This window comes from Henckelia pumila, unplaced genomic scaffold (assembly GCF_033568475.1).
Source record: "Henckelia pumila isolate YLH828 unplaced genomic scaffold, ASM3356847v2 CTG_429, whole genome shotgun sequence".
Classification (NCBI taxonomy): Eukaryota; Viridiplantae; Streptophyta; class Magnoliopsida; order Lamiales; family Gesneriaceae; genus Henckelia; species Henckelia pumila.
In genome coordinates, this window is record NW_027331826.1 from 2,345,405 (window position 1) to 2,417,493 (window position 72,089).

At 36.5% G+C, this 72,089-nt stretch overlaps 1 protein-coding gene and 2 pseudogenes across 1 annotated transcript; 2 read left to right on the forward strand and 1 right to left on the reverse strand.

The window, feature by feature from the left end:
- Positions 1-17,455: 17,455 nt before the first annotated feature.
- On the reverse strand, positions 17,456-34,770 carry LOC140871179 (uncharacterized; annotated as a pseudogene).
- Positions 34,771-35,072: 302 nt separating this feature from the next.
- Positions 35,073-49,527, forward strand: LOC140871181 (uncharacterized; annotated as a pseudogene).
- A 4,867-nt stretch (positions 49,528-54,394) lies between these two features.
- Positions 54,395-55,541, forward strand: LOC140871192 (uncharacterized). Its single transcript, XM_073273619.1, has one exon. The coding sequence runs from the start codon at positions 54,419-54,421 to the stop codon at positions 55,298-55,300; it is 882 nt and encodes a 293-aa protein (XP_073129720.1). The 5' UTR covers positions 54,395-54,418; the 3' UTR covers positions 55,301-55,541.
- The last annotated feature ends 16,548 nt before the right edge of the window (positions 55,542-72,089 follow it).

A 72,089-nucleotide genomic window follows, 5' to 3' on the forward strand; every position in this document is an offset into this window, starting at 1 on the left:
ATCATCTTAACCTCAATTCAAGGCAAGTTTTTAAAGCTTTTGAAACCACCATTCAAGGTATAATTATGTTAATATGAAATTATGTATGTTGAGGTATATATGCATGATTTTTTTTAGAATTTCAAGAGCATGAAATTATGATATTATGAAATCGTGAAACGTAAACCGTTCTTGACGAGTTCTTGAAGTATGGGTTGAGAAATTCTTGATAAATTCTTGATAAATAATGTGTTGATGGATTATTAGGGATTAGAATTGAAAAAGGAATGATTTTGAAATTATGTGTTGAATTTGAAGTTTTGAGTTAGTTTGAGTTAAAGTTTTGAATTATTACATGTGTTGGGTTGTTACGGATTAGCGACGCTCATCACAATTTTGAGGATCAAGACTAGTGTACTAATCCAAATGAGATGAGGCTTACTTTATTTGAAAGCTAGTTTAAATGTATATATCTTTCATGTTTTGAGTTTTGGTCAAAATCATTTCATATTTAAAAGTTTCTATGCAAAAATTTTTAAGTTTTAAGTCAAGAACGAAAAGAACGACTTACGTGGATCGATTACATTATGTGATGCATGTACATGTCTAAGCTTCATTCATGAAACCTATGTTCAATATGAAAGTATGATTTTTATCATCTATAACATGCATGAAGTAATTGAGTAAAGTTTTATGTTCATGAAATGAAAGTTATGACGGAAGTTACGATGAAACAATGATGCTTCATAATGAATGAAATGATATGATGAATGATGTTAAGATGAAGCATGATATGATATGTTGATGCATGAAAAGATTTTGATGTCTTATGTGGCTTTGTGGTGGCAAACACAGGATTGGTGATCCGGTTTGGGCTCCGGAGAGGGTCTTTCCAAACATGGCTCATGAGACAGATAAGTACACGGGACTGGTGCTCCGGGATGAGCTCCGGAGAGGGCCTTTCCAAAGAATGAATGTTATGAGGCTTAGTGCCATATGCTTGTTGATCAACAAGAAAAGATGAATGTGCCCATTATGACGGTTGCCACAACTTCGCATAATTTGTCACCAAATAATGAGTTTATGTTATGTTATGTTACGTTTAAATGATATTTGAAATCTCAAGATTTTTACAGCATATACTTGCTGAGTCTTTAGACTCACTATACTTGAATGGTGCAGGTAATGAAGATGACATTTATGCATATGTCGACGAGTTCAATGTCGGGCATGAAGAAGAGCAAGGAGTCGGACCGGCGGGCGATGCATGAGTGTGTTATGTGATGAGTGTGCTATATATTGAGTCATTTGAAACTTTATGAGGTATTTTAAATGTTGAAAACAAGTTTTATTGGTTTGAATAATGTTGTAATATTGAGTAAACAAGTTTAAAGTTTAAGATGTTAAGTTGGTTTGTAAAATATTTGAAATGTTTTAAGCGAGAATTGATGTATGCATACATTTATTGAAGTTTTTTTTTTTTTTTTTGTGATTCCTCTCTTCTTTTAAGTCATGTTAGTCGAGTAACGTTTTCATAGTTTGAGGATGTTACACTCACAATGAGATCCTCAAGTCCCATATCCTTTCTCTTGTGCTTTAGATAATTTTTGAAATATTTCCACGAAGGTGGAAGTTTCTCAATTATCGAAGCCACTTGGAAAGCCTTATTTATTTGCGTACCCTCAGCGTGCAAATTGTGCAGCAAAAGTTGCAATTCTTGGACTTGGCTCAACAAAGATTTAAAATCAATCATTTTAAAATCTAAAAACTTATCAACAATGAATTTCTTCATTCCGGAAACTTCAGTTCGATACTTCTTTTCTAGAGACTTCCACATGTCCTTTGACGTCTTGGCTTGACTATACACGTTGTATAGCATGTTTTCCAAACAATTCAAAATTTAGTTGCGACAAAGGTAGTCTCCATTCTTCAAAGAATCATAAGTAGCCCGCTTATCTTTGTCCGTCTCTTTTTCAAATATAGCAGGAGCATTCTCTTGCAGAAACTTCACGAGATTCAGTGTAGTGAAGTAAAACAACATTTTTGGTGTCACCTTTTGAAGTCAACACCGGAAAACTTCTCCGGTTTCTCAAAATTTGATGCTGGAACAGTAGGTTGAACAGGGGTAGTAGATGCGGATGCCATCTCAGAATACACAAAAAAATTCATCTTAAGATTGTTGGGTTCGGAGTGCTGTGCAAAATGAGACTGTTCAGTTTGTGTTCTTGGTGATGTTGCAACACTACTTGAGACAAGACAAGAACAGAAAACTATAAGTCGAGGCTAGAGACAAACTCTATGTCCTTAAGACGAATTGCCCCACACACGGTACTAATGGAATAAGACAATCGTCTCCCAAAATACAACGACTTCATTTTGTAATAGGAGCACTCCAAATTACAAAACCCGGTGAACTTTGAAGATGTTTTTTGAACTTTCTGGAAATGAAGAACAAACTATTGAATGCAGCAATATGAACAATACAAAATTACTGTATATTCAAATTTCAGAATATCTAACTCTTTTCCATATAACATATGGGTTCTATTAATAAAGATTGAAAGCCTTGAAAGAAAAGGTATATCAGTTCAAATTGGACCCTTCATCAAAAGATGTCAAGTATAACTGAATCTTACAAACAACCATTCGGCTGCATGTTAACTTCCACTTTGAATTGGAATTACCAAACACACATTTGAATTGTTGAATTCAAATTCAAATTTTAATTGGCAATCTCAATTGGCCAATTGCCACAAAGAGATATACGTGACAAACAACAAGAGATGCCACATATTTTCCTTTTTTTTTTTCTTTCAATAATATATATTATATAATATATAATATATTATATTTTTCCATTCAATCTTATCACTCGAAAAAATTCGAACAATTATTTGTGAACACTTTATTAATTTCTCATTCACCCTAATCGGTAATCGAAAAATAATTTTATCACAAATATTTTATCGATTCTAAATGGGTACACAACCCAAATTTCCAACACTTACCACTTAGACCTTGATCCGATCCTTGTTTCTTGGCTATAGAATCCAATTGGGCCTAAACATATGACCGGCCCATTCATGGAGTATCATATACAATTTACAATATCTATATCTATATATCTATATAAAAGCAAAAAAGTCTGCTAAAAATAGAAAGAATATCATTTTTCCGCCGAAAAGTCTTTTCTGAAAATAGTAAAGACATTATCATTAAATTTAAAATACATATAAGATATGATTGAATTTCAAAATATAGATAACGATAATATTGAATATTCAAAATATAATACCATTTGATCTAAAATTTTAAAATATAAATAAAAATAAGATTTATTTTTTTACAAAAATTAAAGTACTTTTTCTCGTGATAATAAAAAATTAATTTTACTTTTTAATAGGAGAGTTGTTTTGCATTTATATATTTATATATAAAAATGAAAATATGCTAAAAATATAAACTAACATTTTTCCACTCAAAATTCGTTTCTAAAGATAATAGAGAAATAATATTAAATTTAAAAATATAAACAAAAATATGATTGAATTTAAAATTCTATATAAATCTAATATTGAAGATTCAAAAAAATATGATATTATGAGTGATAGACTATTTAATCAAAAAATTTAAAATACAGATAAAAATATGATTAAATTTAAACAAAATTTCATATTATTTTTTTCGTGATCAAAAAAATTTAATTATTATTTTAATAAGATTATTGTTTTCCCTATAATGTTTTTAATAATTTGATTGTTTTGCCTATATGTATATATATATATAGATATACACAACATATATTTAAAAAAATGATATTATAAGTGATATACTATTTAATTTAAAAATTTTAAAATATCGATAAATATACAATTGAAGTTAAAAAATTATAAATATCATTTTTCGTAATCAAACACAGTTTAATTTTTATTTTTAATAGAATGATTGCTTTGCTTATACGCATATATAAATATACACAGCATAGATTCAAAAAAATAATAATATTATAACTGATATAATATTTAATCTAATTTAAAATTTTAAAAATATAGATAAAAATATTATTGTATTTAAAAAATTTAAAATATTCTTTTTCATTATCAAACAAAATTTTTTTCTTTTAATATGATGGTTATTTTGAAATAATTTCATTGTTATGAGTAATTATAAATTTGATAAAATAATATTTTATAATATTTTTCATAATTTTCAAATTACAATTAAATTTAGAGAGCCGAACCTATGAAGGGTTTCGTATTACATGCATAGACAATAGATATATTAAAATTGTTTTTCATTATCATAGAATTTTGTTTTGTTTCTTTATTTTATAAACTTTTTATATTAATTTTTAGTATATTTAATATAAAGAGCATGATATACTAATTGCATGGAGTTTAGTGTAACTCATCTTATCAAACTGTTACCTGATTTATATTTTAATAGAATTTTTATATTTTCTTTCCCTATCTTGCTATTTCAATTTTAAAAATTGTCAAAATTTTATTTTAACATATAAAAATTTATCTTTATATTATTTTATAGAATAAAATTATTTTATGTGTCAAATTTATAATTATTGGATAAATAAATCCCTTATAAAAATAAAAAATTAAATTTATAATAATTGAAAAAATATTTAGATAATTTTTCGCAACAAATTAAACAAGACAAAATATCTTCAAATTGTTTTGAGATTTAAGAACTTAATATGCAGAAAAAAAATATTTTAGAAGAAAAATAATCATCGAAAGATGATTATTTTTATCTTAAATATGTTTACAAATTCAAAATAAATAAATATTTAAAATCTGTATGAAAACTCTTTATAAAAAAAAACAACACACTCATTATTTTATACCATTTCATAAATAAAAAGTTAAAAGGAATTTGAATAAAAACAAAAAACAAAATTTCTCAATTTTTTTATTCAGCATATCATAGTGCTTTTTTGGTATATTGAATGTTGTTAATGTTGCTATCATCATCATCATCATATATTTTTTTAATCGAATATTTATTCGAACGAAGAAATTAATCTTTGATGACAGAGCCACTTATTATCACATGTAGGATTTATTTTGAAGAGTCTATATTTTGTCATGGTCAGGGATGGACCAATGTTTGGGCAAAAGTCGGCTCTTGCCCAACAGATTTTTGCCCAATTCTTCTAGTATACGTAGCTCATATACATAGTTATGACCCATAAATTTAATTTTTGTCAAAATACCCAACAAGACCAAGTTGTAAGTATTCATGAATCATAATATACTTAGTCCATATAGAGAATCATGACCCATAAATATTAAATTTTGTTCATTTTTTTCCAAAATACCTAACAAGCCTAAGCTGCATTTATTCATGAATCATACCTAACTCATATAATTTTTTTTATTCAAATACATAAAACATTTAAATTTTGTGTTATTCAATTCATCAATTGTAGCCATATGAGTGCTTCGCCCTACCAACTAGTGTGAATTTTCAAATATTTGCGTAAATTTTTTAGTGGATTGTAATTTTTTTATAGTAAAAAATTAAAAGAGATATATAACAATATCATTGGGACATAAACTTAAGATAGAATTCCAAAAAAGATGAAGAGGAAGCTGAAAGAGTGGATGCCCTGCTAGCCAACTTGTGGCTGAGGGCCTTTATGACTCTATTTGTAAACAATCTATGTTTAATATAATTTACACTCTTTATTGGCATTTACTTTATCTTTTGTCATATTGTTATGATTATGACGTACTATATGAGGTTTAGATAAAGACCTTGAATATACTAGAGTGCATGTAAGATGTGATAGTCAATATGGATGACTATCATGAAACACATCTTATAATCACTGTATATTCTAAACATGTTCCTAGTCAATTGAGCCGTCTGTAATGAGGATAAGTATCGCTCGATATTGAGACTAGCATTTGCGATGCCGAGTACCACGTTTCATTGGTATGGAACATGGAGATGTTCAAAGCATGCAAATGGATATTCATAGGATGAATGATCGAACTACCCTATTCGGACTTTCCAAGTAGTTCTCACTTATTGAGTGGATAAGTCCGTGGTTTTGGTTGTACACCATTAGTCCTTACTACTTGAAACATCATGGAGACTCTATATGCTAGTACTGTACTTTGACTCGTTTACCGACTCCATGAGGGGTCATCAGGTGTTGAGATTGGGTACAGTTACGACACATAGAGTAGTCAATGCTTTGTTGTCAAGGATTCACCACACGCTTACGAGTGTGCATATCCTATGCGATCTGAGGAGATATTAGTGTGACAAATCTCTGGCCAGAGTACATGATGTGCTTTAGGTTACTTGGTTTCGTAATTGCACATGCGATGTCACTATTTGATCTTCAAGATGTATTGCATAGTCATCGAATCTCGAACGACTCTTGATATACCAATGGTTGTTGATTCGATCGGGATATATGGATGAAGGGACCGTACTGTATGCTAACCGAAACCCACTGGTTCTTGTAGGCACTATCAGTGATACCTAGGGAATCATGGGGCGATGTTTCTAGGCGCTCTTACCATGATTCGATGGGAAAGTCGAAAATTATTGTTTCGAGTCACAAGGAGTTGTGAGTCCACGGCTAGCTGTATCCCTGAATCATTGAGGGTCACACAAGTAATGGATTTCTAATCCCCGTTGAGAGAGTTAAATTTAATGAGTTAAATTTAGTAAATGAGAAGTATGACTTCTTATTGATGAATAGATAGAGTGAGATTTCCTAAAATGACATGGTGATGCCATTTTTGGAAATCACTGAATTCGGATTCAGAACATTTATCTTAACTTTAAAATATGCAGAAAAGGTTTTTGGAGACATTGGTAAAATTGGTATATCAATTAGAGTCATGATGAATTTTATATTAATTTCTGAATATACGGGCTTTACTTGTCAGGCTTAAACTTATGACTAACGGGCCCTAAGCTGTTAGCAGCCCATGTTATAAATAAGTTATTTCAGTGCAAAAATTAGATGCAACAGCTCACAATTTTCGAAACCCTAGAGAACACTCTCCCTAGGGTGGCCGAACACACACCCCCCCCCCCCCCTTCCATGTTCGAAAATCCAGTCTGCAATTTTCGAAAATTGCAGTCTGGTTTGACAGATCAGATTTGTTAATCTCTCTTCGTAGAAACATCTGATAGACTTTCTAGTACAGTCTGTCAGAAGGTTTTAGATTTCTGTTAGTGGACCTGATTCAGGAGTTGATCGAGACATCGGTTCCTGGGATATACAAGAAGAGCAAATTTATCTGTTGGAGTCCATAACCACAGGTTCAGACTTGAGAGGTAAAATTGAATTCTGTTTTATTTTACATAATTTTTTTAATCGTAAGGATCTGGCACCCTATGATCTGGAATCTTTCCAGATCTAAAAATTAAAATTTTAAACTTCCGCTGTCATGGGTATCAGATCTGACAGATCTGAGAATGTGATCTAAACAGTGGCGTCAGAGCCATGTTGTTCTCCGGTCTTACTATTAAAATTATATTGATTGTACTAAGCCTCGGTTTTCAGAAAACAAAACAAAAAAAAATTAAAAAAAATTCTGGACTTTTCTGGCAGCGGGCAGTCGCTGCCGGCTGGGCTAGCCCATCACACAACTGGGCCGCGCAATGCAGCCCAGCAGCCCGGCAGCTGGGCTGGGGCAAATGTTGCCCTAGCCCAGCACGTAGCTGGGCCGCACGCGGCGGCCCAGCAACTCTGCGGCTGGGCCGGGCGCGGCGGCCAAGCAGTTGGGCTGGGCAGCGTGGGGGCTGCCCGGTATCGTCCCGGGCGGCCCCAGAAATAAATTTATTTAAACTATTATATAATTTTTAAAATTATGAATTTTGGCCCGTTAATAGTTATTGGGCACAGTTTTTGGCCCGATCAAAAATTGTTTCGATAGACCCACGAGGAAATGGGTCAAAATTTTTTGAACCCAAAATTTTAAGAAAATTAATTTTTGGATAAATTTGAATTTTTGGAAATTTGTAAATTTAATCCAATAAATTAAATTTCATGAAAATTAATTATTTTAGTACAATTGATAATAAAATATGATTTTATATATATAATTAGATTATATGTATAAAATATGATTTTATTGATAAATTAGATAATATATGATTTTATATATAAAATGAGATTTTATGTATAAAATATGATTTTATCTGTTTAAATATATTTCTATTTGGAATTGCATGTTATCCAATCATTTAATTGAATTAAATAATTGGATAAAAGGATGATCGATTGCCATGACCAATTTTTTTTAGGTGTATGCTAGGTTGTTTACATTTGGTTCTTATTATTGTTGTTGGGTTTTATTCTTAATAGGCTTGTATTACATCCAAATTTGATTTGTCATTTATAATGAAAGTGGGTCTGGTTTATGGTCCGTTTTCACCCTTAAAATATGTATCCCTTACTTGTCATCGAAATTTATTAGACTTAGTGGGAGATAAATATTTGAAGATGATGGTGGGCCCAGCGGACGATGATAAAGACCGAAGAAATGTAAATTGGAAGCTCAATGTAATAGGATTGCATTGCATACTTGCATATCACCTAGGATTGGACTTAGACTCGTGATTGGCAGCCACGGGTCGACTAGATCTAGACATCGATCATCATTTATTTAATATTTGATATTATTGTTGCATGCATGTTTAGACTAAATTGCATGAATCCTGCAAGCATACAAACTAGTTAAATGATGAGACAATTTTTCAAAAATTAAAATCCCTCATTTTAAATATGATTTAAAATTAATATCAAGTTTAACAAAAGGGAAATTAAATATAGTTTAAATTTTCCTACCTTCCATCAACTATCAATGCATGGTGGATGCTACCCGCGGCCGTGGTCCGTCTCATATTATTGGGGGGCCCGTTCGCCGGAAAGCTGTGCATTGAGTAGACAATTGTTGTAAGTTGGGTGAAACTCCCATGGGATCGACTCATATTATTGGGGGTCCACATGGCGACCATTCGTCACAACTTAATATTGATGGGTCAACTTGACATATCACTATAAACGGCGTCATCTTATTGAGCCCTTTATTGAATATGAGGTAAAAACATGGAGGTTGCTCTAGCAGCAATTGGACTCTACCTTTTTAAAATTATAATTGGCTGATTTTATTCGGAACTATAATTTGTAAAATGGGCTCCATGATCCTACTAAAGAAAATGGTTTTCTCATTTTCACTAGAGGGTGGTGAAATCCTTAAAATAGTGGGAGAGTAATTCATAAAATTAAACTCGCCTTATTTTATTTCTTAGTAAATTAATTAAACAATCACTGATTATTGTTTATTATTTTTTCAGTATATCATTATGATGAATTCGTGTAATCCAATGTTTTTTATTCTCGAACAAAACAAACTGACTGGCGCAAACTATATGGAATGGTTCCGTAAATTAAAGATTGTCCTATGCTCGGAGAAGATTTTTTACGTGCTAGAAAAATCTCCTCCGAAGGAAGCATCGGCTGATGTTAGTCTGAAAGAGTTGGCCAAACTTGATAAATGGTGGGAACATAATATCAAGGCCAAATGCTACATGCAAGCTTCGATGTCTAATGAACTCCAGAGGCAATTTGAGGATGCCGTGAATGCTGCTGACATACACATGCACCTCAAGGATCTTTTTGGGGCTCAATCGAGAGCTGAGAGGTACTCCACTGTCAAAGAGCTGATGATGTGCCACATGCGAGAAGGGGCTTCTGTCCGTGAACATGGGGTACGCATGATTTGGCTCATTGAAAAATTGGTGACCCTCGAGTTGAAGTTGGAGCACGAACTGTGTGTGGACTAATTGCTTCTTTCTCTTCCTTCATCGTTTGACGGTTTTGTGGTGAACTTCAATATGAACAAGCTAGAGGCCACCCTTGAATAGATGGTCAATATGCTTGTCACTTATGAGGCAACATTCAAGAAGGATAAACCGGTTCTCTTGGTGGGCTCCTCTTCTTCTGCTAAGAAGGGGCCAAATGCAAAGGGTAAGAAACGTTCTGCCCCACCCAATAAAACTGGGCCTAAGAAGAAGCACAAGACCAAAGCTTCTAACATGGACAAGTCTGAAGATGTTTGTCATCACTGCAAGAAACCCGATCACTGGAAACGTAACTGCAAGGAATATCTCGAGTAGTTACGAACTGCGAAGGGTATGTTTTAGATTGACATAAATGTTTCACTTAATACTACTTCTTGGGTATTAGATACAGGATGTGGATCTCACATTTGCAATGATTTGCAGGTGATGTCAAGAAGTTGTAGGCTGAGGATGGGTGAGACCCAGTTGAGGCTCGGGAATGGTTCCAGAGTTGAGGCAAAAGCTATGGGAGATGTTTGTTTAATTTTGTAGAACAATTTTAAGTTATTTCTGAGAGATGTTTTATTTGTGTCAGATTTGGTTAAAAACATTATTTCTGTTTCTATGCTTGATATAGATGGTTTTTCTTGCAATTTTGTGAATGAGATTTGCAATATTTACAAGAATAAATGTTTGATTGGATGTGGACAACTTGAAAATGATCTATATAACTTAAAATTAAAAGACGTACCAGTTAATTATGTTGATAAACCGGCAACAACAATGAAAAGAAAAAAAGATAGTCAAAACCCAGCAAACCTTTGGCATGCTAGGCTAGGTCATATTTCCTCACGAAGAATGAACAATCTAGTGAGAGAGGGAATGTTTGATATGTCAGGTATAAACTCTCTACCTACTTGTGAGTCTTGCCTGAAAGGAAAAATGACTAAAACACCTTTTAAGGGAAAGCCCATGCGTAGTCAAAATCTATTGGATCTGATTCATACAGATGTTTGTGGCCCATTTAGTATTGATACAAATTTGGCCACACCTACTTTATTACCTTCACGGATGATTATTCTAGGTATGGGTATTTATATTTAATGAAATATAAGTCTGAATCATTTGAAAAGTTCAAAGAATTCAAGACTGAATTAGAAAATCAGCTAGGTAAAAGTATTAAAGCACTTCGATCTGATCGAGGCGATGAATACTTGAGTACCGAGTTTTAGACTATCTGAAAGAAAATGGAATTCTTTCTCAGTTGACTCCTCCTGCCACACCTCAGCTTAATGGTGTATCAGTGCATCGTAATAGAACTCTGTTGGACATGGTTTGATCTATGATGAGCTTCACTGAGCTCCCACATTCGTTTTGTGGCTATGCACTTGAAACAACGGTGTTGTTGTTAAACAATGTCCACACTAAAGCAGTGAATAAAACTCCATACGAATTATGGACTGGCAAAACTCCTAAGTATTCGTACTTGAGGATTTGGGGATGTCCTGCTTACGTGAAGCAGACAGTAGGAGATAAGTTGGACAGTCGATCCACCTTATGTTATTTATTAGGGTATCCGAAGAATTTGATCGGATATTACTTCTATCATCCTACTGAAACAAAAATTTTTGTTTCTAGGAATGCCACCTTCCTTGAGAAGGAATCTTACTTGATAGAAAAGGCAAAATGATGGAACTCAAAGAAGTTCGATAAGAACCCGAGATACAAAATAACATCCCCACACCTCAGGAACCAATAAATGACACGCCACTTCTTAGAAAATCCGAAAGGGATTCTAGACCTCCTGTTCAACTTAATCTCCTACCTGAAGGGGATCAAAGTGAACCTGACATTGGATGTGATCCAAGAAACTTCAAGGAGGCAATTTCTGATGCCGATTTGAATTTTTGGCTTGAAGCCATGCAGTCTAAAATAGACTCCATGCATGCAAACCAAGTTTGGTCTTTAGTAGATCCTCCCGATGGAATTGTTCCTATAGGGTGTAAATGGATCTACAAGAGAAAACTTGGGCCTGATGGTAAGGTGCTGACCTACAAGGCACGATTGGTCGCAAAAGGTTATACACAAAGACAAGGTGATGACTATGATGAATTTTTTTCACCAGTCGCAATGTTCAAGTCCATAAGAATCCTAATTGCCATAGCAGCATGGTTTGACTTTGAGATATGACAAATGGATGTGAAGACTGCATTCCTTAATGGAAACATTAAGGAAGAGATCTATATGATGCATTCCAAGGGATTCACATCCATGGGAAGTGAGCATAAGGTATGCAAGCTTCAGAGATCAATCTATGGTCTCAAACATGCGTCAAGAAGTTGGAACCAGAAATGTGATGAAACAATAAAAGACTTTGGTTTCATCAATAACCCGAAGGAACCGTGCGTGTACAAGAAAGTAGTTAAGGATGCTGTGACATTCTTAGTGCTTTATGTTGACGACATCCTACTTATTTGGAATGATGTAGGGATGCTACAGTCCACAAAGATATGGTTATCAGGTAAATTTTCGATGAAGGACTTGGGTGAGGCATCCTATATTCTTGGAATACATATCTATAGAGATAGGTCTAAAAGAATGATAGGACTCATTCAAGCGACCTACATCGACACCATATTGAAGAGGTTCTCTATGGATGAGTCCAAGAGAGGACATCTACCTATGTGTCATGAAGTTTCTCTATCCAAGTCTATGCCTCACAAGACTGACAAAGAGATAGAGAAAATGACACACGTACCATATGCATCAGCTATAGGTATTATCATGTATGGGATGATATCTACCAGACCTAATGTAGCCTTTGCTCTGAGTGTCACAAGCAGATATCAGGCCAACCCCGGTCAAATGCATTGGAAAGCTGTGAAGGATATTCTTAAGTACTTTAAAAGGACTAAAAATATATTCATGGTTTATGGGGGAGGAGAATTGAAATTGGAATGCTATACCGACTCTAGCTTCCAAAGCGACGTGGATGACTCGAAATCAACCTCTGGATTTGTATTCATGCTCAATGGAGGTGCTGTCTCTTGGAAGAGATCCAAGAAGGACACCACAGCGGATTCCACCACTGAGGCAGAGTACATTGCAGCATCAGCTACTGCTAAAGAGGCCGTTTGGATGAGGAATTTCGTCCAAGAATTGGGGTCATTCCCGAAGCTGTTGGTCCAGTCCCAGTGTACTATGACAACACTGGTGCCATTGCTAAGGCAAATGAACCAAGGTCTCATCAAAGATCCAAACACATACTGAGGAAATACCACATCATCTGGGAGATCGTGGAAAGAGAAGACATCACTGTCGAGAGAGTGGCCACTGCAGACAATATCGCTGATCCACTTACTAAGCCCTTGCCAGGACCCTTGTTTGACAAACATCACGAAGCAATGGGACTACGTAGTATGACTAGTTGGCTTTAGGGCAAGGGGGAGATTGAAAGAGTGGGTGCCTTGCTAGCCAACTTGTGGCTGAGGGCCTTTATGACTCTATTTGTAAACAATCTTTGTTTAATATAATTTACACTCTTTATTGGCATTTACTTTATCTTTTGTCATATTGTTATGATTGTGACGTACTATATGATGTTTAGATAAAGACCTTGAATATATTAGAGTGCATGTAAGATGTGATAGTGAATATGGATGACTATCATGAAACACATCTTATAATCACTGTATATTCTAAACATGTTCCTAGTCAATTGAGCCATCTGTAATGAGGATAAGGATCGCTCGATATTGAGACTAGCATTTGCGATGCCAAGTACTACGTTTCATTGGTATGGAACATGAAGATGTTCAAAGCATGCAAATGGATATTCATTGGATGAATGATCGAACTACCCTATTCGGACTTTCCAAGTGGTTCTCACTTATTGAGTGGATAAGTCCGTGGTTTTGGTTGTACACCATTAGTCCTTACTACTTGAAACATCATGGAAACTCTATATGCTAGTACTGTACTTTGAATCGTTTACTGACTCCATGAGGGTCATCAGGTGTCGAGATTGGGTACAGTTACGACACATATAGGAGTCAATGCTTTGTTATCAAGGATTCACCACACGCTTACGAGTTTGGATATCCTATGCGATCTGAGGAGATATTAGTGTGAAAAATCTTTGGCCAGAGTACGTGATGTGCTTTAGGTTACTTGGTTTCCTAGTTGCACATGCGATGTCACTATTTGATCTTCAAAATGTATTGCATAGTTATCGAATCTCGAACGACTCTCGATATACCAATGGTTGTTGATTCGATCGGGATATATGGATGAAGGGACGTACTGTACCCTAACCGAAACCCACTGGTTCTTGCAGGCACTATCAGTGATACCTAGGGAATCATGGGGTGATGTTGCTAGGCGCTCTTACTATGATTCGATGGCAAGTCAGAAATTGTTGTTCCGAGTCACAAGGAGTTATGAGTCCACGGCTAGCTGTATACCTGAACCATTGAGGGTCACACAAGTAATGGATTTCTTATCCCCATTGAAAGAGTTAAATTTAATGAGTTAAATTTAGCAAACGAGAAGTAGGACTTCTTATTGATAAATAGAGGGAGTGAGATTTTCTAAAATGACATGAGGATGCCATTTTTGGAAAACACTGAATTCGGATTCAGAAAATTTATCTTGACTTAAAAATATGCATAAAAGGTTTCTGGAGACATTGGTAAAATTGGTTTATCAATTAGAGTCACGATGAATTTTATATTAATTTCTGAAGATACGGGCTTTGCTTGTCAGACTTGAACTTATGACTAACGGGCCCTAAGCTGTTAACAGCCCATGTTATAAATAAGTTATTCCAGTGCAGGAATTAGATACAACATCTCACAATTTTCAAAACCCTAGAGAACACTCTCCCTAGGGTGGCCGAACACCTCTCCCTTCCCTGTTCGAAAATTCAGTCTGCAATTTTCGAAAATTGCAGTCTGATTTGACAGATCAGATCTGTTAATCTCTTTATGTAGAAACTTCTGATAGACTTTCTAGTGAAGTCTGTTAGAGGGTTTTAGATTTCTTTTTGTGGACCTGATTCAGGAGTTGATCGAGGCATCGGTTCCTGGGATATACAAGAATAGCAGATTTATCTGTTGGAGTCCATAACCTCAAGTTGAGACTTGAGAGGTAAAATTTAATTTTGTTTTATTTTACATAATTGTTTTAAGCGTAAGGATCTGGCACCCTATGATCTGGAATCATTCCAGATATAAAAATTAAAATTTTAAACTTCCGCTGCCATGGGTATCAGATCTGACAGATCTGAGAACGTGATCTAACAGAAGCCACCAAAATGAAATGGGTAATTTTATTTTACTAAATTAGTTAGTTTTTTTGAATAAATTTATCTAGGAGAGCTGCATGATGCCACATAATTAGAATTTATTTACGCTTTTATATTATATATTTCATAATTGTAGTTTTCATCCTTAGAGTTAGTATGATATACTATTTTTTTTAATCGTTATATATATATATGTCGAAAGAAATTTTGCCCACCAGAGAAAAGATGACTGGCTATGCCCCTGGTCATGGTCAGCTATATCTAGAGTTACAAAACACAATGGTCTGAAAATTTTGAGTCCTATGAATCTTAAAATTTCGATATGTGGTATTGTAGATGATAGGATCGAATGATGGTGTGTGGAGCGGGTTAATACATACTTTAAAAATATTTTGAGCTACAATAACTCGGTTCTTGAAATATTGAGCACCGATGAATTAAATCGAGTTTGGTTTTCAAACCAAGCGGAAGACACTCGAAATAATCCTTTGTAGAAACCGATTAAACATTTTGTAAGGCATTTTGAAACAATGCAAGTTCAAATAATGAAAACGATTTGGTTGAAGCATTTTATCAAACACTGTGTATTATGAAGAAAATATAAAATGCTTCAACAAAGTATCTTAAAAATCAGTAGCATAAGTGAAATAAATGCGATAAATAGACTCGGATTTGTTTATGGATGTTCAAAGCAGTGTTCTAAAAGGCGACGCCTAGCGCTAGGCGGTTGCCCACCGCCTCGCTTTCTTGCTAGGCTATACCTCTAGGCGTTTTCCGCCTAATCTTCTGCCCAGGCTGCAGAAATCCTCCTAGGCGGTTACTATTTTTTATAAAAAAATTAAAAATAAAAAAACTAAAAGAGAGAGATGCAACGCGAGAAACAAATACAGAAAGAAAGAAGAAGTGCAAAAAATAAAGTCAAACAAAAAATTAAATCTCATATTACATACGAAGACTTGATATCTATTAATATCTATGTTGTTGTTGTTGTTGTTATTATTATTATTATTAAAATATTATAAGATTTTGGTAAAAAAAAACTAAAAAACATAAGATATAAAAATTATATTTTATAGTAAAACTCATGAATATTCCAAGTTATTTATTATTTAGGTTTTAGAAAACAAAACAAAAGGCCTAGGCCTTGCCTAGGCGGCTAGGCGCTAGGTGGTAGGTCACCGCCTGCCTACCGCCTAACGCTTTTTAGAACATTGGTTCGGAGATTTCAACAACTCCTACGTCACCCCTTCTTTCTCCTCGAAAGGATATCACTAGAATATTTTGATTTATACAATCCATTTGTACAAACTCAATCCAGTTTAAGACTTACCCACTGCCTAACTCCTAGCCACTCAAATGATTGTAGGCCGCAACCTCACAATCCACATAATATTTAACGTCTTTATGCCAAGACTACAAACACAATATTTAACGTCTTTGTGTTAAGACTCTCACTCAACTAATCTATGAATTTACATCTCTCGTATGTGTGTGAGTGAGATCTCTTCAACTGATATAGAATGATTTCAAACAAGGAAGAGTGTTCTATAAACTTGGTTTGGAGTGAAGAACTTAGCGCTCATCTTTCTTCTTGTTCTTCACACCTTGGGCTTTGCTCTCAATCTAGCTGATGAATCTGATTTCGATGCCCTCTGCCTTGAATCTATCTTCCAAGATGATATGAATCATGATGTGTAAAATTAGCAAATACGATTACAAATCTAAATCGCACCCTCTAATCAATAAACAAAAGATCCAAAGTTTTTTCCAATAATTGAAACAAGTAAAATTGATAGGATTTTGGATTTTTACCTTTAATAGACGGTACGATTAACAACATAAATCACGACAAATTAAAACCAAAGAAAACCTTCAGATAACTTGTATCTGACAATCTTCAGTGAGAAACAATCGACAAACGCTTCCAAGTAATTAAACTGGAAAAAGTTTGATTTGAAAAGCCAAAGCAATGCTTTGAATAAAATTCTAGAGAGAATTTCAATAATTTGTGTATAAACTGAATCTGAATTCTTATTAATGAAATAAACAAAAGTATTTATAGTTTACAATCAAAAATAAAATATATTGCAAAATATAGCCTAAACATATCCAAGATATCATCTAAAAAGTTTTCTAGTATAATTAAAACTCTCAAAAATAGGAAAATAACATCAAAAATATAAAAATTCCGCACACACACACAACACGCCAAATTGTTTGTAAATTTTCGGAAATATCACGCTCGCTCGAGCGAGAAGCTCTCGGGTCTCAAAATTTCCCAAGCTCGCTCGAGCGGGCACGAAGTGCGCTCGAGCGAGAAGTCCTCTGCCCCAAAAATGTTTATGCAGCTTGCTCGAGCGGAACTGGGATGCGCTCGAGCGAGACCTCTTCTGCCTCACTTTGATTTTCTTCATTCCTTTTGACTCCCAACACTTCAAGGGCGCATGTGCAACTCCCAAATTGACCGTCAAGTGCTCCAACTCCATCTTGGTAATTTAGCATCAGCTTTTGAAGCGCCTTCTTGAATTTGTTAGCTCGGCTCCTCGTTATTGGCCCTCGTGGAAACTTTAAAGGATCTCGAACTCCACTTGCCACTCGATCCACATGCGAGCTATCCATGATCGCATCATCCTCCCCTTCTTGAAAGTGATTTGTCCTCAAATCTCGTTCATCTCCTACATCAAACAAAGATAAGTCAGAAACTTTAAATGTAGTACTCACATTATACTCACCTGAAAAATCTAGTTTGTAGGCATTGTCGTTGATTCTCTCCACGACTTGAAAAGGACCATCCCCTCAAGGTATCAACTTTGAACGCCTCTTCTCCGGGAAACGCTCTTTTCTCAAATGCAACCAAACCCAATCACTGGGTTCAAATACAACCTTTTTCCTTCCCTTGTACGCTTGCTTGGTATACTGCAAATTCTTTTTCTCGATATTCTCACATACTTTTTCATGCAAGCTCCACACAAATTCAGCTTTCTTCTTGCCATCCATATTAACCATTTCACTCATAGGTAACGACATCAAATCCAACGGAGTCAATGGGTTAAAAACATAAACAACTTTAAAAGGTGAATAATTCGTAGTAGAATGCACACTACGATTATAAGAAAATTTTATAAATGGCAAACAATCTTCCCAATTTTTGAAGTTCTTTTTAATGATAGCGCGCAACAATGTCCCTAAAGTTCGATTAACTACCGCAGTTTTTCCATCAGTTTGTGGATGACAACTAGTAGAAAACAACAACTTAGTTCCAATTTTACACCACAATGTTTTCCAAAAATAACTCAAAAACCGACTATCCTTATCAGAAACAATATTTCTAGGCATGCCATGCAGTCACACAATCTCATTAAAGAAAAAATTTGCAACATGCGAAGCATCATCTGATTTATGACAAGCAATAAAATGTGCCATTTTTTAAAACCTATCAACCACAACATAAATAGAGTCCCTCCCCTTCTTAGACATAGGTAATCCAAGAAAAAAATTCATGGAAATATCTACCCATGGTTCATTAGGTACTGGAAGTGGGGTATATAGTCCATGTGGTTGTGATCTAGACTTTGCTTTCTTACAAGTCACACACCGCTCACACATTCTCTCAACATCATGCTTCATATGCCGCAAATAAAAATGTTCATGCAAAATTTGATATGTCTTAGCCACATCAAAATGCCCCATTAAACCATCACTATGAGATTCCCTAACAAGTAATTCCCTGATTGAAGACTTAAGAATGCACAATTTATCTCTTTAAACAAATAGCCATCATGCAAGTAAAATGTTTCCTTTTGACCACGCATACATGACGCATAAATCTCACCAAAATCAACATCATTACATACAACGCTTTCACATGCTCAAAACCCAAAAATTTAGAATCTAAAGTAGTTAAGAGCACGTACCTTCTTGACAATGCATCCGCCACTACATTCTCCTTACCTTGCTTGTACTTGATTACATAAGGAAAAGTTTCTACGAACGCTACCCATTTGGCATGTCTTTTATTCAACTTTTGTTGCCCCTTGATATGCTTCAAGGACTCATGATCCGTATGAATCACGAACTCTTTTGGCCTCAAGTAATGCAGCCATGTCTCGAGTACCCTCACCAACGCATAGAACTCCTTGTCGTAGGTAGGATAATTCAAAGACGCTCCACTCAACTTATCGCTGAAGTACGCCACTGGCTTTCCCCCTTGCATCAAAACGCCTCCAATCCCTACACTTGATGCATCACATTCAATTTCAAACATATTAGTAAAATCAGGTAAAACAAGTAAAGGAGCTTTAATCAACTTTTGCTTAATGATATTAAAAAACTTCTCTTGCTCCTTGCCCCAATGGAATGGAACGTTTTTTTTTATGACCGCAATCATAGGCGCCGCCAAAGTGCTAAAATCCTTCACGAACCTCCTGTAAAAACTCGCAAGTCCATGAAAATTCTGAACTTGACCAATCGATGTAGGTGTCGGCCAATCTCGAATGGAACTTACCTTCTCTTCATCAACCCTCACACCTTGTGCACTCACAACAAAACCAAGAAACACGAGTTTGTTTCTACAAAACACACATTTCTTCAGGTTAGCATATAAATGTTCAGCACACAATGTGATTAAAACAACTCTCAAGTGTTCGACATGATCATCTAAGTTTTTGCTATATACCAATATATCATCAAAATAGACAACCACAAACTTCTCAATATATGCACGCAAAACATGATTCATTAAACGCATGAAAGTACTAGGTGCATTAGTCAAACCAAAAGGCATAACCATCCATTCGTACAACTCATACTTTGTTTTAAATGCAGTTTTCCACTCATCTCCCTCTATCATCCTAATTTGATGATAAACACTTTTAAGATCAATTTTTCTAAACACACAAGAACCATGAAATTCATCTAACATATCATCTAGTCTAGGAATAGGATGCCTATAATTGATGGTAATGTTATTTATAGCTCGACAATCAACACAAATACGCCAAGATCCATCCTTTTTAGGTACTAACAACACAGGTATAGAACATGGTGACATCGACTCACGCACAAAACCTTTATCTAAAATCTCACTTACCTGTCGTTGCAACTCCTTAGTTTCCTCCGGATTTCTCCTATAAGCTGGACGATTCGGCAATGCACTCTCGGGTACCAAGTCGATTTGGTGTTCAATTCCCCTAAAATGTGGTAATCCTTGAGGTAGCTCCTCCGGGAATAAATCATCGAATTCCTGCAATAGAGAAACAACAACGCTCGGAAGATCTCCGGCTATATCACTTGTGTTAAGGAATACCTCCTTGTAAATCATCAAAACAAGTGGAATTTGAAAATTTATAACATCTCTCAACTCACTCTTTTGGGCTATATATATATTTTTTTCAACATTTTTCCGCTCAATTTTTGTTTTCATCTTTTTTTGTATCATTATTTTTTTTCCTAAGGCCATATCACTTTTTTTATCACTCTTTTTTTTGGCCTCATCTCTCTTTTTTCTTTTTCACTTGATCCCCCAACACTTGCTTTGGAGTCATAGGCAACAATACAATATATTCTTTGTTCATTACAAATGAATATCTATTTTTAAAACCATCATGGACCACTCTTCTATCAAACTGCCATGATCTACCCAATAAAATATGACATGCTTGCATAGGGACTACGTCACACAACACCTCATCAACATATTTGCCAATAGAAAATGGCACCACTACTCGCCTATTAACTCTCACCTCCGCACAGTCGTTGAACCATTGCAACCTATATGGTTGAGGATGCTTCAAGAGAGGCAACCCCAATTTTTCCACAAGTTCTCAACTCGCTACATTGGTGCAACTACCCCCATCAATAATAATACTGCATACCTTCCCATTCACAAAACAACGAGTATGAAAAATATTTTCCCTCTGACTCTCCTCTTCCCCTCTAGGTTGTGCATGTAACACTCTCCTACTCACCAATAACTCACCAACAACAACCCCAAACCCATCCTCATCATCAGGATCTACCAACGCAGGAATACCATCACAATTTTCCTTATCACTCTCTGGCTCCACATCACCACAAGCATTAATAATCATCAATTTCTTATTTGGGCATTGACTATAAATATAGCTAATACCTTGACACATAAAACATTTAATATCTCTAGATCGAGTATTAGAAGTTTTAGATGTACCTTTAACCACTTGCTTTGGTGCCTCTGATTTGGTGTCATACTTTGGTTTGGACACCGGCTTGTTGTCCTCCCGTTTTGCAATGTTCGGACGCCAATAAGTCGACGATCCTCCACCTAAAGGAGATCGTCCAGCTCCTCTTCTCTTGAGCTGTTGTTCTACCTTCATGGCCATCTGCACCATTTCATCCAAATCTAAACAGTGATGAAGTTCCACTTGGTCTTGGATTTCTCTATTCAAACCGAACAAAAATCGAACCATTGTGGCTTCATTATCCTCCTCGATGTTGGTTTGGATCATCGTGGTCTCCAACTCCTTGTAGTAATCCTCCACGCTCCTTGGACCCTGCCTCAAAGTCTGTAGACGCCTGTACATTTCAAGATAATATTGGTTAGGAACAAAACTGTGAGGACCCGGATTCGACTCATTCAAACATAAATAAATCATGTAATCAAAAGAAAAGGAAATAATCAATAAAAAATTTGGCGACGCACACTTTACATTCGGCGACGCAAAATCACGTCGCGATAAGAAGAATTTTTTTTTTACAGGGAGTGATGCACGGGCGCGCATAGCGCCCTGTTCGGGCATCCGGGAGAGTGCAGAACGCGCGGGCGAGCCTTCTGGGCTGCGCGGATGCACATGGTTTGCTGCTTCTGCTAAAAAATGACTCCAAAAGTGTAATCTAAAACCCGGAAAGACCCGACATGATCCAACTAACATTTTTCCAACAACGAGGTATTCAAATACATAAAAAGTGTAGAACATGCATCAATTCTAAGTTCCACAATTCAAAATGCAATACAACGGAGTTCGAATACAAAGTTCGACTTCTAAAACCAACTCCTCACTCTATCGTTCCCCAACTCGATATAGTCATGCTTCCTTCAACTCGATCATATCCCTCATGTTGCCAAGAACACATACAAAGACAAGACAACAGCCGGATAACTCCGGTGAGAATAATATTCCCAGTAAAAGCAACAAAACACGCAATGTGTCCATTAATATATCAAACATGATATATTGACAACAAAACAAGTAATTTCACGTAGTAAATCAAATACATGAAATAGCATAGACAACTCAATTCGAATGCAATGAAATGCAATGCATGTCATTGGGGTTTAAGATTATCTAAATCGATTACCCAAGGAATTTCTTTTTCGAATCGTCGGTTGGGATCCCGATGCCAAGATATCACCACAAATCACCGACTCTCCCGATCGAGGTGAAAGCGGTATATCTCACTCCTCTAGACTTTGGAGCAACTATAAGGAGTATGTAGAACTTGGGAGATGTCAACAACCCAAGTACTAGCTTAAAGTCCACAAATCGTCTAAATCAAAAAATACGGAGCATTCAAGCTCTTGGAAAATCTCGAAATCCAAGGCCACTACAATATAGATACAAATAACTCGGATCAATATGGATGCATATGAAAACATGATAATCTCAAATAAGTCAACTCGATGCAATTAATCAATCGAATAAAAATCATGCAAGTATGTGATTTAGGGACTCAATAATCAATCAACTCGAGTATTCGTCCCTTTTTAATTCGATGTCGTCATTTACCTTTTCTTCGATTCGATTGGTGCTCCAAATCTGGAAATCAACACCAAATAATTTTTCAATCATTATTCATTCAACTTGTCATGACAATAAATCTTCGAAATTAAATTCGATACAAACCGTTCTTTGATTTCCAATGAATCGACTTTCAATTCTTGTTCAAGCCTGACTAACTCCAACCAAATCTGAAATGAAGATTAATATAGGCCCAATATCAACTTCTCTATTCAAACAAATCCCAAATCGATCAATTCAAACGAAACGATATTTAAAACTCGAACCGGTGGCATAATGGATATAAATTCGATAATCCGAAAACTACAAACATCAATATATCAATCCCAACAACCCATAACAACAATAATTCATCCATTCAACTCAATCCCAACAAATCTCAAAACTCCTATTTTCGAATTATCCTTAAAAAATTCATAATATATCCAAACTTCGTTCTTTTTCCATTCCGTCTTCAAAACAACGATATGTGATAGGAGTCGTTTTATGTGTTTTTATTGCTTGTTTTGTGTTTGTTTTGCTTTCGTTTCGTTTACATTTTGTACGTTCTTTTCCATTCTTGTTCTTTATATTGTTTTATTATGTTCGTATTCACTCCTCTGGTTTATCTATTTTTATGGCAGGAAATCACCAAGAAATGCCGATACTTGGTGGGAAGGTGATGCACAGTAGAGGCCATGCAGATAGAACAAGAAGAAATGAAAAATTCTGGAAACGAAGAAGGACGCGCGGGCGGCCACTATCTACCGCGCGGGCGCATACACGGTTGAGAAAAACAGTAGCGCAAGGAATTTCGAGGCGCCCGAGCGGCCATATTCTACCGCTCGGGCGCGGTCACGTATTTTTGAGACAGTAGCGCAAGGAATTTCGAGGCGCCCGAGCGGCCAATTTCTACCGCTCGGGCGCGTCGCGCAGTTTTTATTTTTTTTATTATTTCGAGAGTTTATTTCGGAGAGGATTCTGGGGAACTATAAATACAATTATTTCTTTAGTTTTTGAGGGTTAGACGGGACGCATATCAGAAGATTACCGGCGGCTGAACGTTGGAGATTTCTCATCTCCGTTGGGAGTTTTTCCTTTTCTTCTTCTTCTGAATTTTTATGTTGAACATCTTGGAGCTTGAATTTTTGTAATGAATTCTAGTAGCTAAAATATTATTTTGTTGGAATCGAGGGGATCCTAATCCCGAAACACTGTAGTGTGATTGAATCACCAGACGTATTGGGAATTGATTTATGTTTATAATTGATTTTATCATGTTTTTCTTTCTATGTTAATGATTAGCTACCTTTAACATAGATTCGTAAATTATGAATTGCTGTCGAGAGATAGGTTTATAATTAGGACGAATGATATAATCCATGGACTTAAAATATGCATAGAGATATGGTATTTAGTACATGTTGATAGCCATAGACCACCAGGTTGAAAGTTGTAGAATTCATAGAACGCAAAGCAATCAGTCGTGATAAATAATTAGAGAGATTTAATTATTTCACTGATTTGATTAGTTTGGCATCACCTCGAGAGAGAGTGTCAATGTTATAGGAACTTCTGTTAAATTTATAAGAATAAATTAAGTTGCAATCGTCCAGTTCAATTAGGGAAAAGGTGAACCGAAATTCCAACAAAATCATTTTGAATTGTTATTCTTCACTCTGAGATTTGTTGGCTTGGTTGTGAAGTTTAAGTTTATTTATATTGAGTTTTAATTTTAGATGTTAGATAATTCACAAATCATTTTTTTGATACTTTGTGTAGTTAAAAATTGAAAAGACAAATTATTTTCGTTAGTCCCTGAGGACGATACTCGTACTCAGTACATTCTATTATAACTTGAATCGTGCACTTGCGATTTATTCGAGCTTAATTTATAGATATATTTACGTTGATTTTTCGTGGTAGTATTTGCTCGATCAATATGCACTAGCTCAAGAACAACATATCCAAAAATCATTTGATTCCAACAACACCCAAAAATGAAGTATGTCCGATCGAAGAAATACTTACGTTAAAATGAAGCTCTTGTTGCCGGGATTGCGAAACTACCTTCGAAAAAAAAATCCACGGGTCGGATCGTGCGTAAATCCGAAAATAAGGAGCTTGAAGAAGTTGGCTATGGAGGATTTGGGGTCTCGGTTCATTTGGGGAGAGGAGAGAGGGATGAGTGGAATGGGAGAGAAAATTACTCCCACTAGTATAATATATCCAAAACCCACTAACTCCATTTTGCCTTCTATTCCCTCAATTTCCCAAAGCTTTTCAATTTAAACCTTGTCAATTATTAATTCAACCCTCAATTTCTACTTTACAAAATTTCAATTTATAAAATCAATAATATTATTTCGGGGCGTTATAATTCTCCCCCTATAAGAATTGATTTCTTCCTCGAAATCGCATACAATCTGAGCACATCAGATAAAAGATCTGAAAGAATATGTACTCAGTCTAATTGCCATACAGAGATTCGGTGTAGTAACCCGTATCCAGAATTTGCGATTAATGAGTATATTAATCGTGTAACCATGTTTAGATTAAGTAAAACATTATTAAGGAAATTCCAAAAGGGTTAACGGAGTCCAGAAATGGATTCAGGACACTCAAAATAGCCGGGAAGGTCCCGAAGGTCCGGAGGGTTCGGAAGCTCCGAACCAAGTCAGGAGGCTCCGAATTGGATTGGAGGATCCGAACTCAGGATCGGAGGCTCCAAAGTGGATCGGAAGCTCCGTCGGTAAGATCGGACGCTCCGATCGGGACCAGGGCACGTGTCATCGTTAACGTCAGCAAGGTGACGTCATGGCTGACGTAATATTGAGCGATCGGACGCTCCGAAGATAGGATCGGAGGATCCTATCGTGTTCGGACGTTCCGAACCGGGTTTGTAGGCTCCGAACTTCGTCTATAAATAGGGGGCCGAGATTTCATTTTCAAGTGCACCTTTCCCTCTCTTCTCTCTGATTCCTAAGCCTTCTAACTCAGATCTAGGGAGTTCTAGGCATCCTATTGGGAATCCGGAAGTGGCATAGCGATCCAGGCGTCGAGGCGGAGCTGTGGCCTAGTTTTGAGGCAATTGTCATCAGCGGGCTGTCGACGGACGCAGGTATAGCTATGGTCTCCTTAAATTATTTAGGAGTATGCAATAGCTTAATTAAGGCTTTTAGAGCTTAATTATTAATGCATGGTTATTTGCATTGTAGAGCTGATATAGGCTTGAAACCTAGAGTGGGACTGCTAGGAACTGCCTGTAGTAAGGTATGCAAGTACAGACTGCGATAGCCAGTGGGTTTTGCATGCTTATATGTTGCATTTGTGTATCATATTATTATGCAGCATGTGCATATCATATTGTGTCTGTCCATCTTGTGAGATGAGCCATGTAGGGCCGCTCAGCCCTGTCTGGATGGTTGATGTCTAGGGCCCATTGACTGACCGGTCATGGGTGGCTAACATCGGGGGACACGGTCCACATCCTGTAGGAATGAGCAGTGTACGCAGGGTTTGCTCCCCGGGTTGTACCACTCATATCCTAGGCGCCATTACTGAGCAGTTATATAGAGTTGTCCCAGATATGATACCCTATCATTTGCATGCATCATATTTGTATGTTTTACCCAGTGCTTTCGTATTGAGCTTAGAGCTCACGTCCAGTCTTTTCTGTGTACCTAGAAACCCCATTCGATGGGGCAGGTATAGGTACAGGATTGAGCACCCGGAGCTTGGAGTAGCCAGTGACCAGTGAAGACAGCAGGATTAGCTGTAGGTTTTGCCTTTAGGCTATTTATTCGATTTGGTTGTATAAATCGAATTTATTTAACCGGTTGTATTCTGCCGGTCTGTTTTTACTTAAGTATTCCGCAGCAATTTATTTAATGCATGTTTAATTATGCTCTTAACTCTGATTAGGTAGCGGATCCGGGTAGGGTCGCTACATTCGGATATCTCAAACTCATGTTATGTTTTATCCTTCAAGTGACCTTTTTGATTCTTATCTAAGTCACCCTACTGAAACAACTAGAATCGACTTATTCTAGAACTACTTCTCTTTTCGGTACGTAACATTTATCTGTCATCGGTTATCGATTAATCAAGTAGTTCAAAGTCTCATTCAATTCGATCTCATCTCGCCAAAGTACAAAGGAACGAATCTTGTTCTAATATTAAAGTCTGAATCAAGACTTACAACTCTAACACATCTGTCTCACACTGTTCTGATTCTATTCGGATCCATAATCACTTTCTCTGACATCTATGACCATATCAGGTCAAATCACACTCTTTAACTGATGTATTTCAGAAACATCTTCCTCGAACCGAGACAAATTCACATTTCTCATCGAAAATCGCTTCCAAAGAGAGTCTTCTCTAAACTTTTCTAATAGTTGTTTAGATCAGAACATTCAACAAAAGATCATGAATCTTTTCAACTAGTTCCAAACTCTAGCACTACGACACGTATCATACCCTCTAAAAATATGAGTAATCTGCTCGGATTGTCTGTCGGTCTGCAAATGATATCTTTTACTCTGATGAGACGAGTAACACAAACTTCTTGAATATTCAACTTCGACCTAAATTCAGTCATCAGATCATATCTGCCTGTCAGCTGAAAAGGAACAAACAAGAATACATCGAAATCCTTTAACGAGTCAACAATTCAATCTTCAATCGATCAATCTTAATCTAAACCAAATACACAGCTTAGAATTCAGAGGAAACTTATGTCAGTTAGACAGTTCCTAACATCTCAAACTCCTCTACTGAGTCAATCTCAACCAAATCGACATTCCTCCACTGAGTTTAAGCCAAATTCGATCAATAAAACATTTTTCACAATCTCAAAATTCAATATCAAAAAGTTCTTTCTTCGCTATCATTCCATAAGATCACATAATCATCTGTGAATCACAATCTGTTCTCGGAATCAAGGGACAACCCCAATTCAAAATTTCTCATCGTAGTCTTTCAATATCAATCAAATAATTAATCAAACAGACAAAAACTCAAAATCCAAAATCTCTCATTCGATCCTAAATTGAAAATAACATCGGATCAATCTCATCAATTGGAAGAACAATATTCAGGTAGTCAACTGTTTGCACTGGAAATTATTCAGTACCAGTTCCACTCATTCACTTATCTTCTCATTATTCATTCTTTCTGTCCTCAAGTGTTAGCAATTCACGAAATCAAATTTGAATTTTAATAACGAGATTCAAAAATATCCACTAACACTAAAAATTCAATCTTATTCCTGAATTCAAAAATTCTGCTCTTAACCCATCATCAAAATTCTATCACAAATCCCATAAATTTTCGAAACAATCATCACAAAATCCAAAGGTCAAAAGATAAATCCATTATCACTGTTTCATCGAGTGAATCCTATCAATTACTTTTAAAACATTTGAAATGTTCTTAAAAGCACAAATTCAAATCCAAAGGGTTCGCTAAAATAATACAATATCATCACAAATCATCCATTCGATTCCACTACAATTCTGATCCAACATCTCACCCAAAATACCAAAAATTTGTACTATCATCAAACTAAAACTTTATCTGTTTCAGTCGAACAATAAATTCTAATAGTTCCATTTATCGCTATCAGTTACGAGCCTATCAATCACATATATCAAAGATATACATCAATAATCGATGAATTTCAGAGTCAGAATCAAATTAGTATCAAAGAAAATCTCTCATGTCATGATTATCAAATTGCATAAATTCTAGACAAAAATTCTGCTAAGTGAAAACAACTCACTTGCATTTCAAAATCGAGGGTGAATACATGAAATCAGGCTCTAAGAATAAGGGGAAAGAGCCAATCCATCAATATCAAATCAAGGGATCACTCATCAACATGTACGACATAATGCCCATCATCAAGGCAAAACAAAATCATGGTTGCCAACGTAGCCTCAATCACGAGGAATCCGCATGTACTCAGCGATTAGGACTCAGTCCTAAGGCATATTCGAATGTCGCAACAAATAAATCTAGATCATCAAGAATTCATCAAAATTCACCCGAATTAATATCAATGTCCAAAATTAGAATTCAAATGTTAAGAAATATTAATTTCCGAATTCATACTTCGAAGAACAATCGATGCTAAAAGGTAATATTCATCGAATTCAATGTTATGCGAATCAAAGATGCATAACTACAATAAGATTCAAGTATTTTCAGACTAATCGTAGGAATTGCTCAACTGTAACTGAATTCGGTATTATCCCAAAAGCACTAATTCAACCTCTTATTCCAAAGTAAAAGAGTTTCTCCTCAACAAACTCATGAATTCCTAAATTTCCCACAATTTCATTACAATATCTCTTCAAATCAATTCAATACAAAAAAAAATTCGTACAAGTTCTCTTAAGACCCAATAAAAGTATCATTCTCGAAAGAACAATATTAGATACATCAATAAAATCTTGATATCCTCGATTGAGGTCTAATCGAATTCTCAAATATTCAATTAATCCTTATCATCCCAAAAGTATGGCATAAGAGTGTTGCTATTCTTACATCCACAAACAACTTTCAAATATATCTCATACTTAGATCAATTCTCAAAATTCAATCTATTACCAAAATCTAATCATCTTAGATCCAAGTAATCAAATACAATCTATTCATTCATTATCAACCTCATAATGCAACACTCTTAAACATCAACTCAGAAGACACAATTAAAAATGTCCTTACTGAGTAAATCTAAATCTTAATTCACTTCTACCCAATCTCGTGATATCAAACAAAATTCAAGCTTATCATCTCTGATAAGTCGAATAATCTATTCATAATGGGTGTTTTCAAAACATCTAGTTTTGATCTCAGAGTATTGTACAATACGCTCTCAAAGCTTACACCACATTCTTCCCGTCAATAAGTCAAGATTAATAAAATTCTTATCTCGAGAATTCTTACCAATTCATTACAAATGTTGATTAAATCGGATCTTATTCTGAAGTTTACGAATTTCTTAATATCAAAGTCCTATCCCTGTTTTGTCTTGAGGTTCATCTGACTCAAATCGATTCAATCACTGCTAAGAAATAAATATCAATTCTTACCTCGATCAATCTCGGCCACAAAAGCTTTAAGGGGGTTAATTTTGATTCGGCTTTCCCTAATTCGTCTCAAAAAAACCTCCATTAAATCTCATGCAGACATTCAAAATATCTTTCTAATTCATAAAGAAACCCAAATAGATATCATCTGATCATATTCTAGATCATTTCATCATTCCTCAATTCTGATTCTCAATTTCTTAAACCACAAATCTTGTTCAACAAGGAGATATAACCGAAGACCGACAATGATAAACAATTTAGAATATCATATTCAAATCTCATCTGCAATCAAACTCTAGTCAAAACTTCTATGAACATTACTCCCTCTCTTTTCATAAATTCAATTCTCTGGAGCGAGCAATTTTCCCTCATAATTCAAATCTGATTTGCTTTCTTCCTCAATCAAATCGGCTTAACAAGTATTATCTCAGTTAATCGCCAAAGCACATATCTCGAATATCCAAAATTTTCAACTCAGTTTCGATCATCCTTTAATCAACATACTCATGTAATCGCATGAGTGTTCAAATTCTCATCTCGAATTCAGTTCTGATACTCTTCTCAAATAATGCATGCTTTAAAAAAATCAATTCACATAGTCATGTAATATATAATTCGAAATCAGTAAAGCATGCCCGCATGTAATTCATGTAATCAAACAATAAAATCAATCACATGCGTAGGAAATAAATTCAAGCGGACTCGATCTACCCCGCTCACTCACTTCTATTTCTTGCCAAGAATCTTATCTCTCTGATACCACTTATTGTGAGGACCCGGATTCGACTCATTCAAACATAAATAAATCATGTAATCAAAAGAAAAGGAAATAATCAATAAAACATTTGGCGACGCACACTTTACATTCGGAGACGCAAAATCACGTCGTGAAAAGAAGAAATTTTTTTTTTTACAGGGAGAGACGCGCGGGCATGCCCCAAATAGGCGCGGGCGCGCATAGCGCCCTGTCCGGGCATCCGGGAGAGTGCAGAACGCGCGGGCACGCCTTCCGTGCTGCGCGGGCACGCCTTCCGTGCTGCGCGGGCGCGCATTTCATGTTGTTTCTGCTAAAAAATGACTCCAAAAGTTTAATCTAACACCCGGAAAGGCCCGACATGATCCAACTAACATTTTTCCAACAACGAGGTATTCAAATACATAAAAAGTGTAGAACATGCATCAATTCTAAGTTCCACAATTCAAAATGCAATACAACGGAGTTCGAATACAAAGTTCGACTTATAAAACCAACTCCTCACTCTATCGTTCCCCAACTCGATCTAGTCATGCTTCCTTCAACTCGATCATATCCCTCCTGTTGCCAATAACACATACAAAGACAAGACAACAGCTGGATAACTCCGGTGAGAATAATATTCCCAGTAAAAGCAACAAAACACGCAATGTGTCCTTTAATATATCAAACTTGATATATTGACAACAAAACAAGTAATTTCACGTAGTAAATCAAATACATGAAATAGCATAGACAACTCAATTCGAATGAAATGAAATGCAATGCATGTCATTGGGGTTTAAGATTATCTAAATCGATTACCCAAGGAATTTCTTTTTCGAATCGTCGGTTGGGATCTCGAGGCCAAGATATCGCCGCAAATCACCGACTCTCCCGATCGAGATGAAAGCGCTATATCTCACTCCTCTAGACTTTGGAGCAACTATAAGGAGTATGTAGAACTTGGGAGATGTCAACAACCCAAATACTCGCTTAAAGTCCCCAAATCGTCTAAATCAAAAAATACGGAGCATTCAAGCTCTTTGAAAATCTCGAAATCCAAGGCCACTACAATATAGATACAAATAACTCGGCTCAATATGGATGCATATGAAAACATGATAATCTCAAGTAAGTCAACTCGATGCAATTAATCAATAGAATAAAAATCATGCAAGTATGTGATTTAGGGACTCAATAATCAATCAACTCGAGTATTCATCCCTTTTTAATTCGATGTCGTCATTTACCTTTTCTTCGATTCGATTGGTGCTCCAAATCTGGAAATCAACACCAAATAATTTCTCAATAATTATTCATTCAACTAGTCATGACAATAAATCTTTGAAATAAAATTCGATACAAACCGTTCTTCGATTTCCAACTAATCGACTTTCAATTCTTGTTCAAGCCCAACTAACTCCAACCAAATCTGAAATGAAGATTAATATAGGCCCAATATCAACTTCTATATTCAAACAAAACCCAAATCGATCAATTCAAACAAAACGATATTCAAAACTCGAACCGGCGGCATAACAGATATAGATTCGATAATCCGGAAACTACAAACATCAATATATCAATCCCAACAACCCATAACAACAATAATTCATCCAATTCAACTCAATCCCAACAAATCTCAAAACTCCTATTTTCTAATTATCCTTCAAAAATTCATAATAAATTCAAACTTCGTTCTTTTTCCATTTCGTCTTCAAAACAACGATATGCACTAGCTCAAGAACAAAATATCCAAAAATCATTCGATTCCAACAACACCCAAAAATAAAGTATGTCCGATCGAAGAAATACTTACGTTAAAATGAAGCTCTTTTTGTCGGGATTGCGAAACTACCTTCGAAATAAAAATCCACCGGTCGGATTGTGCAAAAATCCGGAAAGAAGGAGCTTGAAGAAGTTGGCTATGGAGGATTTGGGGTCTCGATTCTTTTGGGGAGAGGAGAGAGGGATGAGTGGAATGGGAGAGAAAAGTACTCCCACTAGTATAATATATCAAAAACCCACTAACTCCATTTTGCCTTCTATTCCCTCAATTTCCAAAACCTTTTCAATTTAAACCTTGTCAATTATTAATTCAACCCTCAATTTCTAATTTACAAAATTTCAATTTATAAAATCAATAATATAATTTCGGGGCATTATAAAAATGCTTCTTCATGACATGCTTCATCTCTTCCCACGTCTCGATAGGCGGCTCTCTACATCTCCTTCTAGTGGTCACTAATTGATCCCACCAGATTAATGCATAATCTACAAACTCAACCACTGCCAAACTCACTTTCTTAAGGTCAGAATATTGATGGCAATCGAATAAAAACTCCACATGCTTCTCCCATTCCAGATACGCTTCCGGATCAAATTTCCCATGAAACGCTGAAATTTTCATCTTAATGCTACTAATATTTCTATCCTCCTTACTGTCCTCCGTAAATTTTCCACGTACCGCTTCTCGCCTATGTCTACCCCCATGTATTCTTCTCTCCCCATCCCAATTCTCATTAAAACTTTCCTCATCCTCTTCAAAATCATTCCCCTTCCTATTTTTATTTTTTTTCCACTACCACTACTCTCCTCCAATTTACTCATCCTCTCATGAAGTGGTTCTAACTCCGATCTCATCACCATAGTCAACTTCCCCATCAACGCCTCCATCTGAACCTTGGAAATTCCTTGGTTCACACTTTCACTAACATCTTTATTAGGATTCATGGTACCTGCAAATAAATCTTTAATAATAAATTTCCTCACACAAGTTCTCACAGTTCACTCCAAACGAATCACTCAATCACTCATTTTTTCACTCAAATTTATGGAGAGGCTTTGCTTTGTAGACTAAAATTCAAACCTTCAAGTTTAAAACTTTTAGACGCTTGAAAATTGATCCACAAAGATTACGAAAACAAGCAAAAAATTTTATGGACAAATTGACTTTGACTCGCGCCCAATAATGAACAAAGACAAAGGAATTGGCCACAAGCTACTCTCTTCACTTTATATTTTTTCTCAGATTTTCGGTACCACTATTTTTTTTTTGATCGATTTTTTTTTGAATTTATAACTTGTAGAACAAGACACAAGGCTTGGATAACAAGTTTGAAAGAAACTACATAGAAGTTTGATATGAGATAGACGAAGAACGAAGAACACGAAGAACAAGAAGAACACGAAGAACAGATCTAGATGTAGATAGGATACTTACTTGATTCAAAACCTTGGCTTTGATACTAAATGATATGAATCTTGATGTGTAAGATTAGAAAACATGATTACAAATCTGAATCGCACCCTCTAATCAATAAACAAAAGATCCAAAGTTTTGCCCAATCTTTGAAACAAGTAAAATTGATAGGATTTTGGATTTCCATCTTTAATCGACGGTACGATTAACAACAGAAATCACGACAAATTGAAACCAAAGAAAACCTTCAGATAACTTGTATCTGACAGTCTTCAGTGAGAAACAATCGACAAACGCTTCCAAGTAATTAAACCGAAAAAATTTTGATTTGAAAAGCCAAAGCAAAGCTTTTTTGAATAAAATTCTAGAGATAATTTCAATAATTTGTGTATAAACTGAATCTGAATTCTTATTAATGAAATAACAAAAGTATTTATAGTTTACAATAAAAAATAAAAGATAATGCAAAATATAGCCTAAAGATATAAAATATATCATCTAAAAAGTTTCCTAGTATAATTAAAACTGTCAAAAATAGGAAAATAACATTAAAAATATCAAAATTCCGCACACACACACAACATGCCGAAGTGTGTGTAAATTTTCGAAAAAATCACGCTCGCTCGAGCGAGAAGCTCTCGGGTCTCGAAATTTCCCAAGCTCGCTCGAGCGGCCACGAAGTGCGCTTGAGCGAGAAGTCCTCTACCCGAAAAATTTTTATGCAGCTCACTCGAGCGGAACTGGGATGCGCTCGAGCGAGACCTCTTCTGCCTCACTTTGATTTTCTTCACTCCTTTTGACTCCCAACACTTAAAGGACGCATATGCAACTCCAAAATTGATCCTCAAGTGCTCCAACTCCATCTTGGTAATTTAGCATCATCTTTTGAAGTGCCTTCTTGAATTTGTTAGCTCGGCTCCTCGTTATTGGCCCTCGTGGCAACTCCGAAGGATCTCGAACTCCACTTGCCACTCGATCCACATGCGAGCTATCCATGATCGCATCACAAGACTTGTGTTTGAACTCCAAGATGTTGTATTTATAGGTTCCAAGAGAGATATAGCCGTTAGACACAAAAATAAAGCTGTTAGAATACTTTTGTACTGTTTCTGTACTTTTTCTAGAGCTAAACTGATTTCCACTAAACTGATCTTGTGATGCAATCATGGATGGCTCGCGTATTGATCATGTTGCTGAGGAAGCTAAGGACCCGTTCAAAATGCCACGTGGAACAATTACGAGAGAACGTGGCAAGAAATTTAAGGAATCCCTTCAATCATTGATGTTGAATTACCAAGAGGGCGTTGGAATACTTGATACACAGTTTGGAGGAATCTATAATCTTATTGAGGTCAAATGAGGCCAAGAAAGTGAAGAAAATGAAGAAGTATTTTGAAGCAACAGTGCACGCGCTTCTCCAGAAGCGCGCCCGCGCTGGCGAGTGGAATTTTGATGGAGGATATGTGTAATGGACTTGCCCGCACCCTCTGCTCTAGCCCATCTAGCCTCTTCTCTGGGCCGGCCCAGCCATATTCTACTCATGGGCCTTCTCCCCACCTAGAAAGGGGAGTTTCATGCCCTCCCCAGGGTTTGAACTTGCACCACCAAGCATATATGCAAATTCAACTCAACCCTGGTACCACCTGAGCTACTAGCTCAAGTGGTACCAGGGATCAGAAGACTTTGTACTTAAGCCTGGAGGTACAAGGTTCGATCCCTGGGGAGGGCAAAAACTCCCCTAGCGAGGTGGGGAGAAGGCCATGAGTTAGAATATGGCTGGGCCGGCCTAGAGCAGAGGCCAAAAAGGCTAGAGCAGAGGGTGCAGTCCCATTTCATTACAGCTCAAGAGAGTGAAAGAAATAGAAGGGGAGCGGTGAGAGGAAGATACGTTGATGGGGGTCGAGAGGATGGAAATATTAGCGGGATTAAGATGAAGATTCCTTCATTCAATGGGAAATCTGATCTGGAGGCTTATTTGGAGTGGGAGATGAGAATAGAGTCCGTGTTTGATTGCCACAACTACAGTGATTCCAAAAAAATAAAATTGGCGGTTTTTGAGTTTGTGGATTTTGATTTTATTTGGTAGGATCAATTTGTTATTTCTAGGAGGAGGAATCGAGAGAGGCCTATTGAGACATGGGATGAGATGAAGCAAATTGTGCGGAAGAAATTTGTGTCAAATTAATACTATCGTGACATGTTTAGGCGGCTACAAAATTTGAAGCAAGGTTCGAAGACTGTCGAGGACTACTTCAAGGAGTTGGAGGTCACCATGATTCGAGCTAACGTTGAGGAGGATCGTGAAGCAACTATGGCTCGTTTCTTATGTGGCTTGAATAGGGAGATTCAAGACCAAGTGGAGCATATAAATTGCATGGATCTTGAGGAGATGGTGCAAATTGCCATGAAAGTGGAGCAACAACTCAAGAGAAAAGGCAAGGGTCAAAATCCTACGGCTAGAGGTTCTTCAAATTCTTGGCGTCCTAACGTTGTAAAACGAGAGGATTTCAAGCCACTGTCCAAACCAAAAATTTACACCAAGAAAGAGACACCAAAACAAGGAGTGCAAGGTAAATCTGAAACTCCTAATAATCATTCCAGAGATATCAAATGCTTTAGATGTCAAGGTGTTGGTCATATTGCTAGTCATTGTCCTAATAAGAGAGTGAGGAGGAGAAGTATGATGATATGCCTTCATTGGAGGATCCCGATGCTGAGGGGTATGATGTGATTGTTCGAGAGTTGTTGGTGACTAGGAAAATTTTGAATGTGCAACAAAAGGAGGAGGAAGAAAATCAGAGAGAAAATTTATTTCATACTAGATGCTTTGTGAAAAATAAAGTGTGTAGTGTTATTATTGATGGTGGTAGTTGCACTAATGTAGAGAGTTATGAGCTTGTGGAGAAGTTGAGGTAATACCATAAAGCATCCTTAACCTTATAAATTGCAGTGGTTCAAAGATAGTTCTGAGGTAAGGGTAGCCAAGAAAGTTGTGGTACCATTTTCTATTGGGAAGTATGTGGATGAAGTGTTGTGTGATGTGGTGCCTATGCAAGCTTGTCATATCTTGTTGGGTAGGCCATGATAATTTGATAGGAGGGTGGTACATGATGGGTTTAAAAATTGTTACTCCTTTACTTTGAAAAACGAGCCTATTGTATTGTTGCCTATAAATCCAAAGCAAGTGTTGGAGGATCATTTGAAAAAGAAAAAGAGGGAAGAGGCCGAAAAAAACAGTGAACAAAAAAGTGAGATGACCTTAGAAAAAAAGAATGAAAGAAAAAAAGATGAAAAAAAATTGAGAGGAAAGAGGCGGATAAAAAAATATGTATGGCCCAAAAGAGTGAGTTGTGAGAGATTTTACATGTGCATACTCCACTTGTGTTGATTTTCTATAAGGATATTCTTCTTAACACAAGTGATATAGCCGAAAATCTTCCGAGCAATGTTATCTCTCTCTTGCAGGAATTTGAGGACTTATTTTTGGAGAACTTACCTCAAGGATTACCACCTTTGAGGAGAATTGAACATCAAATTGATTTTGTACCCGGAAGTGCGTTGCCAAATTGACCGGCTTATAGGAGCAACCCATAGGAAACAAAATCGCTTCAAAGGCAGGTAAGTGAACTTTTAGATAAAAGGTTTGTACGTGAGTCTATGTCTCCTTGTGCTGTGCCTGTTTTGTTAGTTCCTAAGAAAGACGGTTCATGGAGAATGTGTGTGGATTTTAGAGCCAATAATAACATTACCATCAAGTATAGACATCCTATACCTAGGCTAGATGATATATTAGATGAATTGCATGGTTCTAGCATCTTTAGTAAAATTGATCTTAAAAGTGGTTATCATCAAATTAGGATGAGAGAGGGTGATGAGTGGAAGACTGCGTTTAAAACTAAGTATGGTTTGTATGAGTGGTTGGTTATGCCTTTTGGATTATTAACTAATGCACCTAGTACTTTTATGAGATTGATGAATCATTTTTTGCGTGCATACATTGGAAAATTTGTTATTGTGTATTTTGATGATATTTTGGTGTATAGAAAAAATTTGGATGATCATGTTGAACACTTGAGAATTGGGCTAATCACACTAAAAGCTGAACACTTGTATGCTAACTTGAAAAAGTGTGTGTTTTGTACAAAAGAGCTTGTGTTTCTTGGTTTTGTTGTGAGTGCTCAAGGTGCTAAAGTTGATGAGGACAAGGTGAGTGCAATTTGAGATTGGCCAACGCCTACTTCTATCGGTCAAGTTCGAAGTTTTCATGGTCTTGCAAGTTTTTATAGGAGATTTGTAAAAACTTTTAGCACTTTGGTGGCTCCTATGACTGCGGTGATCAAGAAGAACGTTCCATTCCATTGGGACGAGGAGTAAGAGAAGTTTTTTAATATTATCAAGCAAAAATTAATTAATGTTCCTTTACTTGTTTTACCAGATTTTACTAATACTTTTGAAATTGAATGTGTTGCATCAGGTGTAGGCATTGGAGGTGTCTTGATGTAAGGAGGACGACCAATTGCATATTTCAATGATAAATTGAGTGGAGCAGCGTTGAACTATCCTACCTACGAAAAGGAATTCTATGTCTTGGTTCGTGTGATTGAGACGTGGCAACACTACTTGAGACCAAATGAGTTTGTGATTCATACTGATCATGAATCCTTGAAGCATCTCAAAGGACAACAAAAGTTGAACAAGAGATATGCTAAGTGGGTAGCGTTCGTGAAAACTTTTCCCTACATTATCAAATACAATCAAAGGAAGGAGAACGTGGTATTAGATGCTCTATCACGAAGGTACGTGCTCTTATCTACTTTAGATTCTAAATTTTTGGGATTTGAGTATGTGAAAGAGTTGTATGATAATGATCTTGATTTTGGTGAGATGTATGTGTCATGTTTGCATGGTCCAACTGATAAGTTTTTCATGCATGATGGTTACTTGTTTAAGGAATATAAGTTATGTGTTCCTAAGTCGTCAATTCGTGAATTACTTATTAGGAAATCACATGGTGGTGGTTTGATGGGACATTTTGGTGTGACTAAAACTTATGAGGCTTTTCATAAACATTTTTATTGGCCACATATGAAGCATGATGTTGAAAATATTTGTGAAAGTTGTGTGACTTGTAAAAAGGCTAAGTCTAAGACACAACAACATGGATTGTATACTCCACTTCCCGTTCCTAGCGAACCATGGGTAGACATTTCTATGGATTTTGTTTTAGGACTACCAAGGTCTAAGAAGGGGAGGGATTCTGTTTTTGTTGTGGTTGATAGATTTTCTAAGATGACTCATTTTATTGCGTGTCATGAAAGAGTGGGTGCCAGGTTAGCCAACTTGTGGCTAAAGGGCTTTTATGACTCTATGTATAAACAATCTTTGTTTAATATAATTTATATTCATTAATGGCATTTTATTTATCTTTCTTCATATTGTTATATTGTGATATACTATTGCTATTTTGATAAAGACCTTGAATATACTATAGTGTAAGTAAGATGAGATAGTGAATAAAGAGAGATCACTATTATGAAACACATCTTATAGTCACTGTATATTCTAAACAGTTCCTATTAATTGAGCCGTCCGCAAATAAGGATAAGTATCGCTCGAGATTGAGACTAGCATTTGTGATGCCAAGTACCACGTTTCATTGGTAATGAATATGGAGATGCTCAAAGCATGCAAATGGATATTCATATGATGACTGATCGAACTACTCTATTCGGACTTTCCAAGTAGTTATCACTTATCGAGTGGATAAAGTCCGCGGTTTTGGTTGTACACCATTAGTCCTTATTACTTGAAACATCATTGAGACTTTATATGCTAGTACTGTACTTTGACTCGTTTACCGACTCTATTTGGGTCATCAGGTGTCGGGATTGGGTACAATTACGACACATATAGGAGTCGATGCTTTGTTGTCAAGGATTCACCACATACTTGCGAGTGTGGATATCCTATGCGATCTGAGGAGATATTAGTGTGACAAATCTCTGGCCAGAGTACTCGATGTGATTTAGGTTACTTGGTTTCCTAGTAGCACATGCGATGTCACTATTTGATCTTCAAGATGCATTGCATTGTTATCGAATCTCGAACAACTCTCGATGTACCAATGGTTGTTGATTCGATCGGGATATTTGGATGAAGGGACTGTACTGTACGCTAACCAAAATCTACTGGTTCTTGCAGACACTATCAGTGATACCTAGGAAATCATGGGGCGATGTTGCTAGACGCTCTTACCATGATTCGATGGGTAAGTCGAAAATTGTTGTTCCGAGTCACAAGGAGTTGTGAGCCCACGGCTAGCTGTATCCCTAAACCATTGAGGGTTACACAAGTAATGGATTACTAAAACCCCATAGAGATAGTTAAATTTAAAGAGTTAAATTTAATGAAAGAGAAGTTGGACTTCTTAACTAAAGGGAGTGAGATTTCCTAAAATGACATAGGGATGGGCATTTTTGGAAATCACTGAATTCGGATTCAGAAAAATTATCTTGACTCTAAAAGATGCAAAAATGGTTTCTGTGCACATTGGTGAAATCATTTTATCAATCGGATTCACGATAAATTTTATATTAATTTCTAGAACAACGGGCTTGCCTTGTTGGGCTTAAGTTATGGATTGTGAGCTTTAAGGAGTTAGAGTCCTAGTACAATTATAACTTAATCTAGTCTAGAAATTATCTATAAATAGGCAGCAGTGTTCGAAAATTCCATACAGTTCATTCTTGAATTTTCGAAAATACTGCATCTAATTATTCAAGAGGATTTTCGAAAATTCCTCTGTCCCTTTTGAGAAAATTCGGACTGTGATTTTTGTGAAAAATTGCAATCCGAATTAACAGATCAAATCTTTTTATTCTTTACGTAAAACTTCTGATTTATTTCTAGTGCAGTCAATCAGAGGGTTTTTGTTTTTCGTTCGTAGACCTAATTCCGGTGATTGATCGTGATGCCATCGGTTCCTGGGATTTACAAGAAGAGCAGATTAAGTTCTGTTTGTGTCCATAATCTCGCTTCGAGATTTTAAGGTAAAATATTTAATTGTGATTATTTGTTTTACTTACACATATTTAATCGTAAAATTTTTGATACCCTTGATATGGAATCGTTCCATATAATAAAATAAAATTTTTAAACTTCCGCTGCACCGGGTATCAATTCTTGATTGATATGAACACGTTTTCCAACAGTGGTATCAGAGCCAGGTTGCTCAGATCAAATGATTAAATTGATCGATTGTACAAAATTTTTTAAGCCTCGGTTTTTGAAACAAAACGAATTTTTAAAATTAAAATTTAATTGGCAAATCGGGCAGCGAGAGTCGCTGCCCAGGGCAGCGCTGGGCGCTGCCCAAGGGGCATCGATGGGCTGCCCTGCCCGGGCCCCCTTTTGGGGCGCGGGCTGCCCGGGATTGTCCTGGGCAGCCCGGAAAAATTAATTTTTAATTTTTTTAATTAAAATTTTAATATTTTGAAATTCTAGTTTTTGATCCGATCAAAAATTGTTTTTGATTGGTTCACGAGGCATCGGATCGAATTGTTCGAGTCCGAAAATTTTTAAATTGATTTTTGGATAAATTTAAATTTTTGGAAAATTTATAAATTTTATCCGTTAAATTAAATTTTATAAAATTAATTATTTTGGTACAATTGATGATAAGATATGATCTTATGGATGGATAAGATAAAATATGATTTTATCTTTTAAATTATTATGCCTTTGCATGTTTATCCAACTATTTTATAATTGAATTAATTATTGGATAAAGGATGATCGATTGTCATGACCAATGTTTTAGGTGTATGTTAGGTAATTTACATTTGTCATTGTTGTTGGATTTTATTAATGGGCTTGGTTTATAACCCAATATGATTGTCATTTGTAATAAAAAGTGGGCCTGGTTTATGGCCCGTTCCCACCCCTAAAAATGTATCACATTTTTGTCATCGAAATTTATTGTAAATTTATGAGACTTAGTGGGAGACAAAGATTTGAAGATAAGGTGGGCCCAGCAGACAATGAAGACCGAAAAAATGTAAATTGGAAGCTCAATGTAATAGGATTGCATTGCATACTTGCATATCACCTAGGATTGGACTTAGACTCGTGATTGGCAACCACGGGTCGATTAGTTAATGGGATCGATCATCCTTAAATAATATATGATATTATTGATGTATGCATGTTTAGACTAAATTGTATGAATCCCGCAAGCATACATAAATTGCATGATGAGACAAATTTTCACAATTAAAATCCCTCATTTTAAATATGATTAATTGATATCAAGATTAATAAAAAGAGAATTTAAATATTGTTTAAATATTTCTACCTTCCATCAACGATCAATGTATGAGATACTACCTGCGGATACGGTCCGGCTCATATTATTAGGGGGGCCCGTTCGTCGGAAAGTTGTACATTGGATCGACACATGTTGTAAGTTGGGTGGAACTCCCATGATATTGGCTCATATTATTGGGGATCCACATGGCTACCGTCCATCACAACTTAATATTGATGGGTCATCTTGACATGTCACAATAAACGGCGTCATATTATTGGGCCCTTATTGGACATGAGGTAAAAACATGGGGATTGCTTTGGAAGCAATTGGGCTCTACCTTTTGAAAATTATGGTTGGCTGATATTATTCAGGACTATAATTTGTCAATTGGACTCCATGTTCCCACTAAAGAAATCGGCTTCTCGTTTTCACTAGAGGGTAGTGAAATCGTTAAAATAGTGGGAGTGTAATTCATAAAATAAATCTCGCCATATTTTATGTCTTAGTAAATTAATTAAGAAATCACTGATTATTGTCTGTTTCTTTTCAGTATTTCATTACAATGAATTCGCGCAATCCACTATACTCAATTCTCGAACAAAAAAAATTGACTGGCGCAAACTATACGGAATGGTTCCGTAAATTAAAGATTGTTCTAAACTCAAAGAAAATTTTCTACGTGTTAGAAAAGAATCCTCCAAAGGAAGCACCGGCTAACATAAGTCCGGAAGAATTAGCAAAACTTGATCAATAGTGGGACCATGATATCAAGGCTAAATGCTATATGCAAGCTACAATGTCTGATCCAAAGGCGATTTGAGGATGCAGTGAATGCTGCTGACATACACTTGCACCTCAAGGAACTTTTTGGAGCTCAGTCAAGATCGGAGAGGTATGCCACCGTCAAAGAGCTCATGACATGCCGCATGCAAGATGGGACTTCTGTCCGTGAGCATGGAGTACACATGATTGGGCTAATTGAGAAGTTGGTATCACTCGATTTGACATTGGAGCATGAATTGAATTCAGACTTGTTGCTTCTTTCACTTCCTTCGTCGTTTGATGGATTTGTGGTGAACTTCAATATGAACAAGATAGAGGCCACTCTAGAAGAGATGGTCAATATGCTTGTGTCTTATGAAGCCACATTAAAGAAGGAAAAACCGGTACTCTTGGTTGGCTCCTCGTCTTACTCCAAGAAAGGGCCAAGTGGAAAGGGTAAGAAACGTTCTGCCCCACCCAAGAAAATAGTACCAAAGAAGAAGAGAAAGACAAAAGCTTCAAACGTGAACATATCTGGAGATGTTTGCCATTACTGCAAGAAACCCGGTCATTGGAAACGTAACTGCAAGAAATACCTCGAACAGTTGCGAACTGCAAAGGGTATGTTTTATATTGAAATAAATGTTTCACTTAATACTACTTCTTGGGTATTGGATACCGGATGTGGATCTCACATTTGCAATGATTTGCAGGTGATGACAAGAAGTCGTAAGCTTAGGATGGGTGAGACCCAGCTGAGGCTCGGAAATGGTTCCAGAGTTGAAGCCAAAGCAGTGGGAGACGTTTATTTAGTTTTGCAGAACGATTTTAAGTTACTTTTGAGAGATGTTTTATTTGTGCCAGATTTGATTAAAAACATTATTTCTGTTTCCATGCTTGATAGAGATGGTTTTTCTTGCAATTTTGTGAATGAGATTTGCAATATTTACAAGAATGAATGTTTAATTGGAAATGGACAACTTGAAAACGATCTATATAAATTAAAATTAAAAGATGTTCCAATTAATTATGTTGATAAACCGGTAACAACAAATAAAAGGAAAAACGATAGTCAAAACCCTGCAAACCTTTGGCATGCTAGGCTAGGTCATATTTCCTCAAGGAGGATGGACAAGCTAGTGGGAGATGGCATGTTTGATATGTCTGATATTAACTCTCTAACTACTTGTGAGTCCTGCCTAAAAGGAAAAATGACTAAATCTCCTTTTAAAGGAAAACCTGAGCGAAGTCAAAATCTGTTGTATTTGATCCATACAGATGTTTGCGGTCCATTTAGTATTGATACTAAATTTGGACACACCTACTTCATTACCTTTACTGATGATTACACTAGGTATGGGTATTTATATTTGATGAAATATAAGTCTGAAGAATTTGAAAAGATCAAAGAATTCAAGGCTGAAGTAGAGAACAAACTAGGAAAGAGTATTAAAACACTTCGATCGGATCGAGGTGGAGAATACTTATGTACCGAGTTTTTGGACTATCTAAAAGAGAATGGGATTCTCTCTCAGTGTACCCCTCCTATGACACCTCAGCTGAATGGTGTTTCGGAGCGTCGCAATCGAACTTTGTTGGACATGGTTCGATCTATGATGAGCTTCACTGAGCTACCACCTTCGTTTTGGGGCTATGCAGTTGAAATGGCGGTAGTGTTGTTGAACAATGTTCACACTAAGGCATTGGATAAAACTCCATACGAGCTATGGAATGGCAAAGCTCCTAAGTATTTGTACTTGAGGATTTGGGGATGTCCTGCTTACGTGAAGCAGACAGTAGGAGATAAGTTGGATAATCGATTCACCTTATGTTATTTTGTAGGGTATCCGAAGAATTCAATCGGATATTATTTCTATCATCCTACTGAAACAAAAGTGTTTGTTTCAAGGAATGCCACCTTCTTGGAGAAGGAGTTCTTATTTGATAAGAAAGACAAGATGATGGAACTCGAAGAAATTCGAGAAGAATCCGAGATACAAAATAACGATCCTACACCTCAAGCATCATCACAAGACACGCCTATCGCTAGGAGATCCAAGAGGACTTCTAGGCCTCCTATTAGATATGGTCTTCTTCTTGAAGGGGATCAAGGTGAACCCGACATTGGATGTGATCCAAGAAACTTCAAGGAAGCAATTTCTGATGCGGATTTGAATTTATGGCTTGAAGCTATGCAGTCGGAAATAGATTCGATGCATTCGAACCAAGTTTGGTCTTTAGTAGATCCTCCCGATGGAATTGTTCCAATTGGGTGTAAATGGATCTACAAGAGAAAACTTGGGCCTGATGGTAAGGTATTGACCTACAAGGCACGATTGGTGGCAAAAGGTTATACTCAAAGACAAGGAGTTGACTATGATGAAACATTTTCACCAGTCGCAATGTTCAAGTCCATAAGAATCCTTATTGCCATAGCAGCTTGGTATGACTATGAGATATGGCAAATGGATGTAAAGACTGCATTTCTTAATGGAAACATTAAGGAAGAGATCTATATGATGCAGCCTGAGGGATACACATCCATAGGAAGCGAGCATAAGGTATGCAAGCTTCAGAGATCAATCTATGGTCTCAAACAAGCATCAAGAAGTTGGAACCAGAAATTTGATGAAACAATAAAGGATTTTGGTTTCATCAAGAACCCGGAGGAACCATGCGTGTACAAGAAAGTAGTTAAGGATGCGGTAACATTCTTAGTACTTTATGTTGATGACATCCTACTCATTGGAAATGACGTAGGGATGTTGCAGTCAACAAAGATATGGTTATCAGGTAGATTCTCGATGAAGAACTTAGGTGAGGCATCCTATATTCTAGGAATACATATCTATAGAGATAGATCTAAAAGAATTATAGGACTCACTCAATCAACCTACATCGACACCATATTGAAAAGGTTTTCAATGGATGGGTCCAAGAGAGGACATCTACCTATGTGTCATGGAGTTTCTCTATCCAAGTCTATGTGTCCCAAGACTGATGAAGAGATAGAGAAGATGACACACAGATACCATATGCGTCAGCCATAGGTAGTATCATGTATGAGATGATATCTACCACACCAGATGTGGCCTATGCTCTGAGCGTCACGAGCAGATATCAAACCAATCCCGGTCAAATGCATTGGAAAGCCGTGAAGGATATTCTTAAGTACTTGCGAAGGACTAAGAATTTATTCATGGTTTATGGAGGGAGAGAATTGAAGTTGGAAGGCTATACTGACTCTAGCTTCCAATGTGATGTGGATGACTCGAAGTCAACCTCTGGATTTATATTCGTGCTCAATGGTGGTGCTGTCTCTTGGAAAAGTTCCAAGCAGGACACCACAGCGGATTCCACCACTGAGGCAGAATACATTGCAGCATCAGCTGCGGCTAAAGAGGCGGTTTGGATAAGGAAATTCATCCAAAAGTTGGGTGTAATTCCTGAAGCTGTTGGTCCAGTCCCGGTGTACTGTGACAACACGGGTGCCGTTGCTCAGGCAAAGGAACCAAGGTCTCATCAGAAGTCCAAACACGTACTGAGGAAATACCACATCATCCGGGAGATCGTGAAAAGAGGAGACATCACTGTCGAAAGAGTGGCCTCTACAGACAATATCGCTGATCCACTTACTAAGCCCTTGCCAGGACCATTGTTTGACAAACATCGCGAAGAAATGGGATTACGTAGTATGACTAGTTGGCTTTAGGGCAAGTGGGAGATTGAAAGAGTGGGTGCCCGGTTAGCCAACTTGTGGCTAAAGGGCTTTTATGACTCTATGTATAAACAATCTTTTTTTAATATAATTTATATTCATTAATGGCATTTTATTTATCTTTCTTCATATTGTTATATTGTGATATACTATTGCTGTTTTGATAAAGACCTTGAATATACTATAGTGTAAGTAAGATGAGTTAGTGAATAAAGAGAGATCACTATTATGAAACACATCTTATAGTCACTGTATATTCTAAACAGTTCCTAGTCAATTGAGTCATCTGCAAATAAGGATAAGGATCGCTCGAGATTGAGACTAGCATTTGTGATGCCAAGTACCACGTTTCATTGGTAATGAACATGGAGATGTTCAAAGCATGCAAATGGATATTCATATGATGAATAATCGAACTACCCTATTCGGACTTTCCAAGTGGTTATCACTTATCGAGTGGATAAAGTCTGCGGTTTTATTTGTACACCATTAGTCCTTATTACTTGAAACATCATTGAGACTTTATATGCTAGTACTATACTTTGACTCGTTTACCGACTCTATTGGGGTCATCAGGTGTCGGGATTGGGTACAGTTACGACACATATCGGAGTCGATGCTTTGTTGTCAAGGATTCACCACATACTTGCGAGTGTGGATATCCTATGCGATCTGAGGAGATATTAGTGTGACAAATCTCTGGCCAGAGTACTCGATGTGATTTAGGTTACTTGGTTTCCTAGTAGCACATGCGATGTCACTATTTGATCTTCAAGATGCATTGCATAGTTATCGAATCTCGAACAACTCTCGATGTACCAATGGTTGTTGATTCGATCGGGATATTTGGATGAAGGGACTGTACTGTACGCTAACCAAAATCTACTGGTTCTTGCACGCACTATCAGTGATACCTAGGGAATCATGGGGCGATGTTGCTAGACGCTCTTACCATGATTCGATGGGTAAGTCGAAAATTGTTGTTCCGAGTCACAAGGAGTTGTGAGCCCACGGCTAGCTGTATCCCTGAACCATTGAGGGTACACAAGTAATGGATTACTAAAACCCCGTAGAGATAGTTAAATTTAAAGAGTTAAATTTAATGAAAAAGAAGTTGGACTTCTTAACTAAAGGGAGTGAGATTTTCAAAAATGACATAGGGATGGGCATTTTTGGAAATTACTGAATTCGGATTCAGAAAAATTATCTTGACTCTAAAAGATGCAGAAATGGTTTCTGTGCACATTGGTGAAATCAATTTATCAATCGGAGTCACGATGAATTTTATATTAATTTCTAGAACAACGGGCTTGCCTTGTTGGGCTTAAGTTATGGATTGTGGGCTTTAAGGAGTTAGAGTCCTAATACAATTATAACTTAATCTAGTCTAGAAATTATCTATAAATAGGCAGCAGTGTTCGAAAATTTCATACAGTTCATTCTTGAATTTTCGAAAATACTGCATCTAATTATTCAAGAGGATTTTCGAAAATTCCTCTGTCCCTTTTGAGAAAATTCGGACTGTGATTTTTGTGAAAAATTGCAATCCGAATTAACAGATCAAATCTGTTTATTCTCTACGTAAAACTTCTGATTGATTTCTAGTGCAGTCAATCAGAGGGTTTCTGTTTTTCGTTCGTGGACCTAATTCCGGTGATTGATCGTGACGCCATCGGTTCCCGGGATTTACAAGAAGAGCAGATTAAGTTATGTTGGTGTCCATAATCTCTCTTCGAGATTTTAAGGTAAAATATTTAATTGTGATTATTTGTTTTACTTACACATATTTAATCGTAAAAGTTTTGATACCCTTGATATGGAATCGTTCCATATAATAAAATAAAATTTTTAAACATCCGCAGCACCGGGTATCAATTCTTGATTGATCTGAACACGTTTTCCAACATGTCATAAATCTGATGATGCTTCACATGTTGCGGACTTATTCTTTAATGAAATTGTGAGATTGCATGGCATGCCTAGGAGTGTTGTGTTTAATAGGGATACTCGTTTCTTGAGCTACTTTTGGAAAACGTTATGGTGCTAACTTGGTACCAAATTGCTATTTTTTACAACATGTCATCCTAAAACGGATGGTCAAACTGAATTCGTTAATAGAAAGTTAGGAACTTTGTTGCGTACTATAATAAAAAAGAATTTGAAGTGTTGGGAAGAATGTTTGCCTTATGTTGAGTTTGCATATAATCGTAATGTTCATTCTACTACGAATTTTTCACCATTTGAAATTGTATATGGCTTTAATCATGTAACTCCATTGGATTAGATGTATTTGCCTATGAGTGATAGGGTTAACATTGATGGTAAGAAAAAGGCTGAATTTGTGAGGAATTTACATGAGAAGGTGAAGGTGAAGAACATTGAGAAAAAGAACTTGCAGTATACCAAGCAAGCAAATAAAGGTAGAAAGAAAGTTGTGTTTGAACCCGGTGATTGGGTGTGGTTGCATTTGCGAAAGGAGCATTTTTCGGAAAAGTGATGTCTAAGTTACTACCTAGGGGAGATTGACCTTTCCAAGTATTGGAGCGGATCAATGACAACGCCTACAAACTGGATTTGCCAGGTGAGTATAACGTAAGTACTACTTTTAATTTTTTTGGCTTGTCGTTGTTTGATGTAGGTGATGATCAAGATTTGAGGGCAAATCATTTTCAAAAAGGGGAGGATGATGCGATCATGGATGGCTTGCATATTGTTCATGTTGCTGAGGAATCTAAGGACCCGTTGAAAATGCCACGTGGACCAATTACGAGAGAACGGGACAAGAAATTTAAGGAAGCCCTTCAATCATTGATGTTGAATTGGAATACTTGATACTCAGTTTGGAGGAAGCTATAATCTTATTGAGGTCAAAGGAGGTAAAGAAAGTGAAGAAAATGAAGAAGTATTTTGAAGCAACAGTGCGCCTGTGCTTCTCGAGACGCGCGCCCACCCTCACGAGTGGAATTTTGACGGAGGATGTGCGAAAGTGCCGCGCGCCCGCACATGTAAGATCGCGCGCCCGCGCTGCAGAATTGAAGACAAAGAATAGTGAATGTGACTACAGCATGCCGCGCTGCTGATCTGCACGGCCGTGCCATTGACTTTTACACACACCGAGCATGTTTGTGTGTGTGTTCGGGAATTATAATATTTTGGCATTATTTTCATATTTTGAGTCTTTTAAGCTGACTAGAAATTTTTTAGGAGATATCTTTGATATCTTTAGATATATTTTTGCGATATCTTTTATTATTTTGAGTTGTAAACAATATATAACACTATGCTCAATATTCAATAGAATTCAGATTTTTTATTATTCAAACCATAAAATTCTCTCTAGAATTTTGTTGAAGCTTTTGTTTTTCCTCAAATCAAACTTATCAAAGTGTCAAAAATTTGTGGCATTCGTCGATTGATTTTTTCTTGGGTTGTCAAAGACAGGTTCCTTTGAAGGTCCAACTGAATTATTGGTTGTTTTCTATCATGATTTTTTGTTGCTAGTTTCAAGTAAACTAGAGGTGAATTATCCAAATTCATTACTTGTTTCAAGATCGGGAAACTTCTTTGATTTCTTTTTGTTATCGGATTGAGGGTGCAATTCAATATAATCGTGTTTTCCTTACATACAACAAGAATTCATATCATCTTGGTAAACTGAATCTGGTGCAAAAATGGTACTGTAGCAGTTTCGATACTGTAGCAGTTGAGCGATCTTCAGTTTGGGTAGGTAAACTGATCTTGGCCAACTTTAGTTTATGATATGAATCTAGGAGGTTCTCGAAGTTTCATATTGTCTCCAAAAGTGTCTCTTAATTTTCCATCAAGAATTGAAGGGTATGGAAATCATGGGAATCAAGTTGGAGAGCATGGGAGCCAAGTTGGAATGCATGGAGCTCGAGTTGGAGGACTGAAATTATTTGGAAACATTAGAAATTATCAAATCCAATCTTGACCGTCCAAAATGTGTGTTGGGATGTTATGAAGCTACGGTTAAAATTTCAGGTCAATCCGACGGCTAGAACTTGAGATATGATTTGTACAAGGAATACACTCAGTTTGTAACCCCTAGGCACGGACCTAGGAACGGACCAAGACACGGGGTCCGTGCACCTGAAGCTCATCATAGTCAATTTTAAGCTCGAATAGCCATGGGCACATGGACCTATTTCCGGACACCCTTCCAAGGTCCGTGCACACACACAGTGCAGCATGTTTGTGCGTGTCTCGGCGGATTTGTGATATTTTTTGATATTGTTCCTATTTTTTGAGTCTTTTAAGCCTATTAGGAAACTTCTAGATGATATCTTTGATATCTTTTGAATTATTTTTCGTTATCTTTTATTATTTTGTAGTTGTATTATAAATACAACATATACATTCATTATTGAAAAACATAGTTCACATTATTGATTTTTATCAGTCTTAAATTTCTTTCTAGAGTTTTGCCAAAGCTTTGCTTTGTTTTTATCAAATCAAACTTATCAAAGATTCATAAACTTTGTGGAGTTTTTCAACTGATTATCCCCGTGGATTGTTAGAAACAAGTTTTCTGAAGGTTCAGTTGTGATTAATTGTTTTCTTCTCGTGATTATCTGTTGCTAATTTCAAGTAAATTAGAGGTGGATATCCGAAAACTTACTTGTTCAAAAAATCGGGACAAAATTAATGAATTTTTTTGTTATTGGATTGAGGGTACGATTTTAATATAGTCATGTTTGCCTTTCATACATCCAAGATTCGTATCAGTTTAGGTAGCAGTTTAGCAAGCAGAACTTAGTTGCTAAACTGGATGCATTTTGGCATGATCCATTGATATCTGGGAAATGCAATGAATACAAAAGTTGTAGCCCTTGATCTCAGCTTTCCAACTTTACCAGAATCAATCAATTCATAGTTAATATGAAAACATTATGCTCGAAATACCAGACTACTCAAACTTCGATTGAGAACAAAATCAGTTAAGTGCATATGATCAGTTTAGTGCTATATCTCTTGATTCGTTGATTTATGGTCAAAGTGATAAACATGAACATTGTATCCCTTTCTCTTAGATTTCCACGGAATCAAGAATAACTCTATTTGGATTTCATATGAGAGAGTTATGCTTGATATACCAGATTATGCCAGAAATTCTGCTCTGCAGAATTTTAGTTCCAAACCAGTAACTTCAATGCAGTTTATCAGCTCCTTAGGATCCAATTAAGTCTTTGACTTGTGAATATGACTTGTAGATCATTGTCTTATCTTTCCAACTCAGGGTGTATACTTCCATTCAGATAATTGATCTGCATGATATGGCCAAAATACTAGAGCTGCTTGAGGTAAACTAATGGTATGTTTTCTGCTAAACTGATCCAATCCAGTTTGGTATTACGATGTCATTTTGACCAAGATAACATCTGTTTTTGCTTAACTGACATGAAATAAATATGTTCCAAATTGAGTTTTCTATGCAGCCATTTTGGCGGATAATCATTAGCATCATTGATCTGTGAGATATCATCAAATTAAAGACTGGAGCTCGCCAGAAAATCCGTTTGTCTAATTTCGAGTTTTGGCTTCCATCTTGAGTCGACAACTTCACACTAGAGTAAATATGTTAGAAACACAATAAAAAGTTTTGTTATCATCTAAATCAAGATTGCTTATATTTCAAAACCCAACAATAGTGATATCAACTAAAAAAATTAAAGACAAATATTTTATTATGAAGTGTTTCGTCATTTCTAAATTATTAAATTTTTTGGTTTATAAATGTACGGTCTATAATCAATTTAGGTTTAATTTGGATTGAGTCATTTGTAACCTATAGATTTTTAATTTATTTTCATTGTTAAATAACTTTAACAATTGAAATTCAAATCAATCTTCTACTTATTTTGACTTTATAGGGCGTTTGAATAAGCTTATTAAAAGCAACTTATAAGTTGTAAGAGCTTAAAAGTTGTTTTAAGAGATTTTAAGCTATCAGGTCTTATTTTAAAAAATAAGTAGTTAAATTTTTTGGATTAATTATTTTAATCAATTAAAGATGTTGATGATTGGTATTATGAGATCTTTTTATTGTCAAAATTATCAAAAATGATATAATGTTATGAAGGTAATATAAGTAATTATATATATACATAAAAATAATTTTAGAATTTTATCATGAATGTTTATATTAAAAAAATTTATTTATTTTATATAGGTTAATGTGAAAAATGAGTGGCTGTTAAATTTGTAGGTTACTATGAAAAATGGGTGGATATTTAACAAAATATACAAGGATAATATGTAGAAGTAAAATATTAAAATAAGACATTTCTAAAAAAAAGAGGTGCAACAAATTTTTTTTCCAAAATATTATAAGATGTCAAACAACTATTTCAACGGTTTATAAATTGTTTTTAAACAAAATATGTCGGACAAATTTCAAGAGTTTATACGCTCTACCAAACATTATTTAACTACATATGATTTCAAATGATTCCAATATTCTAAAGATTTTAAATTCGTTGTGATTAGCTCAATTAAAGTGTAAATAAACATAAAGATGAATTTGAATTGTGTGTGTGTACTGTAAGTTATCTAAATAATGAAGGTAAATTTAAGTACATATATTTCAAATGTTCTTTTCATCCAAACTGAACCTTAATTTATTTGTATTTTAATTATGTATTCAAACACACATAATTACTAATTTTTACCACTAAATAAATAAAAATAACATCTCGTGCATCACACGGGTGGAATACTAGTCCAATATAATATAAAATACTCAACCATCATTGCAACATGTCGTTAATATAATAATTATTTTATATTATAAATTACCAAAGTAAACAGTTAGTCACGTGGAACGAGTCCTAAATGCATTTATATTTGTTAAAGTACAAGTAAAAATTTATTGAAATACATTTTATATTAACATCAGATAAATTCAGGTCACAAATAACAACTTTTAAAATGATTATTTGATATGATGAAGTATATAGTGATAGAAAAAATATATAATAAATAGAAAAGAGAGATGTAATAGAATGTAACTTGTTACTTGTATGCTCTTTTCGTTTTCAAATTTAATAGTACCCTTTTTTAATGCGTGTGGCTTCAAGGTTATATATAATTTTTAGTAATCATGCATTTTCGTATGTTTATTTTTAGTGTAACATTTAATAAATAATTAGTCATTATTTAATTTACATGTTCTCATGAAGAATGAATACAAACAATGATTGATTTGAAATTATAAGTTTTTTTTTTCTCAAAGTTCTACGTAATTTATATATTGTCAATATTTAATATTTTATTTATTATTAATCCGGAGATGAAATTATTTAGTGCGTATCGAAAGATATAGATTTATCTGGTAGAGAGGAAAAAATTCACAATCAAATAAATTTGTATTTCTCTTCCAATGGGATCAAGAATCTAAATTAATCTTCATAACATCAAAATCGAACGCCATGCAATTAATAACTTATTGAATTGAGAAAGTGTATTGACCATTGTTTCGAATACAAATGAATGAATGACTCCCTTTACAAGAAAATTCAAGACCACTGCTGACTTGACAAAAACAACCACAAAACACAGTTCCTAAAATAAGGAAACATCTCATTTAAACGGCCATGCTGTTTTCATTCACAGCTTTGAAATATACCTAACCAATCCCATCCCATTTTCCCACCAAATTAAATCCAACTCATCCCAATTTTATTTTCTCCGACACTGCACAAAAATGGAACCCCATAACAAATTCATGCTTCTTTTCATCTCTCTCTACCTTGTTGTTTCCTGCAGCTCGGCGCGGCCTCAGTTTTCGCCAACCATTTCACCGAGCCTTCTTCAGCCTGAAGAATCAGCACCGGTCCCTTTGGCTGAACCTGCATCCGTGCCTTCTCCATTTCCCGGACCTGCATCATCTTCCCTTGAATCACCATCACCCTTACCTGCCACAGATTCTCCCAACCATGTTTCATTCCCTCCTTCTATCTCAGACCCTCCATCAGATTCCATGTCTCCAGACGCTGACGTGCCATCTGAATCCAACACCGCCTCTTCAATCGATATGATCTCAACAATGCTTTCGTCGTTAAAGCCATCAGAATCCGACGGCCCTTCTCCATTGGATGATATCTCAAAATTTCTTTCGTCAGTAAAAGTTGATCCAGAAGTCGAGAAAATCTGTGAATCCACAGATCACCCTTCCCTTTGCGTTGCCACAGTTTCTCCCTTGCTCAAAGGCGAAAACATCGATGTAAAGTCTGTTCTTGAAGTCGCCATTAAAGCCAGCTCCACTTTCACACAATTTGTTCTGTCCGTAGCGAAGAAGTTAGCCGAAAAACCTGGAACCCCGCCTGAGATGCAATCCATTCTTAACGACTGCAAGGACAGCTACGACACCGCCCTGTCCAACTTCGAGGAGACTATAACTGCTTTCTCCCAAAACGATATAGGCACCATGAACAGCATGCTTAGCGCTGTGATGACATTCGTCGGAGATTGCGAGGACTCGTTTGATGGGCTTGGGATTGAATCCCCATTGATGGATTATTCTGATAAGTTGACTAACATGACAAGCAATTGTCTCGCCATTGTTTCCCTCATGAATATTGATTGATCCTAAGTTCTTGCGTTGTCTGAAATTTCATCAGCTGAAACCTTTCCCTTGTCTGTCTTGAGTTTCGGCTTACATTAAACATTTCGTGTTCTGATAAATTTCTTAGGTGTTTTTCTTCATATATTGCCTTGTATTTTAGACGATCAAACTCACATTTTTAGACTGTGAATCAAGATCGGCCGGTTAAGCAAGGACAATCATTTTATTCGAATATATTTAATTAGAATTTCATGTATACTCTCTTTTTGTTCTCTCTCACAAATGGCGTTATTAATTATTTAATTTCATGTGTTTTTCAGGTTCTCTCATTATTTATTTATTTATTTAGTTTTTTTATTTGGTGAGAACAGTAGCCGCTAAATTTCATTACGTCATTTAGTGATTCGACTTGAATCACCTACTAATACCATAATAATGCAATTAACTTAAATAGATAACTTAATCAAAAAGTATGGAAATGTAATAAATACCAACCAGAACAAAAACTGAAACGTACCCAAATATCAATTATACAATCTAATCGAACAAAACAGGAAACAAAAATACCCTAAACTACTACAAACGTTAACCTTCGCTCCGAGGCCCTGGTGACCAACTAAATATTGATCCAACTCCAGAACAACCTGCAAATTGCCTCGTCGAATGTGGTGTACATGAGAAAAATAGGAACATGAGTCCTAACGCCCAATACATAATGTATGAGTATGCAGGATATGCAATGCATGTAACATGTACTCATTAATGATCTTGTTGTATTAACCCAAATTTCATTTTAAGATAATTATATGATAAGCATGAATAAGAGTTAGTATTTAACCAAATCAAGGGCTTAATTGTGCTTCATAAGCAAGATTTGGACTTACTATATGCATGGACAGGATCGGAAGCTCCGAACCCAGATCGAAGCACTGAAATGAAGTAGTCATCTTCGGAAGCAGGGCACGATCAGAAGATCCGATCCAGGATCGGAAGCTCAGATCTCCATCAGCCATCGAGACATGATGACTAAGCCACGAGTTTTGACAAGTGTTGGACATGCACCAGATCGAAAGCTTGGATCCCAGTTCGGAAGCTCCGATCGCCACATGTCGCACATGAAGAGATCGGAAGCTCCGATCCCGTGAACAGAGGTTCTGATCATCGTCGAGTTTTTGGCTATAAATAGGTGTCTTCAGATTCATATTTGAATTACAAATTCCCGATTTCTCTTCTTCGGCTAAATATAAGTTTGAGTTATACAATTGAGAGTTCTATCGGTTTATATAAAGGTTCAGGAATAACAAAGGTATTGTTATAGACATCCAGAATCAGCGACATCAAAGGGCTAACTACGAACGAAGGTATGGTTCAGGAATCCTATTAAGTTATAGGAGTATCTTTTAGCTTAGTTAAGACTTTTAGAACTTGTGTAGTGATACATTGAACTTTTGATTATAGGCTTGAAACCTAGGTGTAAGGCCCGGGATTATTTGATTTAATTTGAGATTATGTAATTTTAATCCGAAAATATTTAATTAAGAATTTATAGAGTTTGGAATTAAATTATAATATTCTTAAATTATTTTGAATTGAAATTGAATTTAAAATATGGTTGAGGACTAAATTGCAAATTATGAAGAAATGAGGGGCCAAAGTGCAATTTTTTGAATTAGTGGAGGACACTTTTCTTGATTAGCATTTATACGTGTATATTCTTGCTTCTCTTCAGAAATCCAACAACAAACAATCGATAATCAGAATTCTCAAGTGTAAATTCATATTCAATCTTTCATATCTCAAGATCCGACCATCCGATTTTAAATCCGAGCTTAGTTCCGGAATCCTTGCGACGAGAGATTCGATTTGATGTAAGTATTTTGATGTTCCAGCATGTTTCAAAAGTTTGGAAGTTGGGAGAAATCAGAAATGATTGTATATTGTAGTTCTTGAGAGTATACGTGTTACGATATCGAAACCGGATCGAAAATTGAATGTCGTATGAAATTGATATGATTTTCAGAAGCTATGTTCGAACCTTATGCTTTTGATTCTGCTGGTTTATTATGTGTTCTTGCTGATATTTGTGGTTATGAGTTGTATATGATTGTTGGATTGAACTCGATATAGTTTCGGTTATCGATTTTCAGTCGCTACGCCGCTGGTTTATGATTTGAAGCCGTTTTGATATCTTGTGATTGAGTTGAATATTAAGTGAGTTCTTGTTGATGTTATTAGAATATTTTGCTGTGTTTTCAGACTTGAAACCAAGGGATATTGAACTATGGGCTTCAGCTTCGAACCGGTATTGGATTGGCTAAGGTTTGTGAAGTTGTAGCTTTGTAGATTAAAGAAGTTGAGCAGATTTTGACATGAGTTCTTTGATTTTGATTGTTCAGATTTGAAGCACTTAAGAACCAAGAAAAGAAAATGTATAAGAAGACAACGATCGTTAAGGGCTTTGAAACTCGAAAACTATGATTCTTGAGTTATCCCACAAAAACCACATACTTGTTTAAATATATGTTCTTTGTTTAGAACTTGAATTGTGAATCCATCTCAGGTAAATGGATCTTTGAATTTTGTTATTTACCTTTGATGTTGAGTCGGTTACGATCCACAAGGCCGGATATATCCAGATCAAGATCGGTTATGAATCTTGATTCCAAGATCAAAAATGAACAAACGAATCTTGAGACCGAGATTGGATACGAATTCTCGAGAATAAGGATCAATTTATTTTATGAATTTTATTTCCGTTATAGCTTGATTTGAGATGCTATTGTTAACGCATGTTTATGTCGATTATACTGAGAATTACATTCTCACCGAAGTTATCCGGCTGTTGTCTTATTTTGTATGTGTGCATGACAACAGAAGGGGCAGGAGCTAGCCAGAGACGAAGAGGGTAGCTTGAGAGAGAGTCTTAGCACGTGGTGACTCGGGTTGTAGCAGAAGATATGAACTTAGATCTTTATCATGTTTGTTTAGAAGTCAAGACCTTGTTATGATTTGAAGAACATGTTGAAAAATTAGTTTAGTATAACTCGTTTGATGGATTTGAAGTAAATTGCAGCTCGAGTGCAGCCCCAACCAGCCCAACCCGAGAGTTGGGCCTTAGGCGGCGCTCGAGCGGCCGAAAAGTGCAGCTCGAGCGCACCCCTAATTAAAAAAAATTTTGTTTGATCTTTTCCCTCAATTGTTTAATTAATGATGCTTATTCATTAATTGCCCCTTTAAAAATCAAGATTAGCAACCCGAGGTCCCCACAAAATGTGGTATCATAGCGAAGTTAGTTCTTGGACTAAGATAAATGAGCGGGGTAGATAGAGTCTGATTGACTTATTTTTCTCGCATGAAATTAAGTTTCTTATTTGACTATACGATTATCTTTTATGCGAGTATGTTTATTTGGAAACTATATCAGACTTGACTCTCGATCAGAACTCGATCTCCTGAGACTGCATGATTATGCCGATCAGAGGGGGAATTGAAACAGAATGGTTGAATCTGATATATTGTAGTATTGTGCACTAATCTGTTTGAATATCAGATATGCCACCTCGACAAGCACCAGTCACTAGACAGATAGTTGCTATTACTCCGGCAGGACCATCACCAGTACCACAGACAGTGGCAGAACCTCCGAATGTTCAGGGTAGTACATCTGCTGATCTGATGAGTGCGACTACAAGACCGATGGAAACTTTGTTAAAGAGATTTCAATCATTTAAACCGCCAACACTGAAGGGAACTGAGAATTCAGTGGAATGTGAGAGTTGGCTAGAAGACATTGATCAGATATTTGAATCCCTGGACTATTCTGATGATCGTCGGATTCGACTTGTTGCACACCAACTTCATGAAGTTGCAAAAAGTTTGTGGATAGCAACCAAGAAAGCATTGGAGAATCGAGGTACGGTTATCACCTGGTCTGTGTTTAAAACTGCTTTTTATCAACGGTTCTTTTCATTCTCTTACAGAAAATACAAAGGAGCGGAATTTGCTAGTTTGCAGCAGGGACAACTGAATATCGAGGAATATGTAGCCAAGTTTACTAGTTTGTTGAAGTTTGCTCCGCACATAGCAGAAAATGATGAAGCTCAAGCAGATCAATTTATCAATTGGTTGAATACGGATGTTTTTACATTGGTAAATGCGGGAAGACCCAAAAACTTTTCAGAAGCAATGAATAGAGCAAAAGGGGTGGAAGCTAGTTTGATCAGGAAATGAGGAGCACCGTTTGTACCACAACCAGCTAGACAACCCCAGGATCAGCCACAAGCTTCTCAACCACCACCCAGATTTGAGGGAGGAAGTAGTAGCAACAGTAGAAGAGATTTCTTCAAAGCCAAGGGGAAACAATTTAAGCGATCAGGAAGTGGTTCGTCCAGTTATAGTGGGTCACGACAGTTTAGGCCTGGACAAAAATCAAGTGCATCAGAGGTATATTGTAACAAATGTGGAGGTCTTCATGCCAGCGATAAGTATAGAGGGGTATTTGGTAGTTTCCACATATGCAATCAGACTGGTCATTTTGCTAGAGTTTTCCCGCAATGGGTCCTGAGAGAGAACCAGAGGGAAGTTCATCTCGAGCAGCACCTCAGTCTGATAGGAAATCGTATGCAGTACACTTATTTCAGCCGCAACCACAGGCTAGACAAGGAGGAATCCAGACTGTGAGCCAACCGCCGAGACAACACAGGTTCGAGTGTTTGCATTGACAGAGGAGCAAGCACAAGCAGCATCTGATGACGTTATAGCATGTATCTGCTCTATTTTTGGTTATCTTGCTTATGTTTTGATAGATACAGGTGCATCGAATAAATTTATCTCTGAGCAATTTGTTTTATTACATGCTTTGCCTATTGAGCCATTGTCCACTGTAGTATCTGTCTCTTCACCTTTGGGGACAGGTATCGTATCCGTGAAATCAGTTAAGAATTGTATACTACAGTATGAAGGTAATATGATTGAGATAGACTGTATTGTACTGGGTTTGTCAGATTTCGACTTCATTATCGGTATTGATATGTTAACCAAGTACAGGGCGACAGTCGATTGTTTTCTAAAAGTTGTACGATTCAGACCTAAGATGGCAGATGAATGTAAGTTCTATGGTAAAGGTTCGAGATCTCGAATTCCTTTGATATACGTTCTATCTATGACCCATTTATTGCAGAAAAGGAGCAGAGGGATTCCTTGTGTATGCCATATATGTGTTGAAACCTAGCCCAACACTGACTGATTTTCCAGTAGTTAGTGAGTTTGCTGATTTCTTTCCTGATGAGATTCCAGGATTACCTCCATTGCGAGAGATAGATTTCAGTATCGAACTGATGCCAGGTACACAACCTATTTCTAAAGCTCCTTACATAATGACACTAGTTGAATTGAAAGAATTGAAGGATCAACTTGAAGATATTCTGGCTAATGGGTACATTAGACCGAGCGTTTCAACTTGGGGCGCGCCGGTTCTGTTTGTAGGCAAGAAAGATGGATCTATGCGACTTTGTATTGACTACCGACAGTTGAACAAAGCAACGGTAGAGAATCGTTATACTTTGCCTAGAATAGACGATTTATTTGATCAGTTGCAGGGCTCCTCGATGTATTCTAAGATCGATCTGAGATCTGGATACCATCAGCTGAGAGTCAGAGATGAAGATATACCCAAGACTGCATTTAGAACAAGGTATGGTCATTTTGAGTTCGTGGTTATGCCGTTCGGACTGACCAATGCACCAGCAGTGTTTATGGGTTTGATGAATTGAGTATTCCAGAGATATCTTGACGATTTTGTTATTATCTTCATTGATGATATTCTGATATATTCAAAGAATCTGTGTGATCATGCAGAACATCTTAGAACTATTTTACAGACCTTGAGAGCGCAGAAGTTATATGTCAAGTTATAAAAAAGTGAATTTTGTTTGAATAAAGTTGGTTTCCTTGGGCATATCATTTCGAAAGATGGGATTTCTGTTGATTCGAACAAGGCTGAGGCAGTGATCAGTTGGCCAAGACATACTTCAGTTCCGAAAATACTAACCTTTATGGCTTTAGCAGGTTACTATCATAGATTTATCAGGGATTTCTCTAGCAATGCGAAGCCTATTACGCAACTGACACAGAAGAATGCACCGTATGTATGGATTGAAGCATGTGAAGTAAGTTTTATCGAGCTGAAGAAGTGGTTGACAAGTGCACCAGCTTTGGCGATTCCTTCAGGTATTGGTGATTTCACTGTTTATTGTGATGCTTCTCACAGGGGATTATGATGTGTACTTATGCAGCGAGGTCATGTAATTGCTTATGCCTCGATACAGTTGAAGCCACATGAAATTCGATATCCAATCCATGATCTTGAATTGGCCGTCATTGTATTTGCATTGAAGATTTGGCAACATTATCTTTACGGTGAGAAGTTCGAGATTTATTTTGATCATAAAAGCTTGAAATATCTGTTTTTGCAGTCTGAACTGAACATGAGGCAACGAAAATGTTTAAACTTAATGAAAGATTTTGATTGCGAAATCAAATATTATCCAGAAAAGCCGAATGCCGCTGCAGATGCCCTAAGTAGGAAGGTATGTAATCTATCCTTATCTACTATAGGTGTATCCAATTTGATAAAAGATTGTTGTATTGATGGATTCACATTTGAGACAGATATGAGGCCTATTCGAGTTTGTGCTATCAGTGCTGAACCGGAGTTATGGATAAGAATCAGAGAAGCACAGAATGATGATCAGAGCATTCAGAAGTCGATTGAGATGGTCAGATCAGGGCATCAATCTGAATATCAGGTTAGGGGTGATGATGTTTTATAGGTGAATAACAGTATTGTGGTTCCAGATGTTTCAGATTTGAGACAGCAGATATTGAAAGAAGCTCATTGCAGTAGATTCAGTGTTGGTGGCAGAAAAATGTACAACGATTTGAAAAACCAGTACTGGTGGAAACAGATGAAGTCTGATGTCACTGAATATGTATCTCGTTGTCTGAATTGTCAACAAGTGAAGGCCGAAATGAACAAACCAGGCTGTTTATTTCATAGCTTATATGTTCCTGAATGAAAGTGAGATCACATCTCCATGGAATTCATTACAAAGCTACCACGTTCCTCTAGAGGTTGCGATGCCATTTGGGTAAATATTGATAGACTGACAAAGTCAGCGTGCTTTATTCCATATAAGATGACATACAGACATGACCAGATGACAGAGATCTATGTTAGAGAAGTGGTCAGATTGAATGGAGTGCCAAAGTCTATCGTATCTGATCGAGAACCTCGATTCACATCTCACTTTTGGCACAGTCTGCAACAAGCTCTAGGTACTCGTTTGCACTTGAGTACTGCATATCATCCTCAAACTGATGAACAATCAGAACGAACTATTTAGACACTTGAGGATATGCTTAGAGTTGTGGTGTTATATTTTAACACTACTTGGCAAGATTCTCTACCACTCGTGGAATTCTCTTATAATAACAACTATCAGACAATTATTGAGATGACTCCACTTGAAGAGTTATATGGAAATAAGTGTAGATCTCCTCTGTATTGGGATGATGTTTCAGAGGCACCTGAACTTGGGCCAGATATGATTAGAAAGATGGCTGGGAAAGTGAAGCTTATTCAGCAGAGCTCAGCATAGACAGGCCAGATATGCGAATATCAGACGTAGACCGTTATGTTTTGTGCAGGGATACAAAGTATTCTTGAATATTTCTCCGTTCAGAGGTATTATCCGATTTGGTAAGAGAGAAAAATTATCTCCCAGATTTATTGGTCCGTATGAGATTTTTGAGAAGATAGGCGATCGTGCTTATCGACTCGCTCTTCCTCCATTTTATCTGGTATTCACGATGTGTTCCATGTTTCTATGCTTCGGAAGTATCATCCTGATATATCTCATATTCTTCAACCCGATGAAGCGGAACTTGATGAGACTCTGAGTTATTTTGAACAGCCTATTCAGATACTTGATCGCAAAGAAAAGTAACTCAAAAACAAGATGATACAGTTAGTCAAAGTTCAGTGAAATCGACATGGAGTCGAAGAAGCGACATGGGAGACTGAAGAGGATATGAAACAGAAATTTCCTGAGCTATTTCATTGATGTGAGTCTTATTCAGTTTTTTCTATTATTTCCTTAACTTTTGTGTATATAGATTGCATGTGATTTCGAGGATGAAATCATATCTTAGAGGGAGAGAAATGTATGGCCCGAGATTATTTGATTTAATCCGAGATTATGTAATTTTAATCTGAGAATATTTAATTTAAGTATTTTTAGAGTTTGGAATTAAATTCTAATATTCTTAAATTATTTAGGATTGAAATTGAATTTAAAAGAAGGTCAAGGACTGAATTGCAAATTATAAAGAAATGAGGGGCCAAAGTGCAATTTTCAGAATTAGTGGAGGACACTTGTCTTGATTAGAATTTATGCATGTATATTCATGCTTCTCTTAAGAAATCCAACAACAAACAATCGAGAATCAGAATTCTCAAGTGTAAATTCATCTTCAATCTTTCATATCTCAAGAACCATTCGATTTTAAATCCGAGTTTAGATTCGTAATCCTTGCGACGAGAGCTTCAATTTGATGTAATTATTTTGATGTTCGAGCATGTTTTGAAAGTTTTGAATTTGGGAGAAATCAGAAATGATTGTTTATTGTTGTTCTTGAGAGTATACGTGTTACGATATCAAAACCGGATCGAAGCTTGGATGTCGAATGAAATTGATATGATTTTCAGTAGTTATGTTCAAACCTTATGCTTTTGATTCTGCTGGTTTATTATGTGTTCTTGCTGATATTTTTTGGTTATGAGTTTTATATGATTGTTGGATTGAATTCGATATTGTTTCGGTTATCCATTTTTAGTCGCTATGCCGCCGGTTATCTTGTGATTGAGCTGAGTTTGAAGTGAGTTCTTGCTGATGTTATTAGATTTTTTTTTTGTGTTTTCAGACTTGAAACCAAGGGATATTTAACTAGAGCCTTCAGCTTAAAACCGAGATTGGATTGCCTTAGTTTTGTGAAGTTGTGGATTTGTAGATTGAAGAACTTGAGCAGATTTTGACATGAGTTCTTTGATATTGATTGTTCAGATTTGAAGCACACAAGGACCAAGAAATGAAAAGGCATAAGATGACAACGATCGTTAAGGGCTTTGAAACTCGAAAACTATGATTCTTGAGTTATCCCGCAAAAACCACATACTTATTTAAATATATGTTCTATGTTTAGAACTTGAATTGTGAATCCATCTCAGGTAAATAGATCTTTGAATTTTGTTATTTACCACCTTTGATGTTGAGTCTGTTACGATCCACAAGTCCGGATATATCCAGATCAAGATCGGTTATGAATCTTGATTCCAAGATCGGAAATGAACAAACAAATCTTGTGACCGAGATCGGATACGAAATCTCGAGAATAAGGATCAGTTTCTTTTATGCGTTTTATTTTCGTTATAGCTTGATTTGAGATGCTATTGTTAACGCATGTTTATGTTGATTATAGTAAGAATTATATTCTCACCGGAGTTATCCGATTGTTTTCTTGTTTTGTATGTGTGCATGACAACAGAAGGGGCAGGAGCTAGTCAGAGATGACGAGGGTAGCTTGAGAGAGAGTCTTCGCACGTGGTAACTCGGGTTGTAGCAGAAGATATGAACTTAGATATTTATCATGTTTGTTTAGTAGTCAAGACCTTGTTATGATTTAAAGAACATGTTGAACACTTTGTTTAGTATAACTCGTTTAATGGATTTGAAGATACTAGTTGGATGTAATTTATGCTTGTGAACATGTTTAGAAATTGATTTGTATATCAATGCATGTTTTAGACTTAAATTAACATGTTTTAGAAAGAATTTTACAGATCAGTATTGAGCTTCCAAAACAGGTTATTTTCTGCCCAGGGCAGCCTCGAACTCCAATTTATTACGGCTCCAGCACAGCCCCAACCAACCCAACCCGAGAGTTGGGCCTTAGGCGGCGCTCGAGCGGCCGAAAAGTGTAGCTCGAGCGCACCTCTATTTAAAAAAAAATAAATATTTGTTTGATCTTTTCCCTCACTTGTTTAATTAATGATGCTTATTCATTAATTGCCCCTTTAAGAATCGAGATTTGCAACCCAAGGTCCCCACACTAGGTCCTATTAAACTCGAACTAGCTTAGAGGTACGTTTGACTGAGATTTCCAGCGAGTATACATGTTTATGTGTTGCATTTTTGTGGCATTATTATGTGGCATGATGTATGGTTTACCGCTTTCCATATTCATTTGTCATGTGCGCATACACGTTGAGACCATTCCTTTGTTATACCTATACTTAGTCTAGAGCCGGCTGTACCGCTATAGCGGGGGGTTCTAGGAGATATTCTAGAACCAGATGTACCGTTATAGTGGGAGGTTCTAGGCGAGTGTGGTTGTACCCAGAGGTTTGATCCGAGCGGCCACAACACTCATTGGTGCCGGTTAGCATGACTTTCAGATGACCTATTACTAGTCATCACGATTGCATGCATTATATTTATATGTCTACTCATGTTTATGTACTAGGCATTAGTCGCTCATGTCCTAGTTATTATCTTAGACACCCCATTCCACTGGGAAGGTCGCAGAATGGATGAAGCAGGGAGTTCGAGGCAGGACTAGGGAGCAGGAGTTATCAACGAACATTTTATACAACATGATTCGATATAGCTTTATAATTTCATATGACAGTTTATTTCAGTTATTTCGATATGGTTGTATCACTACTAAATTAAGATTAAAAACAAAGAAATTCCATTATTATTTTGAAAAATGGCAATAAAAAAATTAAATTAAGACTTTGAACATTTGTACTAAGTTGATATGTAAATTATGAGTTATGTTTCTGTACGTGTTACTCTGTTAAGTTCTTATGTTTTAATTAATATTAATATTAGCATGCAATAGTTGCCAGTTAGTAGGTGATTCAATGCAGAGTCACTACATTTTTGGTATCAAAGCATGCTTAAACTTTGGGATTAGTACTCGGGATTTTAGGACCGAAACCCTCGATGGGGGGGCGAGAATCCTGAGGTCGCAAGAGACTGGATGACTAGGATCAAAAGTTCTTTTCAGTCTTTCGATTGTACCGAGGAGCAGAAATTGGAAGTGCTTGAATTCGTTCTTGAAGGTCGAGCACGGTTATGGTGGGACGCAAAGTATGCTCAGGCACGTACTGAGAGAGGTCGGGTGACTTGGGAGGATTTTCGTCAACAGTTCCTGAAACGACCCTAACTCTACTTTAAATAATAATTAAATAAAATGCGGATTTTAAGAAAATTTTTGGCATGAACTATTTATTTATATTCAAACCCGCCTGTCACAGACAACAACTAAAAAAAACGACCAACGGTACTAAATAAACTAGACCGAGAAAGGAACGAGAACCAGAGAAAAAAATTCGACATTACAAACGCCCAAAATATTCCACATAATACTGTTAACATGGAAGCAATCCATTCTTCAAGTCATTACTTTACATTTATTTGATCAACAAAATAAAAGATTTTAAAGTATTAAAATAAACTTTAGCGAAAGACTGGCATGGTCAGAGAGATGTGACGTGCCTACATCACAGTACACTCGATAGTCCTGTCCCGCAATCTCAATGACAACCTAAACCTGCACCAAGTAGATGTAGTGAGCCTAGGGGCCCAGCAAGAATATTGGGAAAATAACGAGTACTACATAAATACATGCACACGCAAATTCAAAATAGCTTGTACTAAAAATAATTTTGTTTTGTGCCCTTACTTTAAACAAAAAAAAATTTCTAAAACTGAGAGAACGTGAATATAACATATGCATGACTAAGTCAAATATAATCAATGTAACTGCATAATCTGTTCTAAAACATAGTCATATAAATAGTTAACATAGATCCTTGAATTGTGACTCTGGTTTCGATCTAGATCATGGCTGCAGTGCACTATGCCGCAAGGAAGTCAGGATATCTCCAAAACTTGTCTTTCCCGTACTTGGTAAGGAAAGTCAGGATTTATCCCAAACTCGTCCATACACGTCTTTCTATGGTATGGGAAGTCAGGATTCTCCCAAACTCGTCCATACATGTCTGGTGGTATGGGAAGTCAGGACGTCTCCCAGCTCGTCCATACACGTCTTTCTGTGGTCACAACCATCTCACTTTGTTCAAAATATTTTCTTTCCTTCTTAATTCATGGACTTAGCATGCTTATGTTGATGTAATGTATTTGTAAATATTTACTCGATAATCATGCAAAAGACTCAAATATGGATGACCGAGATGGTGATTTAGGGAGCAAACCAAGGATGGGGATCTAAACCATAATTTAGCGCTGAAGACAATTCGAGTGGTTTGCCCGTAAAGCTTATAACTAACTCGATTATTATTCAAAAAGACTTTCACTTGAAACCATGACTCTCTCACACTTCAAACTAAATAGGGAAGTTATCCTCAAGGCACCATCCTTAATTACTCATGCTATGAATCCAAATTATCGGGCAGCAACCTTAGACGTCTAAAATTCTGCACCTCCATGATCAAATGCCTAGAACTCATGTACAACTCAACCGAATTCATTTTCGCTTGAACCGGCATATTTCCAACATCCTAGGATAATTCCATCCCCAAGACCTTTGCCTAATCATGACCTTAACCCTGTCTTAAAAATTCATTCCCGGACAGCTCCAACCGATACAAATATTTTGCTCACAACTCTTAGTCCATTCCCCTTCCAATGACTTAAACAATGGACTCCCATTAACCAAACCTACAAACCAAGACCATGAACACCTTATAGACTCTCTCAACCCACTGAAACCAGCCCCCTTCTCAAGTCTACAGCAGCTCAAACAATCGAGCCCCCTGCCCTGCCCAAACCGAAGCCAACCTTTCCAAACTCAATGGCCCTTAAACTCAAATTTTCTCGCTATCTTTGACTCAACCTAAGCACTACCATGTGAGCTACATTCTCACCCATGGTATCCCCTAATACACCATCCAAGGATCACAAAAAAAAATAGGGCAAAATCGAAATGCACATACACTCCTTTTTCTGAAATTTCGAACTCAAGGTAACCATGAAGAATTAAATCAAACTTTTACCCATCTCATTACAAACCATAAGAAATCATAATATGATAAATCTTCAAGCATGAACATGGAAAAATCTGGGCAGAAACATTTCGAAACAGGGCATTAAATTTTTCTGAAAAATGAAATGCATATAATCCCGCGAACACTCAAGTTTGAAAATCTAAGAATTAAACACTTTAAATATCCCGATGTCACGAAAACGAGTAAAAATATTTAAATAACAAACAGAACGATTAAAATAATTTACACAAACTAGGCTAACGTTTAAAAGTTATTTAAATAAATACATAAACGGAAATAAAAACCTTTAAAATAATTTGGACAATTAAAAAGGATTTAAATTGCACAATAAAATCATTTAGACAAATAAACATTAAAAAATTAAAAACATTAATTAAATAGTTAGTAAAATAAAATCATTTGAATAAATAATAAAATATTTTATTTGAACATAATTCAAATAGAGAATTTAAATCAATTAAATCTAAAAATAATAATACTAATATTTATTAAATTTAATGCATGAGATTAAGTAGATTAGATTTTAGGTGCTACAGTTCCACAAGCTTTATTTTCTTATGCTGAGACAGGGATTTATGACTATCGATGAGTATCAGTAGTGATTCATCGATCTGCTACCTTTTATTCCCCATATTAATGAGAATGATGCGTCCAAGTATGATATATTCTTTCAAGGGCTTAATCAGAATATTTATTCACAGGTGGTTGTCTGTGATGATCCAACATCTTATGAGACTGTGGTTAACCGATACCGGCAAGTGGAGAACAGTATCAGACGGGCACAACTGATGATGTCAGGTCAGCCTAGTGAAACACTTGGGACTAGGGCTCAATCTTTTAGTCCATCAGGTTCTACGCCTTCTTCTACGACTATTTATTCTGGTTCTCGAGGTATGTTCCGATTCAAAAAAAAGAAGAAGAATGACCGTTGTAATCACTGTGGTGGGAAGCATCCTACAACGGCATGTCGGAAGGCATCTGGTTCTTGTTTTATTTGTGGCGAGCAAGGGCATCTGCAGAGAGATTGTCCTACTCGTATGGGAGCTGCTAGTGGATCTGGATCACAGGTTGAATCTCAGGCTTTTATTCATCCACGTCAGCCGCCAGCACCACCAAGTTCTTCTAGTTTACGCCCATGTTCTTAGGGGTAGGTATTTGCTCTTTCTCGGGAGCAGGCTATGGACGGAAGCGATCGCATGTTGGAAGGTACCTTGTTATGTGGTATTCCTTCACTTGTTTTAATTGATACTAGAGCATCGTATTCCTTTATTTCTAGCCATTTTGTTAAGAGACATAGATTACCTTATGTCTCATTAGACCTGGATTTAGTTGTATCTACTCCGCTGGAGCAGGAGGTAGTAACTATGCGTCTAGTGATGGGTTGCCTTTTGGAGTTTGAGGCTCATGTGTTGTCTGCTAATCTGATGATTCTAGCGATGACAGATTTTGATTGTATTTTGGAATAAATATGCTGACTTTATATCACGCTACTGTGGATTGTTATCAGCGTCTGGTAGAGCTTTATCTGGATGAGGTTGATAGCTGGTACTTCTATGGTGAGGGAGCACAACCTCCGATGGCACTTGTATTGGCTCTGACGGCATGTCATGTCTTAGAGTCAGGTGGGGAGGGCTACCTCATCTATATAGTTGATATTTCCATGAGTATTCAGGGTATTGATCAGTTGTCCATGGTCAGTGAATTTCCTGATGTATTCCATGACGAGATTCCTGGTTTTCCTCCGGTTAGAGAGGTTGAATTTTGTATTGATCTAATACCAGGAACAACACGTACATCCCGAGCACCTTATCGTCTGGCTTCGTCTGAGATGGAGGAATTGAAGAAGCAGTTGCAGGATCTACTGGATAAGGGATATATTTGCCCAAGTGTTTATCTGTGGGGAGCACCTATTTTTTTGTCAAAAAGAAGGATGAATCGATGCGATTATGTATTGTTTACAGGCAGTTGAATCGTGTCACCATCAAGAATAAGTATCCATTGCCACGCTTTGATGATCTGTTCGATCAATTGCAGGATACTTCTGTTTATTCGAAGATTGATCAGAGATCGGGATACCACCAGATGAGGGTAAGAGACTCAGATATTTTTAAGACTGCTTTTCGAACCAGCTACGTGCATTATGAATTTCTTGTGATGCCATTCGGATTGACGAATGCTTCGACAGTGTTTATGAATATGATGAATCAAGTATTTCGAGAATACCTAGATAGATTTGTCATCGTCTTCATTGATGATATTCTTATTTATTCTCATGACAGAAATGAGCATGCACAGCATCTGAGAATTGTATTGCAGATGCTATGAGAAAAGCAGCTTTATGCAAAGCTGAGCAAGTGCGAGTTTTGCCTTGATCGAGTAGTATTTCTCGGTCATGTGATATCCAGTGAAGGAATATCTGTGGATCCATGTAAGATTGAGGCAGTGCTGAACTAGTCTCGTCCGATGACGATTGCGGAGATCCGGAGTTTCATGGGTCTAGCTGGTTATTATCGTTGGTTCATCGAGAATTTTTCATAGTTGGCCAGGTCTTTGACACAGCTTACACGGATAGATGTTGCCTTCACATGGTCCTCAGAATGTAAGGAATCATTTTTCGAGTTACGTATATGTCTTACTACTGCACCTGTGCTAGCTCTACCTTCTGGTTCAGGAGGTTATGTTGTCTACACTGATGCCTCTGGTCAGGGGTTAGGATGTGTTTTGACACGGTGTGAACACGTGATAGCTTATGCTTCTTGACAACTTAAGACGCATGAGACGAATTATCAAGTAAATGATCTCGATTTAGCCGCCATTGTATTTGCGCTCAAGATTTGGAGACATTATCTATATGGCGAGAAGTTTGTGATATTCACGGATCATAAGAGTCTGAAGTATTTATTAACTCAAGCGGAGTTGAATATGCGACAGAGATGCTGGATGGACTTATTGAAATATTATGACTGCGAAATTAAGTATCATCCAGGTTCCGCCAATCTTACAGCTGATGCCATGAGTCGGCAGGTCAGACTTTCTGCACTTCAGACTAGTGATTTATCTCATATGATTCAAGAGTGTTGTTCTCTTAGTTTCAAACTGAACCACAAGAAAGGATATAATGGAATTCAATTATATACGATTTTATCTGAGCCATCATTGTATGCACGGATCAGAGAAGCTCAGACATCTGATGTTAAGACTCAGTGTTTCGCACGTCTAGCCAATAGGGTTAATACATCTGGATTCCATTACCAGCTATATGGTTTATTATGTTTGTCTAAACGAGTGGTTGTACCTGATACACAGAGCTCAAAAATGATATTTTATCTCAAGCTCACAAAATTCGACTGACAATTCACCTTGGAAGCATGAAATATAAGGACTTGCGAACCAGATTCTTGTGGAAAGGGATGAAGAAGAGTGTGCATCAATTTGTTTCTAGATTTCTTGTTTGTAAAGAGGTCAAGGCTGAACACCGACAACCAGGTGGTTTATTTCATACTCTTGAAATTCCTGAATGGAAGAGGGAGCATGTGACTATGGATTTTGTCACCCACTTGCCAATGACTGAACGTCAGTGTGATGCTATCTGCATCATTGTTGACCATTTGATGAAATCAGCACACTTCATTCCTTATAACAGAGAGTATTCTTATG

What these genes read in the sequence shown, in the direction of transcription:
- LOC140871192 (XM_073273619.1), top strand. Translation starts at nt 54,419, where the DNA reads ATGGAACCCCATAACAAATTCATGCTTCTTTTCATCTCTCTCTACCTT.